Source organism: Vidua macroura, chromosome 22 (genome assembly GCF_024509145.1).
Source record: "Vidua macroura isolate BioBank_ID:100142 chromosome 22, ASM2450914v1, whole genome shotgun sequence".
Taxonomy (NCBI): Eukaryota; Metazoa; Chordata; class Aves; order Passeriformes; family Viduidae; genus Vidua; species Vidua macroura.
This window is the reverse complement of record NC_071592.1, coordinates 1913539-1984294: the sequence shown is the minus strand read 5'-3', so window position 1 is coordinate 1984294 and position 70756 is coordinate 1913539. Positions and strand designations below refer to the sequence as shown.

General features: G+C 42.4%; 4 protein-coding genes and 1 long non-coding RNA gene across 7 annotated transcripts in view; 4 read left to right on the top strand and 1 right to left on the bottom strand.

The window, feature by feature from the left end:
* Positions 1–2532, top strand: part of LOC128818108 (uncharacterized) — an 8602-nt gene extending 6070 nt beyond the window's left edge. The window contains exons 8-14 of the mRNA XM_053997165.1: positions 449–554; positions 820–966; positions 1157–1217; positions 1325–1491; positions 1575–1685; positions 2018–2129; positions 2463–2532. Coding sequence (XP_053853140.1) covers positions 449–554; positions 820–966; positions 1157–1217; positions 1325–1491; positions 1575–1685; positions 2018–2129; positions 2463–2473 — 715 coding nt within the window. The 3' untranslated portion in view covers positions 2474–2532. The remainder of the gene's footprint in view (positions 1–448; positions 555–819; positions 967–1156; positions 1218–1324; positions 1492–1574; positions 1686–2017; positions 2130–2462) is intronic.
* A 34271-nt stretch (positions 2533–36803) lies between these two features.
* On the top strand, positions 36804–38498 carry LOC128818111 (uncharacterized). The gene is made up of 3 exons (XR_008440387.1): positions 36804–36876; positions 37512–37580; positions 38424–38498. It is a non-coding gene; the product is annotated as an uncharacterized LOC128818111 (long non-coding RNA).
* Positions 38499–40657: 2159 nt separating this feature from the next.
* BTG4 (BTG anti-proliferation factor 4) lies at positions 40658–43576 on the bottom strand. The gene is made up of 4 exons (XM_053997167.1): positions 43404–43576; positions 42468–42605; positions 41430–41625; positions 40658–40834 (listed from the first exon to the last, which is right to left on the bottom strand). Exons 1-4 carry the CDS (start codon positions 43574–43576, stop codon positions 40658–40660), a joined length of 684 nt encoding a protein of 227 aa, XP_053853142.1.
* A 12664-nt stretch (positions 43577–56240) lies between these two features.
* On the top strand, positions 56241–65219 carry LAYN (layilin). Of its 3 annotated transcripts, none has more exons than XM_053997169.1 (8): positions 56241–56371; positions 56974–56997; positions 58388–58685; positions 62022–62179; positions 62453–62491; positions 62865–62948; positions 63691–63793; positions 64432–65219. In XM_053997169.1, exons 1-8 carry the CDS (start codon positions 56305–56307, stop codon positions 64769–64771), a joined length of 1113 nt encoding a protein of 370 aa, XP_053853144.1. In that variant the 5' UTR covers positions 56241–56304; the 3' UTR covers positions 64772–65219. The 3 variants fall into 3 exon arrangements, with proteins under 3 accessions (XP_053853144.1, XP_053853146.1, XP_053853145.1); XM_053997171.1 differs by lacking the exon at positions 64432–65219 and adding an exon at positions 63997–64422; XM_053997170.1 differs by lacking the exon at positions 56974–56997.
* A 5500-nt stretch (positions 65220–70719) lies between these two features.
* Positions 70720–70756, top strand: part of SIK2 (salt inducible kinase 2) — a 34484-nt gene continuing 34447 nt past the window's right edge. The window contains 1 exon segment of the mRNA XM_053997048.1: positions 70720–70756. This exon segment is cut by the window's right edge and continues 159 nt beyond it. The gene's annotated coding sequence lies outside the window, so the exon portion shown is untranslated.

Here is a 70756-nt window from a genome sequence, read left to right as displayed (position 1 = left end):
GCTCTCCTCCTCCACAGGACTCAGTTCCAGTTTGGAAATTTTTCTTGGGAATTTTTTTCTTTGGGAAATGGGATTTTTTCTCCTTTTAAGAGCGAGTGTTTCCCTTCCCTCAGCTTTTAGGGATCTTGCACCCATTTCCCTGCACAGAAAGGGATTGCAGGCAGCAAGGATCAGCTCCTGGAGAGGAATGGGATGAGAGCAAGAGGGGAGGAGCAAGAAATCCTGGCAGACAAAATCACCGACTGCATTGTTCCTACAGAGAGCAATAAACCCTTGAATATCCCCAGATTTCAGGATTTTCCTGCATTAGTATTTTATGCTTTAAAATACACTCTCCCTGTTCCTTTGGGGTGTTTCAGCCCCTCCTTTGGGGTGTTTCAGCCCCTCCTTTGGGGTGTTTCAGCCCCTCCTTTCTCTTCTGATTGTTCCCAACTGAGTTCTCTTCCAGGCTGCTGCACAAGGCTGTTGCCCAGGGAAGGAGGGCTCTGACTTTTGCCCTGGCCCAGAGATTTGCATCCCTCAACAAGATCGACGAGAAGGATGCAGAGAAAAGGGTAGGAGGCTGATTTGCCAAGGAAAAAAAAAAAAAAAGTCACTTTTTATCACCCTGCCATCCTCTTTCACACCCAGCCAAGCACCAAGAATCCTTCTGCTGTCCTGGAGAAGAAGGGAAAATGGGAATGGGGAGGGAGTGATGGAGCACAAGTGGGAACAGAGCCCCAAAATCCCAACTCCCCACTTCGGCATCTAAGAAAATGTTGTTGTTTTAAAACTATTTTTGCCTTTCACTGCAACTTTGTGCCCTTCTTCCCTTCTCAGACTGCTTTACATCTTGCTGCAGAAAAGAACCAGCACCTGATGGTGAGCGACCTGATCTCCCTGGGAGCCAACGTCAACGAGCAGGACAGCTCTGGGAAAACTCCCCTCCACCTGTGTGCAGAGAACGGATATCTGAGAGTTCTGGAGGTAAATTGGGTGGTTTTGTTGAGCAAAAGCAACTCGTGCACGTTCTGGTGCTTGAAATAACTCGGGGTTTTCCATATAGCTCTGCTCTGATGTGGTTACAGCGGGGTTTGGGGGGCGGGGGGGGGGGGGGGGGAAGGGTATTTTTGGCACTGCCAAAGGTCAGGAATCACCTGGATATTCTTCATTTCAGGTCCTGAAAAGCTGCAAGAACAACGGGGTGCGTGTGGACGTGGATCTGCCTGACCACTGTGGTAGGAGGGACAGCTGAGCTGCACAGGGCTGGGTTTAGATCCCAAATCTCTAAGAACAGACTTGCTCCAGGCACTGGCTTTGACTTTCCCACGGGTGTTCCACGCAGGTTTGACACCCCTGCACTGTGCTGCTCTTGCCCACACTGTGCTGGTGACAGAATGCCAGAGCACTGCCAGGGACACGGGCACGGGGAGGTTCCTGAGGCTCCGGAAAGCCCAAATCCTGGAGGGAATTCTCTGCCTGCTACAGATGGGAGCAAAGCCCCAGCTGCAGGTGAGCACCAGCCACAGCAGGTCTCTACCCTGGCTTAAGTGTTCCTGTCCTTGTGCAACCCCAGGATTTGCTGTCACCTGCAGGTTCTGAATTCATGTCAAACCTCCACTCCCTGCCCAAAACTCGAGGAGAACACAGAGCTCATGTGTTTGCTTCAGACTCATAAACCCCAGGCACAGGATGTTCCTCGGGAGGTAACTATGGCTGCTTTACAGAGGCAATGTCTAATTCCAGGATTATTTTCCAGGATTAAGCAAATATTCAGTGCTTAAAAACAGAAAAAAAAAAAAAAAAGTTACAGCTCTTTTGTTTTTTCCAGGGTCTTTTTTGCCTCTGTCAGATAAGAGTTCCCACCAGAGTACATGCAATAAATGTAATAATATAATAAGATTTCAATTAGAAATACAAACTTAAAGCCCCATTTCAAGTCTCTGAGGTTCTCCCAGAACCCAGCAGAGAAAAAAAAAAAAACATTTCAGTCCAGTTCAGCTGGAAATTGAACATTCTGGTCTCTTCACCTGTACAGAGCTGCAGCCTGCTGGATGCTCCCAGAGGAATCCCCGCTCCCCCAGCTGCAGATATCCTACCTGAACTTGGCTCCTTGTCATCCTCAGACCTCCTTGATGTCCTCCTCAAAGGTATTTTGTGGCAGGAAGTTGAGTCCAGGCAGCTGGGGAGTTTTGTGTGACTCAGATGGAGCGGCTCAATCCACTCCCTGCCCTGCCATCCCACTGAATCATTTGGGGTGGAAAAAAAAAAAAAAAAATCCCCAAAATCGTCCAGTTCAAACCTCCACAGCGTGGAGCTGATGCAAAAGGTGCTCAGTGCCTCATCCCAGCCTTTGGATTTCCTCATTTTCCTTGCAAACCTCCTTCCTCCCCCAAAGCCAGCCAGAAAATGAGGGAATAAATCCCTCATTTAGCGGGAACGCCTGGGATTGAGCTGAGATTTGCTGCTTTGTTGCCTTCCAGGGAAATGCTGAGAGCTCTCATCACCTGCATCCGATGGGCCACCTGCTGCAGGAGAGCAACCAGGGGACAGAAAATATATATTCTATATTCTAAATATAGAATATGTTATGTTATGTTATGTTATATCTTGAACTGGCTGCTGCAAAGATCTCACCCTGACCCAGAATTAAAGAGCAAAGGGATAAATGAGGGAAATCCTCAGTGCAGGCTGCACCAGGAATTCAGTGTTAGGTGCTCCAGGAAGAATTAGATCTTTCATTTTCTCACAAATTTGTGCTTCTCTGCTCAGGTCTGAGGTCAGTCTGAAGCTCTGATGATTTTTCATGCAGGTTTTTAGCCCAAGACAAAGATTTTAACCATCCAGGGCCAAGTCTTGAGGGTTTCAGTCTAAAATTAGGCTCTACACTCCAAATTCAGCGCTCAGATAGACTGAAAATCTCAGTCATTTTAAACATGAGCTCTGGGAATTCAGAGCCTAAATATTAAAAATATTTAATATTTTCTGCAGTATTTGGCCAAGGCTGGAGTGGTCACACTTTAAGGCAGTCTCACGGTGAAGTCCTTCCAAAATAAAACGCCGTGCTGAGCATGTTTTCCTAACAAAAGTCAAGCTTTTTATTGATGCAATCAGAATTTCGCACCCACAGTGGATTGTAGGTGAAGTCTGGGACAAAGTGTTTCAAATCAGCTCCTTTCTGACAGATCTAACAGAGGATTTTGCCTTTATAAAACTGAAATCTACAGCAACAGCTTTTGAAGGATCATTTTTTGCACCAAGGTGGGAGCACAACAAGGAGCTGAAATGATCCTGTACTGCCAGAAAACCAAGTTATTCAGTCAAATTACTACAAACTGGATCAGTTTTCTTTTTAATTATTTCTTCCCAGACTTACTCTCATTTAATTGGAACTTCTGGTTGCGAGTTTGCTGGTTTCTATGAAACTTCCCTGTTTGCTACATAGGGAGCAATTCTACTTTTACAGAAGCTAAACCCAAAACCCAAAACTGATCCAGCAGCCCCTCACGTGTCTCCTGTAGGGGGAAATGGGAGATTTCCACGTGAAACCGCTGCAGGATCCAGTGTAAAGTACTCAGCATTTTTGGGGAATGTTTTTAATGAACCCTTTGCATTTGTTTCTTGTTAAAAAAAAAAAAAAAAAAAAGGTTATTTTTGTGTTATGGGGTTTCCTTAAGTGTTAAGCTCCGAGAGCTACATTGCACAAAGTGAATTAACTTTGAGAAGTGGCAGTGTTGATGTGAATTCCAATGGGATTTAGGTCATCTCCTATGATTCTGATGCCCTGAACAGCTAAAGAGTTCTTTTTTGTATTTTCTCTAGTCTGAGGGAGACATAAAAATTCATAATCTTTCAGTATTTCATTAAAAAAAAATATATATTATATGTTATTCTCATGATGACTTGCATAACTCATCCACCTCCTTCCAAAGCTTTGCCTCATGTTTTAATAATCTTTGGTCTTTTCTTTTTCCCTTTTTGTCCCAGGTTTTATGGGTATTTTTCCTCTCTGAATATTTCTCTCTGTCCCCCCATCACTGCCCATCCTTTTTCTGTTGGCATTTTAACTCACATCTGCTCTCACTGAACTTTTTATTCATTTGAAGACAATTAAAGGAAGAACTTCTGGCTTAGCTCAGCTTCCATTTGTGGGATTGAAGGCTCAGATCCAGCTCCTTCTTTTCACTATAAACCGACCAAGAAATCCCACACCACGAGGGCGAAGCAGAGTGTTGAACAAAGACAAGAGCAGCCATAAACATCTGCAGGAAAAAATAAAAAAAAAAACCAAAAAACTGAATTTTCTCACAGGATTTCTTTAAAAAAGCATAGAAAGCTCTCATTTAATAATGCAACATTAATATTTTAGTCATGGGCACCATTCAGGTGAAAGGACAGGAGTATTAAACTGTTCCTATAGATGTCATTTATTCAATATACTCAGAGATGAACTTGCTTCTACAGTATATTCTACCACAGTTATCCATTAATTGCACTGTTAATCGCTTTACATTGTTTCACTGCTCCTTCCTGTCAATAAATGCATTTATTTCATGCAGTAACTTGGTTTTTTTCTGTACTTTTCGATTCATACTAAGCTCACAATAGAAGGAACATCATGGAAAAGGCAAATTAAGCAGAGTTTAGAAGCTGAGAAGTGTGGGAAGGTTTTGTTGTTTTGGTTTTTAGGATGGCAGAAATCTTCCAGCATCCTCCTCTCCCACCACTAATTCCAAAGGGAATGACAGGACCCAAATTCCTGGCAGAAGGGTCTGGAGGGATCCAGCTGTGTCCCAGCCCTGGTGCCTCCCCCACAGCAGAAACCCAACCCCTGTTTGGTTTTCAGCCTCCAAAAAGTGTCCTTGAAACCCTGATTTGCTGCACAGCCACGGTTATTGCACCAAAGGCTCTTCCCCAAGGCTGCTGGATTTTGCTCAAAGGAATTTTTGCATCTCCCAGAGCCCAAAATCCTCTGCTGAGGAGCACGGGGACTGCTGCCCACTAAAACAGATAATGTCAGGCAGAGAACAAAGCCATGATTGTAACTAAACCACAGGCAGGCAAAGAAAATAAATGATATATTTTTAAAAAAACCCTAATTCCCTCAAACAAAGGAATTGTACAAACAAAAAAAAAAAAACAACAAAAAACCCAAAGACAAACAAAACAAATCCGATTTTTTTATGATGAGGAGCCAAGAAAAGAGCCAGCAGGGAGTGGGAGGGGGGTTGGACACTGAAGAAAATAATCCACAACCCTCTGGAGAATATTTGGAGAGTGTGGCTCAACAGCTGCCCCTCAGGAGGAAATCCTGACATTTCCTCTGCTCTGCATTTCCCATCCCTCCTCTTCTCTGCCCAGGTGCTGCCAGCCAGGCTGGAGGAGCCAAATTCCCGAGCCAGGGAGGAGGGAGAGGCTGAGCCCCCAGCAGGTTTGGGTTCTTTCAGAGCAGTCCTGCCCATCGAGTTCTGCTTTTCCTGCTCGCTTTGTGGCTGGGGAAGCTGGGAGGTGAAGGATCCAGGTGAAAGCCAGGCGTGTTCCTGCAGCTGTGGGGAGTAAATTTGGAGGAGGGAGAACCACGAGCTGAAACCTGAGTGTGTCAGGCAGGGGAAGGGAAAAGGAGGGCAGGGAAAAGGACAGCAGAGCTCTCATGTCATTGTGGAGTGTCATCCTGCTCATTTCATCAATATTTACCCCAAAATTTCGCTTGTCCTGAGGACAAGCATCCGTTTCCCCCCCTGCATCCATCCATTTTACCACCTGGGAGCTGCAGGATGTGCCATAAGAAATTCCTGCTTTGGAATTTTTGGAATTGTTCCTTCCTGGACAACAAGCAGGCTGTCACTCCAGGCATCCCCACATATTTATATCCACCTTGAGCAGCCCAGCTTTGGGGCTCACTCGGCTTGGCAGCAAGGTTTTGGTGGATAAAACATCACTTGCCAGGCATAAAACCCCAAGAAAATGTTCCCCAGCTGGCATCAGGAGGGCCCCAGGCACTGCTCGCTCGGAGGAGCTGCTACACCCATGAGAATCCTGTCTGGGTAGGTCCCAGCTCTTCATTATCTCTGGTTGTTATCTCTAGCCATCAGCAGCAGCCCCAGAAGTTTACAGAAGTCTTGTTTTTTTCCGAGCAGAACAAGATCTCCCAACGCAGGCGCTGAGAGGTGTGTGGGGTGAGAGGCAGAAATCCCCACAGCACGTTCAGGATCCAGAATAAACACCCAGCTTGGGCCAAAACAAAACAAAACAAAACCCCCCAAAAAAAACAAACAACAAAAGAAACACCAAAAACCCCAAACAAACAAACAAAAAAACCCTAACAAAAAGCCCAATGGCAGATTTGAAATATTCCGTTTGGCAGATTTGAAATATTCAGCTTTGCTTTGTTTTAAATGAAAGCCCCTGGGTCCCTTTGCTGCTGATGAGTAACCAGTTTTTTGAATCCTCCACAATTATTTCTGGAAAGGCATTTGGAGCTAATTGGGTGCTAGAGGCAGAGGAACACACACCAACCTGCCTTCAAAGCTCTACGCTGAGGCCAAAAATATTTTCACCCTCACGAACCCTGAGACTTGAAGCATTTTAGAGTCCATGGAGCACAACCTGCTTAAAACTCCAGTTTTAACTCCCTTCAGCAGCGCTTTCTGCTCCTTACCTAGAGGCCCTGTAGGGCTAAAAGGTGTTTTTTGCAGCTCTGCTGAGGCTGTGATGAAATCATTTAGATGAGTAATTTTAATTAAGAAAAAGCCGCCTGCTAGAGAGGCTCTGGGGAACGCCAGGGAGCAGAAATTAATCAGCCAGGGCTCAGGCTGGCCAGTTTCTGGTTCCACTCCCCGTGATTCCAGTCCCCAGGTGTGGCAGGCACATTCTTCTCTCTCTCAGGATTTTTTTCCTAGAGGAGCACAGAGGAAAGAAAGAGAAAACAATTTCTATTTCTGCTCCTTGTTTTTCCCATGTGGAATGTGTTTGGAGAATTGTTTACCTGGGGTGATTGCTTGGTTGGATTCTGGTGAGGATTGTTTGAGCCTGGTGGCCAATCCAACCCAACCCAATCCAACCCAATCCAACCCAATCCAATCCAACCCAACCCAACCCAATCCAATCCAACCCAATCCAACCCAACCCAACCCAATCCAATCCAATCCAACCCAATCCAACCCAACCCAACCCAATCCAATCCAATCCAACCCAACCCAATCCAATCCAATCCAATCCAATCCAATCCAATCCAACCCAATCCAACCCAATCCAATCCAATCCAATCCAATCCAATCCAACCCAACCCAACCCAATCCAATCCAATCCAACCCAACCCAACCCAATCCAATCCAACCCAACCCAATCCAATCCAACCCAACCCAACCCAATCCAATCCAATCCAACCCAACCCAACCCAATCCAATCCAATCCAATCCAATCCAATCCAATCCAATCCAATCCAACCCAATCCAACCCAACCCAATCCAACCCAATCCAATCCAATCCAATCCAACCCAACCCAACCCAATCCAATCCAATCCAATCCAATCCAATCCAATCCAATCCAACCCAATCCAATCCAATCCAACCCAACCCAATCCAACCCACCTGTGGCTGGACTCTCAGAGAGGGTCACGAGTTGTGAGTTAGATATGGCAGTTAGAACAAGTAGGTTTGTAGTTTTAGTATCTCCTTTAAATAATAAATTAATGGATTATAGCACGGTTATAATAAAGAAATCATTCAGCCTCCTGAGCTGGAGTCAGACATCAGCATCTCCTCCCAGCGGGTTCTCCTGCGTTCACAACACCCAGGTGTGCCTGCTGTGGCTGCCAGGGGACGTGAGCTTTCTGTTTCGCTGGAATCCTCACTCACAGCCCTGCTGTGATGTTCGAAGCTGATAAACTTCTGCAGAAGCCAGCAGTTCTTCGAGCTCAGAGCCAAGCTGCTGTTTGCTGAGGTGCAGCACTGTGAAAATCCCTCCTGGTGACATTTACCTTGTGACAGAGGCCATTCCAGCAGGGCACTTCATTTTCTCTCTTCACAGCACGCTATTTATTTCCTCTTGTCTGTTTAAACCCAAAAACCTCAGCTGCATTCCCTCGCTGAATAAATAAACTCTGGGGTTTAACTCCCCACATCACCTCCTCCTCTAGAACCAGAGCTCCAGAGATAACATTTATATATTCTGTTTTAATATATAATAATTATATATAATATATTTTAAAATTTTATTTTATTTTTATATTTTAATCTGTCTGTCTATTAAACATTCCTGTTGCAAAAACACAAATAAACTCTGGGGTTTGACTCCCCATATCCCCTCCTCCTCTAGAAGCAGAGCTGCAGAGATAAAATTTATATTTTCTATTTCAATATACAATAATAATATATAATATATTTTAAAATATTTTAAATTATGTTTTATTTTTATATTTTAATCTATCTGTCTATGAAACATTCCTGTTGCAAAAACACAAATAAACTCTGGGGTTTAACTCCCCGCATCACCTCCTTCTCTAGAACCAGAGCTGCAGAGATAAAGTTTATATTTTCCATTTTAATATACAATAATAATATATAATATGTTTTTAAATATTTTAAATTATATTTTACTTTTATATTTTAATCTGCCTGTCTGTGAAACATTCCTGTTGCAAAAAGACAAATAAACTCTGGGGTTTAACTCCCCACATCACCTCCTTCTCTAGAAGCAGAGCTGCAGAGATAAAATTTATATTTTTTATTTTAATATATAATAATAACGCTGCATAATAAATTTAAAAATATTTTAGAATTTTATTTTATTTTTATATTTTAATCTGTCTGTCTGTGAAACAGTCCCGTTGCAAAAACACAACTACAAAGCCTAAGTGAAAATAAACCACTTCCAGCCACTGCGCTGTCCGTGGGATTTGGATAAATTCAGGGCTCTCTTTGGCCTCCATCCTCATTTGCTTAAATTTAAATTGTGATTCAGCTGGCTTTTCAGGATTATCTCAGAATAAGCAGTCTTCAGGCTTGTTTTTTTTTTTGCTTTTTTAACACAGAAATCCAACCCCAAGTGCCAGAATTCCTGTGCCCATCTGTGACCCCATTGTGGTCGCGATTCCTCAAAAAGGATAAACAAGAGCAGCAATTAAAAAAAAAAAAAAAAAAAAAAAAAAAAAAAAAAGAAAGGAAAGGAGAAAATAAGGAAAATAAAAAGAGAATGTGCCACTTTCACAGCCCCAGGTCATGGTGGTTGTTGCTCTGGAGGTGACAAATGACCCCACAGAGCCACGGGTTGTGCTGGCACGGGCTTGGCTTTTACCTGCTGGGGCTCAAGGTCAGCTGCACCTTTTAGAGCCTCGAGTCCTCCGAGAGTTCACTGTGGGCAATTCCTGCAAAATCCATCCCCTGTGCCTTGGCTTTGTCCCAAAAGCCACTGCCCAGCCTTTCCCCAGAAGTCTTAAAAAGTTATTTCAGCGTTTAGACGACTTCTCTTCACGCGATTGTAAACCGAGGGTTACGTAAACACAAATCTCCTGCAGCAGAGCCAAAACCTGCTCTGAATTATACCTGGAGAGCGAAGTTTTAGTGGGGAAAAAAAAAATAAGAGCTTGATAAAAGTAGGCTCATCATTTGCAGTCAACATATTCCACTTGTGGCTCCTTTTGCTGGGAAATTTCTTTGAAATTTTACAGAGAAATAAGAGGAAAATTTGGCTTATCTGACTTGCTAGCCATTGGTCTTACAGACAAATCAGTGCCATGGAATTAAAATAAATAATTTCAAAGCCCGATGCCCAGGAAGAAAAATAGTTAAAAATAGCTAAAATGAGCTAAAAAATAGCTTTAAAACAGCTAAAACCAACATGAATCTTGTTTAACAGAGACTGAAATCACCAGTGATTAATTCAGCAAGGGGGAAAACGACAGAATTCGAAACCAAAATAATGAATTGTATGAGTTTAAAAACTCAGGGGTGATTTCTCAAGCCCCAGAGCTGGTTTTGCTTTGCTCTTCAGGAGCTGCTTGAGCCGGTGTGAGATTTCTCTGCTCAGTAACACGGTGGATTTAGATGCTCTTTAGCCGACAGCTGCTCATTTCCCCGTTTCCTCTGAAAACCGACCCGAAAGCTGCGTTTTTTAGCCTTCCCCTCATTTTCCCTGCCCCTTTCCCAGGCTGAAAAGCGAAGGCAGGCGGTGACTCAAGGCAGCCAAGCCTGGGAGGGTGACTCAGGCATTAATTCTCGGGTTTGATTCATCCCCAACCGTTTTATGGGGCCGTTGAGTTGCCAGGAAAAGGCCGGCCTGGCAGCCGGGATGGGTTCTGTGGAAAAGGGAAATCCTGCGTGCACTCAGCAGCCAGAAAGCGCCCGGCTGCCGCTCCCATTTTATCACAGTTTATTTATTTATCTATCCCTGTGCTGAGATTTGTGCCCATCAAGGGCTCTAAAATGTTTATTATGAGCAGACGGGAAAATATCACCCAGAAATGCTCTGGATTATTTCATTATAAATTCCAGCACGAGGAGTTTATAATCAAATTTATAATTTGATTATTATCATTCTGGCACAAGGAATTTATAATCAAATTTATAATTTATAATCAAATTTATAATTTGATTATTATCATTCCGGCACGAGGAATTTACAATCAAATTTATAATTTGATTATTATAATTCCGGCACGAAGAATTTATAATCAAATTAACGAGGAAACAGAAAGCTCTGCTGGATGTGGGACATCTCCAGCGTGGCACAGGCAGGCAGGGGCTGGGATTTCTGCTCTGGATGACCAAGGTGAGGTCTCACAAATAAAAAAATGCAGCATCAATTCCCTCTTCCTCATCCTGCAGGGAGCCAGGCTGCCCTCTGCTGTGGGAATAACGCCGGGATGAAGGAACCCTGCCAGGGTTTGTCACCCCCAAAATCCCCAGAAATCCACCAAAACCAGGTCCCTGAATTGCACTGTAGAACGTGAAAACCACAGGGGGCAATCCAGCTGTGGATAATTAAATTTTCATAGCAAATCCCAAAAATACGCCGATTTCTCGGCAGCTTTTCGCTTTAGGCTGCAGAGTTTGTGATGAGCATATCCCAAAACCGCAGCTGAGCCCACACGAACTGCTGATCCCTGGTGGTAAATGAGGATTTGTGGACTGGGGTAAATGGGGTAAATGGGGTAAATGAGGTAAATTAGGTAAATGGGGTAAATGGGGTAAATGTGGTAAATTAGGTAAATGGGGTAAATGAGGTAAATGGGGTGAATGGGCTAAATGAGGATTTGTGGACTGAGATAAATGGGGTAAATTCAGTAAATGGGGTAAATGGGGTAAATGGGGTAAATGAGGCAAATGTGGTAAAGTAGGTAAATTAGGTAAATGGGGTAAATGAGGATTTGTGGACTGAGGTAAATGGGGTAAATGGGGTAAATTAGGTAAATGGGGCAAATGGAGTAAATGGGGTAAATGGAGTAAATGAGGATTTGTGGACTAAGGTAAATGGGGTAAATGGGGTAAATGGGGTAAATGGGGTAAATTCAGTAAATGGGGCAAATGGGGTAAATGAGTAAATGGGGTAAATGGGTAAATGAGGATTTGTGGACTGACGTAAATGGGGCAAATGGGGTAAATGGGTAAATAAGGATTTGTAGACTGGGGTAAATGGGGTAAATGGGATAAATTAGGTTAATGGGGTAAATAGGGTAAATGGGATAAATGGGTAAATGAGGATTTGTGGACTGGGGTAAATGGGGTAAATGAGGACTTTCCAAACCCAGGGTTGCTGCAGGGACCCTGAAACTCCATCTTGCACAGGAGCAAACCCTACAATCCCAAACCAGCCCTTCCCTGGCCCTGTTCCACAGGAATGTTCCTGGCCTGGGCAGGGACCAGCTCTGCTCGGTGACCCGTGGGGCTCAGATAACTCCCATAAATATTTCACACCAATCTTTTCACTCTCCCTGCCATGAAATATTCAGCAGCGAAGGAAAGCTCTCCTCACTCCCCGGGAACTCGCCCACTTGGCAGCTCAAGCTGCTCAGGGCAATAAATCAATCCATGGCCCTTTTCCTCTTCTTTTTCTCTCTTTTTGCAGCCTTGCCTGGAACACAGCTGGAAAATGAGGAGTGCCCAGGTGGGGTTCACTGCAAAGGAGGAGAACAGAGCCTGCCAGCCTGCCCAGCAGGTAACCGCGCATCATTCATCAGATTATTTGCTTCCCAGTCACATATTCCGCAGTGAAAATGCACTCAGGTTGAATTCTGCGGCGATAATTCTCAGATAATTGACTGGGCTTGATGAAATTCGTGTTGCGACAGGTAAAAAAAGCTTGGAGAACAAATGCAGGGCGCTGGGTTTTGTCGTCATAAAATATTGTCATTGTCCATCGCATCGCAGGAGAGTTCCCTTCTGCATCATGCAATCAAACATACTGAAATAAAAATATTTCTATATTGAAAATACTTGAATAATTTCAGTATTGAAATATTCAAATAAATTCAATATTGAAAATTTGAAAATATTGAAAATATTAAATAATTTTAATATTGAAAATATTGAAATATACTCAATATCAAGCAGTTTTTATTATATATGTTTAATCACATATATTTTTCTTTCAAAATTTCATTGTTTAATATGTTTAATTGTGTTTTATATCTTTTTATTTCAATATTATATTGTTTAATATGTTTAATTATGTTTGATATATTTTTATTTCAACATGACATTGTTTAATATGTTTATTTACGTTTAATATATTTTTATTGCAACATTTCAATATTGAATTTACATGAAATATATTCTTTATTGAATATATTCAATACTGGAAATATATTTAATATTCAATATATAAAATATGTTATATATCTATTAATATATATGAAATATATTATACTTCACATATTACATATATTAAATATATTATATATATTTTAATATACTATATATGATACATTATATCTATTATATATAATGTATATATATTATATATTATATATTATATAGATACATTATATATGTGTATATATACATATATTATATATACATTATATCTATTATATATAATGTATATATAATATATATATTATATATTATATGTATTGTATATTATATTTTATATAATTATATATTATATCATTAATGTATCATCTATTCTATAACTATATATTATGTAATTAATATATTTTATATATTATACATATATTCCACATTCTATTTTTTATATTAGATATTTTTCTATTTTATATTATATAATTAATAGTTACAGATTATATAATTCATATTATGCCTACAAAAGCTATTCAGCAGTAAATTACATATTTCAAACATCGAAACCAGGGCATACTTTGGCCGAAGCAGGATGCATTTATCTGATTTTCAACATAAACACTCCGCAGCGCCTGACCTGCCAACGCATCCACTCGAGCGGCTTTGCAGAGATCACAAAACTGAGCGGACCTTTCTGCTCTTCCAGGCTTCTTCTGCCCCGGGGGGAGCAGCAGCACGGCGGTGCCGTGCCCGCCGGGGATGTTCCGCTCGGAAGGGGCAGCGGGGCCATCCCACACCTGCCTGCCCTGCCCCGCGGGCTCCTTCAACCCCAGAGCTGGCCAAAGCTCCTGCTTGCCCTGCGGCTCCGGGGCGGCGCAGCCCGCGGAGGGACAGCGCACCTGTGCGTGCCTCGGGCCGGGCCAGGTGTTCCAGGTACGGGCGAGCCGCGGTGCCCCAGCGCTCCGGCCACAGGGAGAGGCACAGCCTGCCCGGGCAGTGCCCTGGGGAAGGCTCTGAGGTCGGAGGAAAGAAGGAGAAACAATTCTTGTTGCCCTGATTTTCAAAAACTTTCATAGTTCTTTCGAAAGTTTTAAAGTTCTCACAAAACTTCTTCAGCCTTCTGATAATGTTTGCGTATTTCTAGTGGAGTTGTCACGCACTGTTCATGTAAATAATGATTGTTTTGCATTTTTCTTTGTGGGAGGAGAGAATGGATGGACTGTTGGTTTGACCAGTGTGGTTGGAGAGGTGGCAATTCCATCCTCCAATCCACTGCCACTTTTAAAATTCTATATATTGCGATGTCAGAAATAAAATCTGCTCTTTTTCTCTTTTGAACCCACCAAACTTCTGTGTGCTCACTTCATGTCCAGTAGCAACAGTGGCCCAGCGCTCCGGCCACAGAGAGAGGCACAGCCTGCCCGGGCATTGCCCTGGGGAAGGCTCTGAGGTCGGAGGAAAGAATGAGAAACAATTCTTGTTGCCCTGATTTTCAAAAACTTTCATAGTTCTTTTGAAAGTTTTAAAGTTCTCACAAAACTTCTTCAGCCTTCTGATAATGTTTGCGTATTTCTACTGGAGCTCTCACGCACGTTCACGTAAATAATGATTGTTTTGCATTTTTCTTTGTGGGAGGAGAGAATGGATGAACTGTTGGTTTGACCAGTGTGGTTGGAGAGGTGGCAATTCCATCCTCCAATCCACTGCCACTTTTAAAATTCTATATATTGCGATGTCAGAAATAAAATGAGCTCTTTTTCTCTTTTGAACCCACCAAACTTCTGTGTGCTCACTTCATGTCCAGTAGCGACAGTGGCCCAGCGCTCCGGCCACAGGGAGAGGCACAACCTGCCCAGGCATTGTCCTGGGGAAGGCTCTGAGGTCGGAGGAAAGAAGGAGAAACAATTCTTATCTCCACTTGCTGCACCTGGTGTTGCGCACACGTGGAATGTGTCGTGGCGTCGCTATTGGACACGAAATGAGCACACAGAAGTTTGGTGAGTTCAAAAGAGAAAAAGACCCAGTTTTATTCCAACATCTGGTGTTTATAGAACTCCAAAGGTGACCATGGATTGGAGGATGGAATTGCCACCTCTCCAACCACACTGCTCCGAAGATCAATCCATCATTTCTCTCCACCTACAGAGAAATATGTAAAATATTCTATTTATACATGAAATTGTATAGGAGCTCTGACTCCCAAAGATGTAAACATCATCAGAAGGTTAAAGAAGTTTTATGAGAACTTTAAAACTTTCAAAAGAACTATAAAAGAAAACTTAATACTTTTAAAAATCAGGGCAGCATGATGGAGATTTGTTGACCAAAGGGTGGTTTTTTGATTGGACACTGGATGGTGTTTGGGTTTGAAGGATGAATTGGGTGAAGCTGTTTTGGACTGGCTGGAAGGGCAATGGGTTTCTTAATAAGTATTGATTGTGATTGATCAGCCTGCTGCAATCATGGAGTTGTCCTGGCTTGAACGCAAAACCAGTGAGAGACTCCAAGTCAGAAATACAATTATATACATAACATACACATTACAGATATGAAATACATTCAATACATTCAATTTCATATATTGTATAGGTGAAATATATTCAAAATTGAATCATATCTTTCAAATATTGAAACTAGGAAATATAGGGAAACAAATATTGATACTATGGAAGGTTTGGGGTGGCTTGTGCACACCAGATTTACAAATATTCTGAATTTCTCGGGGTGATATCAATGGTCCCCATTCAATATATATGAAACACATTCAATTTAATATATTACATATATTAAATATTATGTTTTATATATTTATATATAAGATATTAAATTTCATGTATTAAATTTCATATTTTGCATATATGAAACATATTCAGAGTTGAATTATGTCTTTAAAATATTGAAACAAGGAAATATAGGGAAAAGAAATATTGAAACCAGGAAATATAGGGGAAACAAATATTGGAACTAGGGGAAGTATGGAAGGTTTGGGGTGGCGTGTGGACAGCAGATTTGCAAATATTCCGAATTTCTCAGGGTGACATCAATCCTCTCCCTTTAATATATATGAAATATATTCTATTTCATATATTATATATATATTATATATATATAATATATATATAATATATATATATTATATGAATATATATTATATATATATATATATATAATATATATATATAATATATATATTCATATATATATTATATATATGAAATACATTCAATTTCATATATTGTATAGGCGAAATATATTCAAAATTGAATTATATCTTTCAAATATTGAAACTAGGAAATATAGGGGAAACAAATATTGAAACTATGGAAGGTTTGGGGTGGCGTGTGGACGCCAGATTTACAAATATTCTGAATTTCTCGGGGTGATATCAATGGTCCCCATTCAATATATATGAAACACATTCAATTTAATATATTACATATATTAAATATTATGTTTTATATATTTATATATAAGATATCAAATTTCATGTATTAAATTTCATATTTTGCATATATGAAACATATTCAGAGTTGAATTATGTCTTTAAAATATTGAAACAAGGAAATATAGGGAAAAGAAATATTGAAACCAGGAAATACAGGGAAACAAATATTGAAACCAGGAAATATAGGGGAAACAAATATTGAAACCAGGAAATATAGGGGAAACAAATATTGGAACTAGGGGAAATATGGAAGGTTTGGGGTGGCGTGTGGATGCCAGATTTACAAATATTCTGAATTTCTCGGGGTGATATCAATGGTCCCCATTCAGTATATATGAAATACATTCAATTTCATATATTACATATATATATATATGTTTTATACATTTATATATAATATATTAAATGTCATATATTGTATATATGAAACATATTCAGAGTTGAATTATATCTTTCAAATATTGAAACCAGGAAATATAGGGGAAACAAATATTGAAACTAGGGGAAGTATGGAAGGTTTGGGGTGGCGTGTGGACAGCAGATTTGCAAATATTCCGAATTTCTTGAGGTGATATCAATGGTCCCCATTCAGTATATATGAAATACATTCAATTTCATATATTACATATATATATATATATGTTTTATACATTTATATATAATATATTAAATGTCATATATTGTATGTATGAAACATATTCAGAGTTGAATTATATCTTTCAAATATTGAAACCAGGAAATATAGGGGAAACAAATATTGAAACCAGGAAATATAGGGGAAACAAATATTGGAACTAGGGGAAGTATGGAAGGTTTGGGGTGGCGTGTGGACAGCAGATTTGCAAATATTCCGAATTTCTCGGGGTGACATCAGTGCTCCCCCTTCACTGGAAGGTTTGGGGTGGCGTGTGGATGCCAGATTTACAAATATTCCGAATTTCTCGGGGTGACATCAGTGCTCCCCCTCCACTGGAAGGTTTGGGGTGGCGTGTGGATGCCAGATTTACAAATATTCCGAATTTCTCGGGGTGACATCAGTGCTCCCCCTTCACTGGAAGGTTTGGGGTGGCGTGTGGATGCCAGATTTACAAATATTCCGAATTTCTCGGGGTGACATCAGTGCTCTCCCTTCACTGGAAGGTTTGGGGTGGCGTGTGGACAGCGCCCGCAGGTTCCTAAAAAAGCTGTGTTTGAATTTCCAGCCCCGAGACGCCCTCTGCGTCTGCCCCCCCGGTTTTAGGAGCTCTGGGAGGGATGGAAAATGTGTCAGCCAAACCTACCCCGCGTGCCGGGACTCGGCCTCCCGAAACCAGGAGGGGCAGTGCCTGGGCAAGAGAGGATGGGCTCGCTACTGCTCCCACAAGGTAGTCAATTTTTTTTTCTGTCAAATCCCCAAACCAGGCAGAAAACACCCCAAAAAAAAGCAAAATTCCCAAGCTCTCCCTTCACAGGGTGCACCCAGAATGGTACTCAAAAGTTATTTGTGTTTTCACAGGAGGCTTTACCTCTGTTTCCAGCTTTAGGAACACAAAAGGCATTATGTTTTTTTAATTTTTTTTCTGTCAAATCCCCAAACCAGGCAGAAAATACCCCAAAAAAAGCAAAATTCCCAAGCTCTCCTTCACAGGGTGCACCCAGAATGGTACTCAAAGGTTATTTGTGTTTTCACAGGAGGTTTTGCCTCTTTTCCACCTGTAGCAACCCACACGATGTTAAGGGGCTTTTAAAATTTTTTATTTCTCTTAAATCACCAAACCAGGCAGAAAATACCCCAAAAAAACTAAAATTCCCAAGCTCTCCTTCACAGAGCACACCCAGAGTGGTTCCCCAGGGTTATTTGTGTTATTTGTGTTTTCTGAGGAGGTTTTACCTCTTTTCCAGCTTTAGGAAACCACAAGGTATTAAGTTTTTTTTAAATTTTCCTTTTTATAAATCCCAAAACCAGGCAGAAAACACCCCCCAAGAAAAAGCAAAATTCCCAAGCTCTCCTTCACAGGGCGCACCCAGAATGGTGCTCCAGGCTTATTTGTGTTTTCTGAGGAGGCTTTGCCTCTTTTTCCAGCTTTAGGAACCCACAAGGTATTAAGTTTTTTTTAAATTTTCCTTTTTATAAATCCCCAAAACCAGGCAGAAAATACCCCAAAAAAACTAAAATTCCCAAGCTCTCCTTCACAGGGCACACCCAGAATGGTGCTCCAGGGTTATTTGTGTTTTCTGAGGAGGTTTTACCTCTTTTTCCAGCTTTAGGAACACACAAGGTATTATGTTTTTTTAATTTTTTTTTTTTTTTCCTGTTAAATCCCCAAAGGTCTGTGCTGCCCCCAGGGATTTCCAGGGCTATGACAAATCCCTTGGGCTCTGCATTTGCCACTCGGAGAGCCTGGAGAGGGTGTGCAATTCCCAGTGCAGGAGGCAGCAAAAATCCACCCTGCAGCTCACCTGTGCAGAGAGAAAACCTCAGCTTTTCATCACCCACGGCAATGGCAGCAAGGTGACAAAAATTCTGATTTCCAGCATCTCCCTGCTTCCATCAGACCCTGCCCCTCATTCTTTTTTTTTTTTTTGCTCAGAAAAGTCTATGCAAAAAAAAAAAAAAAAAACCCAAAAAAAAAACCCAAAATAACCCAAAAAAACCCAAAACAAAACAAAAAAAACCCACAAAAAAACCCACAAAAAACCAAGAACAACAAAACAAAACAAAAAAAAAACCACAAAAAAAAACCAAAAAAACCCAAAACAAAACAAAAAAAAATCCCTGAACGTTTTCCTATCGCACACATAAAGTACTTTTTAATTCTGTTGCAACCATGAAAAAAAAATTAAGGTTAAAAAAGAAAAAAGAAAAAAACCTGAATTATTTTTTTTTTTCTTTTAGACTGCTGTTTTCTTAGAAAACTTAAGGAAAGTTCTACCAAGACCAAATTTCTCTTTGGAAGATGTTTGTGCTGCAGGACAACAAAGCCATCCAGCACACCTCGTGGAGATGAGCGGTGAGAAAAAGGAATTATCGGGGTTTTTAATGGGGTTTGCACACAAAAAGCCTTTCCATGGGGTTTAAAACACAAATAATGGGAGATCTCAGGTTTATATCCTGAGAAAAAGGTAAATTTGGCACTCCACACACAATTGTGTGCTCAGTCCCAGAACATTCATTTGAGATTTGTGTCTTTCTAAAGGAAAATTGTGAATTTCCAAAGGAAAATTGTGAATTTCTAAAGGAAAATTGTGTATTTCTAAAGGTAATTTGTGTATTTCTGAAGGAAATTTGTGTATTTCCCATGGAAATTTGTGAATTTCTAAAGGAAAATTGTGCATTTCCAAAGGAAAATTGTGTATTACTAAGGGAAATTTGTGTATTTCTAAAGGAAATTTGTGTATTTCTGAAGGAAATTTGTGTATTTCCAATGGAAATTTGTGTATTTCTAAAGGAAATTTGTTTTTCTAAAGGAAATCTGTGTATTTCCAAAGGAGATTTGTGTATTTCCAAAGGAAATGTGTGTATTTCCAAAGGGGATTTGTGTATTTCTAAAGGAAAATTGTCTATTTCCAATGGAAATTCATATATTACTAAGGGAAATTTGTGTATTTCTAAAGTAAATTTGTGAATTTCAAAGGAAATTTGTGCATTTCTAAAGCAAAATTGTGCATTTCCAAAGGAAATGTGTGTATTTCCAAAGGAAATTTGTGTATTTCTAAAGAAAATTTGTGTGTTTCCAATGGAAAATTGTGCATTTACAATGGAAAATTGTGTATTTCCAATGGAAATTTGTGTATTTTCAGCAGTACAGGAAAAATATTCAGGGGTTTCCTTCCTAAATGACAATAAACAGAGCTGGAATCCCTTCTCAGCTCCTCGACCTGCACCGATTTTTTTCTTGCGATTGAGATTTTAATGCATTTCTTTCTATTTTTTTAAATGTATTTCTTTTTTAATGTATATATTTTACCAATTTGAATTTTACCAAGTAAAATGCGAAGGAGCTAAAAAAAGAAAAAAAAATAAATTTCCCTCAGAATTCCAGATCCAGGCCAAAAAGCACAATTTGCTCAGGCAGAAAATTTAATCCCAGCGTCAGGAAAAACTCGTTTGCCCCTGTGCAGGTTCATTGACTTCAGCCAAGCTGCTGGATCAAAAAAAAAACCCCTAAAGGTTTTAATTGAAACAAAAAAAAAAATTAAATTTAATTTTAAAAATCGCCCTAGAATGAGAAGAATGTGCTAAAAATAATCCCATTTGGGTTTAGAGTTTGGGGGCTTTGCTGAGCAGATATTCTGGAAGGAAAAGCAAAATTCAGAGCAAAATTCATCGTGAAAACAAGAAATTATTGATTTTAATTTTTTTTTGTACCACTCTATTTTGTACCACTATTAATTAATCTTTTTTTCTACCACCAGGGAAAGGATTTTTAGGGGTTTATAATCCTGACCCTCAATTAATTCACGACCTCGTGGTGCTGAATGAGGCTTCAGCACTGCAGCAAACGAGTCCCCCAGGTGAGTTCTGCAAAGCTCCTGAATTCGTATTCAATAAAAAGATTTCCAAATGAATTTTCACATTTCTCCACGTGCACACAGCCCCTCCCCTGCCCTGGGGAACTCCAGGTAATTCCCTCAGAAAAGGCCAAAATAAGGAGAATTCAATGTATCCATGCTGCTCCCTTGGGCAGAGCTGGGATTGTTCTGGAATTCTCTTTTTCTCCTTTCACACTGTCCTGACAGAGATCCTAATTGTGAAAATTAAAATTTTATATATATTTTTAATATATATATTTTCTATATATTTTATTTATATATATATATTTATATATTTATATATATTATTTATATATATACTTATCTATATACTTATATATACTTATCTATATAAATATATATTTCATACAATATAATATATTTATATTTACATTTACATTTATATTTATATTTATATTTATATTTATATTTATATTTATATTTATATTTATATTTATATTTATATTTATATTATATTATATTTATATTTATATAATATTTCTATAATATTTATTTATCTATATATATTTATATAGTTATAATAAAAATATGGTTATACAATTATAGTTACTTATATAACTATAGTTTTATAATTATAGTTCTATATATAGTTATAGGTATATATACATAATTATATTTTTAGAAATAATTATGTATAAATATTTATTTTATATATATTTTAAAATAGTTGTAAATATATATTTTTACATTTTATTTTTTTATATTTAAAAAAATTAATATTTGTATTACATGTATTTATGTATTTATATGTATTTATATAGTTATATGTATTTATATGGTTATATTTAGTTATATGTATATATATAGTTATATTTAATATATATTATATTTAATATATATAATATATTATATATATTATGTATTTAATATATATTATATATAATCTATATTTATATGTAGTTATATATATAACTACATATATTTTTATATATAGTTATACACACATATATTTTTAATATAAATCTTAAAATATTTAGAAATATACCTATTTTAAACTTGTACATTTTTTACATTTTACAAAATACCTATTTGTATCTTTTTCTTTATATATTCCCGTGATCACTTTCAGACCTTTCATTCATTTATGAACGCATTGATGAATAGAAAAAAAAAAAGGGATTTCTGTGTGCTGAGGCTGCCCTGTGCCCTCACAGATCGCCCTGGCCCTGGGCAGTGCGGGGATCCCCGGGAACAAACCCTGAGCCCCCCGAATTCCACATCCCAACCCCATTTTTTTGGCATCCTCAACCCCATCGCCTGCATCAGCGGCAACGTCACCCTCGTGTTCATCATCTCCGGGGAGCATTTCCCGCTTTATGATGTGTAAGTGCAATCAAAACCGCACAAGAACTCCGCTCATGCCATCTCACATCAGCCACGAGAAATTCCTCACCTTTTTCCAACACAGGATTGAAAGGAAACATGACTAGGAACAGGAAAATTCTCATTATTAGACATAATTCCGTGTATTTTTCACAGAGAGGGCTGTGCACAGCAGGAAACATTTAAATCATCATGAAATTCACATTTGCTTATTAAAACCAGGCAAAATTAAGTCTCTGCTTACTGCTCCTGATGTCTTGGCAATGCTGTTTCTGTCCTAGAACTATTTTTGAGCAGGTAAATTAAAATTCCTGCTCCTTTGGGGTAATTGATGTGGTTTTTTTTGGGGGGAAGAGGTGGCTGGATCATCCCAAAACAAAGCTGGGTGAGGAAACAGTGGAGCCTGAAATCCCAGTGATGCTCCTTAATTCACTGCTGTGCTGGGCAACAACTCTGAATTTAGAAATCCCCACCCATTTATGAGCCTAGAAGGAAAAATAAATTATAAACAAAAAAAAAAATAAATTAAAACAAAACGAGCGACGACAAGAAATTTTCAATATTTTCCCTCCTAGAAACAACCTGTACAACACAAACGCTGAATTTGACTGGGGAGATTTCCGGAGCCTCAGGGAGGAAATCAAGGAAATTTCCAGAAATTCCTCAAAATTCCTCCTGTTCCTTTTCCAGTTCCAGGCCCCCGGCACTTACGTGCTCCAGCTGAGCAGCAACAAGCACAAGAGAATGGTTTGTACCCAGAAAATCCTTCTTTTTTTATTTATAATTGCCCTCTTGCAGAAGAATTTTGTGCTCCAGGTGAAAATTTGGAAGTGTGGGAAGCTGCAAATATAACAGTGAGCATCTTTCTATAGGGAAAAATGGGACAATTCCTGGAAATTTGACCATATAAGTGCAACAAAAAAAAGAAAAAGAATTTAAATAACTACAAATATGAAATTGTTTTATCGTGCAGGACCTCACCAGGGGGAAACAAAACCCTAACTGGCTTTTTGGGTTTGTACCCAGAAAATCCTTCTTTTTTTATTTATAATTTCCCTCTTGGAGAAGAATTTTGTGCTCCAGGTAAAAATTTGGAAGTGTGGGAAGCTGCAAAAACAACAGTGAACATCTTTCTATAGGGAAAAACGGGGCAATTCCTGCAAATTTGACTGTGTAAGTGCAAAAAAATAAATTTAAATAATTCCAAATATGATATTGTGCTGTCGTGCAGGACCTCAGCGGGGGAAGCACGAAACCTTAATCCTCCTTTTTTTATTTATAATTTCCTTCTTGGAAAAGCATTTCATGCTCCAGGTGAAAGTTTGGGAGCTACAAAAACAACAGTGAGCACCTTTTTATAGGGAAAAACGGGGCAATTCCTGGAAATTTGACCATGTAAGTGCAAAACAAAATGAATTTAAATAACTAGAAATATGAAGTTGTGTTGTCGTGCAGTAGCTCAGCGGGGGAAGCACGAAACCTTAATCCTCCTTTTTTATTTATAATTTCCTTCTTGGAAAAGCATTTCGTGCTCCAGGTGAAAGTTTGGGAGCTGCAAAAACAACAGCGAGCACCTTTTTATAGGGGAAAACGGGGCAATCCCTGGAAATTCAACTGCGTAAGTGCAAAAAAATGAATTTAAATAATTTCAAATATGAAATTGTGCTCTCATGCAGTACCTCAGCAGAGGGACACAAAACCGTAACTGGCTTTTTAGGTTTGTACCTTTTTTATTTATAATTTCCTTCTTGGAAAAGCATTTCGTGCTCCAGGTGAAAGTTTGGGAGCTGCAAAAACAACAGCGAGCATCTTTTTATAGGGAAAAACGGGGCAATTCCTGGAAATTTGACCATGTAAGTGCAAAACAAAACGAATTTAAATAACTAGAAATATGAAGTTGTGTTGTTGTGCAGTAGCTCAGCGGGGGAAGCACGAAACCTTAATCCTCCTTTTTTATTTATAATTTCCTTCTTGGAAAAGCATTTCGTGCTCCAGGTAAAAGTTTGGGAGCTGCAAAAACAACAGCGAGCATCTTTTATAGGGGAAAACGGGGCAAATCCCTGCAAATCTGAGCGCGTAAGCGCAAAAGATGAGTTTCAGTAATGAAAGGCACGCGGTTGTGTCGTGCTGCAGTACCTGAGGGTGATGCCAGCGGGGGCACAGTGCCATGAGGACGGGCCCTTCCTGCCCAGCGTGCCCAGATTTGCTGTCCAGGTGGGAATCGGCAGGAAAAGGGAGCTGCAGCTCAGCCCTGACTGGGCAGCGATCGCCGCGGGCACCTCGGCGCTTCTGCTGCTGCTGGCCGCCGCCCTGGCGTGGGCAGTAAGTAAAATTATCCTGAATTTTATAGGGAATATGATAGCATTTCACACAATGGAATCACCGTTTGTCCATTCCTAATTTTAAAAGAATATTATATATAATATTATATATAATCTCTGCGCTTCTGGTGCTGCTGGCCGCCGCCCTGGCGTGGGCAGTAAGTAAAATTATCCTGAATTTTTAGAGATTATGATACCATTTTATACAATAGAATCACCATTTGTCCATTCCTAGTTTTAAAAGAATATTATAAATCATTTATATTAAAAAATATACATCATGTATATAATATATGTGATATATTATATATATGATATATGATTATATATCATATATATCATATATATATATATTATATATCATATATATATCAACATCAATATATATATATCAATAGAATCAGCATTTGTCCATTCCTAATTTTAAAAGAATATTATCTATAATATTATATATAATCTCTGTGCTTCTGGTGCTGCTGGCTGCCGCCCTGGCGTGGGCAGTAAGTAAAATTATCCTGAATTTTTAGAGATTATGATACCATTTTATACAATGGAATCACCATTTGTCCATTCCTAAATTTTTAAAGAATATTATGTATCATTTATATAATAGTATATATATTATGTATTATATATTATATATTATATATATAAAATAAAAATATTATATACATACAGGATATATATAATATAACATAACATAACATAACATAATGTAACGTAACGTAATATAATACAATATAATGTAATATAATGTATTATAATATACTATATATATAATATATTAGATTTAATTCCTAATTTTTAAAGGAATATTCTATAATTTATATAATAATATATAATATATAATAAATTACTCAACATATATCTATATATGATATATTCTATATAATTTATATTATCATATATATTACATATATATTATATAAGCATTATATGATATATATTATATATAATATATAATTCCTAATTTTTAAAGGAATATTATATATAATTTATAAAATAAAGTATATAATATATATAATATATATATTATCTATATATACATTATTATATGTCATATTATATATCATCTCTGCACTTCTGCTGCTGCTGGCTGCCTCCCCTTTATTTTGGATTTTGTGAATTTTATTTTGGATTTTGTGATTTTTTTTTTTTTTTTTAATTTATTTGAGGATTTTGGGAATTTTCTTTTGAACTTTGCAGCTCCTGTGCCAGGGCCTGGGCTGGACACAGAGGGGCAGCCCCAGCCCCGCGTTCCGGAGGCAGCAGCTCAAGTACAACCTGGACAGATATTCCTCCAAAATTCCTGCTGTTTTTTCCATGGAAAAACCTCACCCCTCGCTGCGGCACCAGGCTGGGCGCTCCTGCAGCGCTCCTGGGACAGGTCAGGCAGCAAAAAACCCCAAAACCCAAAAAAAAAAAAACAAAAAACCCCAAAAACCCCCCAAAAAAACCCCAAAAACCCCAAAAACCCTGGGGGTTCTGCGCAGAATGGAGCCCAAATTCCGCGTTCAGGCTGCTCAGTCGTGGGAGTCGCAGGCATTTGCGTTGAGAACCGGCCTGAAAGAGATAAAATAGAAAGAAAAGAAATAAAATTTATAAAAATGAATGAAATTAGGAAATGAAAATTCCTGTTTCCAGCCCGTTTCCTGCCGAGAGGGGACCCCTGGGAGCCCGAGGAACAAATCGACCTCGAATCTTTTAACACCAAGGTTTTCTTCGAGCTGCTGCTGAGGCAGTCCCAGTCTGTCACCACCACCCTGGGCCACTTCAAAGAAGAGGTAAAAATCGTTATTTTCAATAATAATAAAATTATTCAGCAAGAATTAATTTTTCTGCTGCTGCTTTTCATGCAGAAAAGCCTAAAACTGAGTAAATTTTGTCTGTTCCCGTTGTTTCATCAACCCTTGACTATGAGGCGGATGCTTTATTTCAATTTTCATCTGTTTAGGACATGATAAATAAATATGTCCTCATTTTATTAAGTATTTTCTAAAAGTGGGGAGAGGAGTTTTAAGTTAAGAAGAGGACTCTTAAGGTAAAAATTTTGATTTTCTTAGAATTTTTTCTCTTGGTACTGAACTGACAATTTTTGGAAAGGGACTTCAGCTTCCAGCTTCAACTTTTCATCTGTAAAATGAAAATAATGTGGATTTTCTACACTGGAGAGCTGCAGTTTAAACTGAGGAGAGATGAATAAATGACTAGATGAGGATGTTGCTTTAATTTTATAGTAAATATATCATTTTTGCTGCTGAAATCCATAGGAGAGCCCAAATCTGAGTCCACTTGTGGCACTCTGATAACGCCAGGTGAGGTTTTAAAGACAGCAGAGGGAGCTGGATCACAGCGAGCATTTAACAGATAAATAAAAAATAAATAAATATCAATTTAATTATAAATAATAAAATATAAATAATGTGGGGGGAAAAAAAATCATCATTCCCCAACCTGAGCCATGCTGGCATCGATGTGTTTACATCAAAAATTGTCCCCAGTTTGGGTTTTAGTGCATAAAGGGAAATTTCACCAGCTCCAAATTATCCCTTCACTCCTAATATCAGCTTTTTATTTTAGTTCTTTATTAATTTTTCTTTCTTTTCTTTTTATTTTGGACCTCAGGTAAAAGTTCTGTATCACAGGGTAATGAATGAAATCTCCTTGCTGAAAAACCTTTGGCTGAAGGCTCTGAGCACCCCAGGAAAGGGGGAGGAGGATGAGGTGGCAGAACAGCAGGTAGAGCTCAGCTCAGCAAGAGTTATAACTGGAATAAAGGAAATTTGTACGTGGAATGAAGAATTGATACCTGAAATAACAAATGGAATTGATACATGGAATAATAAATTGGATTTACACATGGAATTACAAATTGCATATATACATGGAATAATAAACTGAATTTATACATGGAATAACAAATTGAATTTGTACACGGAATCATAAATTGCATTTATACATGGAACAACAAATCACATTTATACATGGAATAACAAATTGCATTTATACATGGAATTACAAATTGCACTTATACATGGAATAATAAACTGAATTTATACATGGAATAACAAATTGAATTTGTACACGGAATAATAAACTGAATTTACACATGGAATAATAAATTGAATTTGTACACGGAATCGTAAATTGCATTTACACATGGAATAACAAATCACATTTTTACATGGAATTACAAATTGAATTTATACATGGAATAACAAATCGAATTTATACATGGAATAATAAATTGAATTTATACACGGAATAACAAATTGAATTTGTACACGGAATAATAAATTGAATTTGTACACGGAATAATACATTGAATTCTCTTCTAGAAATTTGAGGCACAGCCATGTAAAATGTCACTTTTAGCGCAGCAGATATTTAATATTTTACAGGCTGCAAAAGAATTAATTTGTCCATAAACAAGAGGTGACACCCAAAAACTGCAAGGGACCAGAGCAAAATAACAAAAAACCTCACTTGAGAAAGACTTTAAATATAAGGCAATATTCAAATCATATTTGCAATATTTTTATTAACTTGGAGGGTGTGGAAAAAATCTGAGAGTCTGGGACAATAACCACAGGAAAAGGCAGCATTTTACGTTGCTGCAGCATTTATTGAGTCGGGGACAATCTGTTATTAATCCATAATTTAAATTTTAGAGCAGCGGAAGCCAGGAGGTTTGATTTGATCAAATGACATTTTTGACAGAGATCAAAGAGGCTCTGTGCTGTTCCAGGTGCCTTTCCCCGGGTCCCCAGGGCGCTCTGGAAAGTCTCAGAGCCCCGGGTTTTATGGCATCCCTGAAGCCTCAAGTGATCCACGCGAGTTCATCCCACAAAAACTGATCCCACTGCTCCAGGCTGTGCTTCAGCTGCTGGAGGAAAACAGAAAAAACGATTTATCACCTGAGAGCCCAGGTAAGAGAGAAGAGAAAGGCACTGCCACTTGCCCTTATTTTATTCTGATATTATTTCAGCTTTAAATCCACAAGATTCTCCACCTGACAGCTGCAAATCAGATTTTGGTCTCATTTTGTTGAAGATCTCCTTGGGTGGAATTTTGAGCTTAATTAAATTGGTGGAAATTTGCACCAGGTTGGGATGAGCCCTGAAATCACCTCTAAGACTCAGTTTTCCTTGCCAGCCCTCACCAAAGTTTGGGTAAATTTCGGAAAGTAATTACTTTCTTGCAGAATATATATTTCCCTCCTGTTTTTGATTTATTAAAGAGACATGGATATTGATCTAGCACCAATATCCAGCTGTGACGGACAAAAACTCTCTGACAGTTTAAAGTTAGAACGTGTATGTTCATTGCGGCGCCAGGCAGCGTGCGGGACAGCTCCCAAATGCACACTGCACCTTTCCAATGATTGCAGAGTCCTTTTATCCACACCAGAATTGAATACCCAAAACACAAATACATATTCATCATTCTGGTACATCCCATTCCTCATTTCGTATGCTAATCATTCCCAAAGCTATTAAGCATGCGCAGTTTGTTCCTTGAAATGGGTCGGTGGTCCCTTTCATGGGGAGGGGTCCCAAAATGAGGAAGTAAATGAAGTCTTCCTCATTCTGACCTTTCTACCTTTTCAGTGCAAATATGACAAATGAACCTTGGTAGAACTCCCATTCCTTGTCTTCAATTGGTTTCAGAACAGAGGAGGCCCACAATTGTCTCATGTTCCTAAAAGCTGTTTGTCAGTTTCTATATTCTCCATTTCAAACCCAGCTAACGAAACATTGTGTTGACAAGCAATCAATTATTGGTTAGCTACTAACTCATAACTTCAAGGCCTACTTACAGAATCCCTTTATTTTAATTAACTCTAGTAAGGCTTATCTCTAACTAAAATCTTAGCTCCTCTAAAATCTCTAAATCTCTTAAAGTTTATGTTTCATTTTCTTGTCCAGGCTACTCCTCAAGGAGCACTTTAAAGGCCTCTGCTGCTCACACAGAGGCATTAAAAAGTGAAGAAAATCAGGAAACCACTCCAGCTTCCACGACATCCCCTGCCCTGCTGCCCTCACCTGCAGGAAGGATCACCCACCTGCAGCAGGAAATGCAGACAAGGTGAGAAACCCTTGTCACTCCCTGCTTTTTTGGGGCATTAAAAAATACGTTTTCTGCAAGTTTTTTCCCCCCTCAGGAAGTTTCTCTTTGGGTGGCTCAAAAGGAGATCCCTGGCGTTGTGCGGGGGAGGGCGGTGAGTTTGGAAAAGCAGAGGTGACTCCAGGCTGCTCGTGCACATCTGGCTGCAGGTTCCTCTGGGAGAAGCACAGCTGGGAGCGGGCACAGCTGGAAATGTCCCTGCTGGCACAGGAGATGGGCACCGTCTGCTCCTTCTATCAGTCGCCCAAGGTTGGCATCGTGGCGCCTCACACCTCACACAGGAGAAGGAAGTTTTCCCCTTCCTACCCCCATTCCTTTCAGTTTTCCCACTGAAAACAGAATTTTTCAATTCACAAAAGTTGAAGCCAGAAGTAGTTTATCAGAGAAGGAGGAAAAAAAAAACCCTGATTACGGGAAAGCAAAACAGAACTTAATTCAGTTTTCCTCTCTCAGTGCCAAGGCACAAGAAGCAGTGGCCTCATTTTCAGTAACTTTTGGGTATTCAAGCCCACTGAGGGCACCTAAATGAACAAGGATTTTTTAAATGGCACTTAAAAAAAAAAAAGTATTTTTAAAATCCATCCCACTGATGGCATTTAAATGAACTAGGATTTTAAAATCCCACTGATGTCACTTAAATTAACTAGGATTTTAAAAACCCCACTGCTGGTATTTAAACGAACAAGGATTTTTTAAATAACACTTAAAAAAAAAAAAAAAAAGTATTTTTAAAATCCATCCCACTGATGGCACTTAAACGAACAAGGATTTTTAAAATCCCACTGATGGCATTTAAATGAAAAAGGATTTTTTAAATGGCACTTAAAAAAAAAAGGATATTTAAAATCCATCCCACTGATGGCACTTAAATGAACAAGGATTTTAAAAACCCCACTGATGGCATTTAAACGAACAAGGATTTTTAAAATCCCACTGATGGCATTTAAATGAACTAGGATTTTAAAATCCCACTGATGTCACTTAAATGAACTAGGATTTTAAAATCCCACTGATGGCATTTAAATGAACAAGGATTTTTTTAAATGGCACTTAAAAAACCAAGAATTTTTTAAATGGCACTTCAAAAACCAAGGATTTTTAAAATCCATCCCACTGCTGGCACTTAACTGAACAAGGATTTCTAAAATCCCACTGCTGGCGTCTAAACGAACAGGGATTTTTAATTTCTGGCTGAGTGCTTTACACCTCAGGCTCAGAGTGGGGCTCAGCTCTCCCTCCGCTGCTGCTCCTGACCATGCAGATGGGATGTCCATCCTTGCAGGGGCTGCACAGCAGGGCTGCCACCCTGGATTCACTCCTGGAAGAGCTCTCAGAACGCCACAGCCGGGCTGGACAAGCCCTGCTCCAGAGACACCTGGATGAAGTGAAACGTTCCAACCTCAACCCAGAGCTGGCAGTGCCCAAACAGCCCCAACATTTCCTGGAAGAACTTCCCCAGCAGTTGTCCTTCTGCCTGCTGAGCTGGCAAAGCCCAGACTGTGACCTCAGCGAGCAGCAGGTGAGTTTGAGGCATTTTCTGGGTGTTTTTGTCACTTTTGTCTGGCTGGTTTTGTCATTTTCTGGGTGGTTTTGTGGGTGGCTTTGGCCATTCCATGGTTACCACAGCACCTTAAATATTCCACAAATTCAGATGTTCCAGGGAATTGGACTTCTCTGCTCCTGCTGAGCACAGAGCTCTTCGTTGGTGCAGAAAATCCCACTTTTTGAAATGTGTTTGACAGAAACACCGCTGGGAAGTTGAGCATTGCCCGGGCTCTGTGACTCGGATGCTGCACGTCTCAGGGATGAAGATTGTAAAGCTGGAAGCTCTGAGACAGAAATGTCTCTACAGAGTCCTGGATCTCTACAGCCACCTCCAGGTAGAGGCATTTTGTGATTTTCCTGCCTCCCGATTTAATCCTGACCTTAACAAAAAAAAAAATCCTCTCACCCTGACCAAAAATCTACAGCAACCTCCTGTGCAGAACCCCACTCTTCTAACCCCGGCGCTAGAAAAAACAGGTTACTTTTATTAAAAAAAAAAAAAAAAACAAACCCGAAAAAAAACCCAAAAACCCAAAACAAAACATTTTCTCACTCTGCTCATCTGCTCCAGGCTGCGGCTTGCCCAGAAGGTGTGAGCAGGATCCTGAGCAGCTTCAGGTGCCAGAATCCAGCTGAAGAAGTGGCCCGGGAGGTGGCTGAGAGCAGGGAGCAGCAGCAAGCAGCCAGAGCCGTGGATTTCCTCCAGAAGCACCATCAGGAGGGGGATCTGCTGAAGGGGTTAAATGCAGAGGCAGAGGCTGAGCTGAGAAAAATGCAGGCACAGTTCAGGCTGGAGCTTCAAACCCTGACAGAGGAGAAGGTACTGGGGGAGCCCTGGGTGCTGGGAATTCCAGCCTTTCTGTGCTGGCAGGCACTGCCCCCAGGAGAACACGGCACTGACCTGGGGCCGTGGAGAAGCTTCCAAGATGGAATGGTGGGACTGGATTGTGGGGGGGGAGTTTGGAGAGAAGTGTGTGATGTCACAGGGTGGGAAACGCGGAGTTTAAGGGTTTAGAATGTAGTAATGTATGTAAAGCAAGAAGGAGGGTGTAGGACAGAGGCTGGTCCTTCTTCTTCTCCATCTCCTTCTTCTCCTCCTTCTCTTTCTTCTTCTTCTCCTCCTCCTCCTCTTTCTTCTCCTCCTTCTTCTTCTCTTTCTTCTTCTTCTCCTCCTCCTCCTCTTTCTTCTTCTCTTTCTTCTCCTCCTCCTCCTTCTTCTCTTTCTTCTCCTCCTCCTTCTTCTCTTTCTTCTTCTCCTCCTCCTCCTTCTTCTTTCTTCTCCTCCTCCTCCTTCTTCTTCTCTTTCTTCTCCTCTTCCTCCTCTTTCTTCTTCTCTTTCTTCTCCTCCTCCTCCTCCTTCCTCTCTTTCTTCTTCTTTTCCTTCTTCTTTCTTCTCCTCCTCCTCCTTCTTCTTCTCTTTCTTCTCCTCCTCCTTCTTCTCTTTCTTCTTCTTCTCCTTCTCTTTCTTCTCCTCCTCCTCCTCCTTCTCTTTCTTCTTTTCTCCATCTCCTTCTTCTTCTCCTCTTCTTCCTTCTTCTCCTTCTCCTCCTCCTCCATGGGTTTGGGTGGTTTTGTGTAATTGGATAAAAAAGTCCACATTGCAGAGCACGGGTGGTTGGTTATTGGGTTAAAAGTAAAAATAATTTAGATGTCATTTGTTAATTGCATAGTTTTTCCTTAAAAGACCTCGTGGAGAGAGAGACGGGGCCATTCTGGAGCTTGTGAGTGAAATGCTGTAGAACTTACAGCTGTGAGACTGGGGTAAAGATAAAAATATCTGTATTATTTATCTGTTATTTATATCTAATAAACATTTGAGCCCAAACACAAAACACCATCAATCCCAACCCTGACCGAGGCAGAAAAAGAGGACGAAACACCAGGATTGCCATTTTTTAACAGCCACACAGAGGGTGCGGAGGTCAGGAAAACCCCCGGCTTTGCTATTTCAGGGATATTTGATGGGATTCCCAATGATTTAAATTTAATGATTAAATTTAATTATTTTGCCTTGTGCTGTCAGGCAAAACTGGAAGAGTCTTTTTGGACGTTGACGGAGTCTTTTTTGGAAGTTTCAATTTTTGCCTTGACAGCACAAGGCAAAGAATTGAAGAGTCTTTTTGGACGTTGATGGAGTTTTTTTGGGAGTTTCAATTTTTGCCTTGTGCTGTCAGGGCAAAACTGGAAGAGTCTTTTTGGACGTTGACGGAGTTTTTTTGGGAATTTTAGTTTTTGCCTTGCGCTGTCAAGGCAAAAAATTGAAGAGTCTTTTGGACGTTGATGGAGTCTTTTTGGAAGTTTCAATTTTTACCTTGACAGCACAAGGCAAAACTGGAAGAGTCTTTTTGGATATTGACAGAGTTTTTTTGGGAGTTTCAATTTTTGCCTTGTGCTGTCAGGGCAAACATTGAAGAGTCTTTTTGGACGTTGACGGAGTTTTTTTGGAAGTTTCAATTTTTGCCTTGTGCTGTCAGGGCAAAACTGGAAGAGTCTTTTTGGATGTTGATGGAGTCTTTTTGGAAGTTTCAATTTTTGCCTTGTGCTGTCAGGGCAAACATTGAAGAGTCTTTTTGGACGTTGACGGATTCCATTATTTTCATCCCCTCCGCATTGCTCATTTCAAAACCGCAGCGCTCCCGCCCTTCCTCGCGCCTGGAACTCTTGGTTTTCTCCCCAGCTCAAGGCCAGAGAAGGGGAGGTGCTGCAGGGGACGCGGGGACAGCCGTGTGGGGACCTGCTGGCCTACGCCCTGCTCGCCCAGAGCCACCTGCGGCGCGCGGTGACTTCGCTCCAGGACTGCCAGCGCCTCCGCGGCACCGCCCTGCGCGCCCGAAGGGAGGGCACAGGCCTGGGACACCTCGTGGTGCGAGAGAAATGCTCCTTTTTGTTTAAAGAGTCTCTTATTTAAAATTCTCCTTTTTTAACTTTAAATTCTCTTTTTTTTATTTTAAATTCTCCTTTTTTTTTTAACTTTAAATTCCCTTTTTTTATTTTAAATTCTCCTTTTATAAACTTTAAATTCCCTTTTTTTATGTTAAATTCTCCTTTTTTAACTTTAAATTCCCTTTTTTAATTTTAAATTCTCCTTTTTTTAACTTTAAATTCTCCTTTTTTTAACTTTAAATTCTCTCTTTTTTTTTTTAATTCTCCTTTTTTAACTTTAAATTCCCTTTTTTTTATTTTAAATTCTCCTTTTTTTAACTTTAAATTCTCTTTTTTTTTATTTTAAATTCTCCCTTTTTTTAACTTTAAATTCTCTTTTTTTAATTTTAAATTCTCCCTTTTTTTAACTTTAAATTCTCTTTTTTTTAAATTCTCCTTTTTTTAATTTTAATTTTTTTTTTATTTTAAATTTTCCTTTTTTAACTTTAAATTCTCTTTTTTTTATATTTTGAATTCTCTTTATTTAAAATTCTCCTTTTTTTCTTTGAAATTCTCCATTTTAACTTTAAATTCACTTTTTTTTATTTAAAATTCTCTTTATTTAAAATTCTCCTTTTTTATTTAAAATTCTCCTTGTTTATTTTAAATTCTCTTTTTTAAAATTCTCCTTGTTTATTTTAAATTCTCTTCTTTTAATTCTCCTTTTTTTTTTTGTTTAAAATCCTCCCTTTTTTTTGTTCAAAATCTCTTTTTTTGCTTTAAAATTCTCCCCTTTTTTGCTTTAAAATTCTCCCCCCTTTTTTTTTGCTTTAAAATCCTCCCTTACTTTTGTTTAAAATCTCTCTTTTTTTTGGTTTAAAATTCTCCCCTTTTTTGGTTTGTTTAAAATTCTCTCTCTTTTTCTGTTTAAAATTATCTTTTTTTTTCTTTTTTTTTAAATTCTCTCTTTTGTTGGTTTAAAATTCTCTCCTCTTTTGTTAAATTCTCCCTTTTTTTTTTGTTTAAAATTCTGTTCTTTTAATTCTTTTTTTTTTTTTAATTTAAAATTCTCTCCTTTTTTTTTTTTTTTTTTGGTTAAAATTCTCTAAGTTTGGTTTAGAACCTGGAGCGCGTTGCTGCGAATCTTTACCAACTCTCAGGAATTGTGTCTGTTTAGGGAAGGGCTTCTAGAAACGAAGTTAACTCCAAATTAAAATAAATTATTATCTTATTTTTTAATGCCAAAAAGGATGGGAACCATACAGGGATTTCCTATTACAAATCAGACACTGCACAGCCACTTTTAACATAAATTTATTTAAGGCTCCTTTGAGAATGTTCAATTTATTTTCAGCACTTGTGGGTTTGTTATTTGGGTGTTTATAAACAGCAAAAAAATAAAGAAAAAAAAATAAAGAAAAAAATAAACAACTGCAAGATTTTGTACCAATTTTTTTTTTTTTAAAATTTTATATTTTCACAACTCCGGCTCTCACACCTGCCGTCGACACATTGTGTAAAATTAAATTAACCAGATGAGATTTGGAGATTTCACACGCCCAATTTCCCTTCCAGGATTCAGCACTGGATGATGAGAGCAGGGACGTTCTGCAGCTCCTGAAGGACGACACTGAATATTTATTTTTAGTGCTGGAATTTCTACAGGCTGGAAGGTTCTTAGAGCTGAGAGAAACCCACTTCAAGGAAATGATCAGAAGCTTAAAATGCTGCAGGCAGGAGAAGGTAAAATTCAAAATATATTACTTTGTACTCTTATTCAGAAAATAATAAATAGTTGCTGTTCTTGCTGTGCAAAGGAATTTCTTCTCCAAGTATCAAAATTCCCAAAACAATACCAGGATTTTTGGGTTTGGACCTTTTTTTTGGTTTTTTTTTTTTTTCCCCATTTACAGTTTGTGGAAGATGCAAACGTCACAACCAAAGTAGTGAAAAAATTCAGAGAGGAGAAAATGAGAGAGCTGAAGGAAGAGCTGAAGCAATTTCTGGAAAAGAAAAAAACTGAGAATATTTCCAGTAGCTTTGATCCATTTCAGGTTAGAAAAGAGCAAATCCCAAATGATTTTTAACTGAATATGCATAAGACATAAAATTAAAGGTATCATGTTAATAAGACCATGACTGCAGCTGTCCTGAATGATAAAATTCACATTTAAATGTGAATATATGAATGAAGATAATATATATATAATATATAAGATGTAGATATAAGATATATATATATCTATAAGATGTAGATAAAAAATATATATTGTATATAAGATGTATATAAGATTCATATAAGATATATATAATAGATGTATATAAGATGAATATAGGATATAAATCATATATCAAATGTATATAAGGTATAAATAACATATATTTATATGACATAAATCATATCTATCTATAAGATTATATATCTATAAGATGATCTCTATCTAGAAGATGATCTATATCTATAAAATGATCTATATCTATAAGATATATTACATATTGTATTCTATATATTACTTTGTATTATATAGAATATATTATAGGTAATATATATTATACTATATCATATATATATAAATAATATTTATATGAAGAAAATGGCTGCAAGGCATACTTGAAAAAAACTGGAAAGGGATAGGGAGAAGAAAAGCTTTTAAAAGCAGGATTTATTTTTTTTATTACTGATTGTGAGGTGCTCTGGTGCTCTGGCCCTGCCTTACCCAGCACAGAGAACTCACCCTGAGAACTTCCCCAGCTTTTCCCAGCACTTTCATCCCTCCCTCTCCTTGCAGAGTTTGAGGAAGGATTGCCCCCAGAGGAAATCTTCCCCGGCAGAGGATTTCCAGCTGCACTGGCTGAAGCTGAGCGGGAGCTCGGGAGGAGATAAGAGCGGGGAGCTGCAGCAGGAGAGGGAACCCCCACCCCAGCGCAGCCCCCAGTGCCAGGGGGCACTGCCAGGGCCACAGTGCGGGCCAGGGGAGCAGCTCCAGGAGTTCCTGACCGCGGGTGAGCCCCGAGCTGGGATCCCTCTGGGCACGGAGCATCACCTGCAGGGCCTGCATGTCAGGGTGACCCCAAAAGTGTAAAATTCCTCATTTCCCAGCCCCGCAGCCAAGGGAGTCTGAATGCCCAGGGTTGGCTTCTCAAGGGTGTTCATTTCCCTTCTCTAGAACATTCTCTCTCTGCCCTGCTGAGCTCTGTCCAGCAGCTCGGCCATGGCATTCTGTCTGCCCTCAGGGCAGTGTTCACATTTTATACCAAAAACTCCGTGTGCCGTGGTTACAATAACGTGCCAATGTCTGTCATTGATGTTGGACAGTGTGTCTGTGCCTGAAACCAACAGGGTTTATTTATTTAACAAAAAGTAATTAAATACATTTATTAATATTTGTTTATTACATGTATTTAATAAATTAAAACTTAATTTAATAAATTTCTTTAATAAATAATTAAAATTTAATTTATTCCATACATTTATGTGTTAAATAAATAAATTACAGCTCTTAATCCTAACAGTTTGTTTTTAAACTGAGGCCTGGGTGCTGGGAAGGAGAGTCAAAATTAGCTCCTGGAAAAAGGAATGGGCACAAACCCCTCTGGAATTACACCAGATAACGCCTGGAATTTTCTTCCTCTGTCAGGTATCAAGGTGCTGAAGCAGGCAGAGCACCTGATGGCATCCAGGATCACCCTGCTGAACCCTCAGCATGGTAAAAAAACTGAAAGAATTTGGATTTTCTTTCTTTTCCCTCCTCTGTTTCACCTCACCTATGAAACTCACCTTGGGAGAAATGTTTGCTTAAAAAAAAACACCGTGAGAAGTGGAGAAATTGTTGAAGGAAACAACATTGTGGCAGGCACATTCTTGTCTCTCTAGGATTTTTTCCTAGAGGAGCACAGAGGGAAGAAAGAGAAAACAATTTCTATTTCTGCTCCTTGTTTTTCCCGTGTGGAATGTGTTTGGAGAATTGTTTACCTGGGGTGATTGCTTGGTTGGATTCTGGTGAGGATTGTTTGAGCCTGGTGGCCAATCCAATCCAATCCAATCCAATCCAACCCAATCCAACCCAACCCAATCCAACCCAACCCAACCCAATCCAATCCAACCCAACCCAATCCAATCCAACCCAATCCAATCCAATCCAACCCAATCCAACCCAATCCAACCCAACCCAATCCAACCCAATCCAACCCAATCCAACCTGACCCGACCCAACCCAATCCAATCCAACCCAACCCCCCTGTGGCTGGACTCTCAGAGAGGGTCACGAGTTGTGAGTTAGATTTGGTAGTTAGAACAAGTAGGTTTGTAGTTTTAGTATCTCCTTTAAACAGTAAATTAATGTATTATAGCATGGTTATAATAAAGAAATCATTCAGCCTCCTGAACTGGAGTCAAACATCAATTTTTCCCACTGGCTTCACCTGCATTTCCAGCACCACATTTCTGCATTTCCAGCACCACATTTCTGCATTTCCAGCACCACATTTCTGCATTTCCAGCACCACATTTCTGCATTTCCAGCACCACATTTCTGCATTTCCTTCCACAGGGTTTGGATTCCGGGGGAAAAGCTCCTCTTTGCTCCTCGGCCTCCTGCAGGAGGTGAACGACGAGCTCCGAAGTCACGCAGCAGCAGCTGGGCTGGGACACAGCCAAAGGCTGGAGAAAAGTAAATTTTACCTTTTTTTCTTCTCAGAAACCAGCCAGAATTGGGTGTGACTGGAAGATTTCTGCTTCATCCTTGATTATGATCAAATTTTGCTGCACAAACACCTGATTTATTCTCCCCACCAGTCAAGGAGAAAGAGTCAGCACCCAAATCACCTGAATTTGCTGCTGACCAGCTGTAATGCCACATTTCCAGACCTTGATTATGAGAAGTTTCTCTAAGAAAAGCCAATTTTTGCACATTGCCTTCATTATCTTTATAATAATTCACAGTGCATCAACACTGAGTCGTTTTTGCTTTGAAAAAGATTAAAATAAAGATGAGAAATGCAGTGTTTTATCCAACTGTAGTGCAGTGTTACCTCTTGGACAAAAAGAAAAGCAGTATTTTTTTGCAATAATTAATTAATCTAAATAAATTCTACTGTTCTTGCAGCAGAATCACACAAGAAGTGGCTGATGAAGAAAAAACAGAATTTCCTTCACCTCCTGAGCAGCAGTGGAAGGGACAGCCTTGGACAGAAGGCACAGTGAGCATAATTTTCTATTATTTTCTATTTAAACTCATTATTTCACTGCCTCATACAGTGCAATTTGTCTTTCTGGCTTGCTCCTGTGAAGATAAAGTTTTAATACGGGCATTTCTTCTGTCTCAATTTAAACTTTTCCCTGTTTTTTAGCCTTGAGGAGGAAACTGCGAGCTCCTTTTCCCCTTCAGAGCTGGAGGATAAAGTGGACGCATTAACTGAGGAGCTGGTGCAGATTCTAGAGGATGAAGAGCAGTTTTTAAGCAGTGAAGGCAATGAAGATCTGCTCTCTTATTACCTGGAAATAACCAGCTTGGAGAAGGAGAGTTTGGTAAAACAAATAAATGCATTAGAAGAGGAAATAGCCCAGGGCAGAAAGTTGTGATGCTCAGAACTCGGTGGTTTGGCTCCTGCTCCTCTGCACTGGGCATTAGGCTTCAATCCAAAGTAAATCCTCTGTTTCTGCTTTAATTCCAGCCCAGGGGCTCCTTAAATCAGGAGGGAAAGCAGTGCAGGAATGGAAGTGGCAAGACAGAAATGACATTTCTGGCCACATCCAAGTGCTGAGAAGAAATATTGCTGCAAAAGCCCAGAGTCCAAGTTTCCAGGAACAGGAGCAGAAAATAGAACCACTCAACTCCTAGCGTGAAATAAATTATTCTCTAAACTAATGCATCACTCCACGAGGTGTTCTGAGGCCTCTGCAGCTGAGAGCTGCAGTTTTCTGATTTTATGACACAGCAAAAACTGCAGATACAGTTACTTGGGTTAATTATATCTGTTTAATTACACTTAAAGTGCAAGAAATTAATATTTCCCACCATTGAAGCAACTTCTGAAGTCGCCTTATTTCAGCTCTGTGCTACCACCCACGCAGGAATGCGCTGTCCAAAACCATTCCTGCTCTTAAACCTGGGGAATCCGGCTCTCCTCCTCCCAAATTCCAGGGCCAAACCCCAAAAACATGAAACACTCAATATTTCCCAACCAGTGAAACCTCAGCCCAGCCTTCAGTGTAGATAAAAAGCAAGTGAGGGAAGAGCAAAGTCACTCAAAACTCTTTTTCCCCCCCCCCATCAGTACAAAACTCATGGGGGCACAGCAGAATTTAAATATTTTTGTGAGTCACAAAATACCCCAGACATTTCTGCTGGTGCTCTTTAGGTCTTGGCTGCTGACACCTTTGCCAGAAGTAACAAAGTGTTTTTCAAAGCAGCTTGGGGGTGTTTTTACCTTCCTCCTTCCTTCACCTGCTGGTGTTTCCACCAAAAAGCTCCTGAACACCTTTCAAGGCACCACCAGCAGCTGGCTTTGATTAAAAAAAACATTAGCAGATTTATTGATTTATGCATTTCCTTTTTAACTCACAAGAAGAGTCTCACATTACATCTTCAATCTTATGTTAACATCTATTAAAAACATTTAAAATCCCGGACAAACCCCACCCCCCCCCAAAAAAAAAAATATTCACAAATGCAGAGTCAGAGACAGGGATTGGACAGGACGTGCTGTTTTTATGAGGTTTTGCAGTGCCAGCCTTCACCCCCTCACAAGAGCAGGGCTCCACAGTCGCAGAGGAGCCCTGGCTCTACCTCTTGGTGTTGATCCAGTGGTACCTGTCCACTCGTGGGCCAGCGAAGGTGGCCGTGGGCTTGTAGCTCCTGCAGCCCCTGTGCTGGCCAAAGTGGGAGCCCTCGGGCACGTGGGGCTTCCTGTGCAGGTACTGCCACCAGGGCTGGGGGGGAGCCTTGCAGAAGTCACCAAACTGAGGAGCAAAAAGGGGAAAAAAAACCAAAAAAACCATGTTAAAATGCTGCCCCTCCTTCCCCAGCACGGTCAGGCCATCCCAGTTCCACCCCGCTCCTTCCCCAGGAAGCTGAGCCACCCCTGCTGCCTCCTCCCACGGCACCGCTGAGCTTGGGAAAAGCCTTTCAAGGACTTCCCAGCCGTGCCCTAAGCCGTGTCCCCAAGGGCCACAACTTTTAAACCCCTCCAGGGATGGTGACTCCATCAGGGCTGGTCACCATCCAGGGGGGACAACTCAGCTCTCCACAGTTAAACACACCGAGTGGGACAACGAGAGTTCGGTAGCAAGGAACAGCCCCGAGGTTCCTAAACTTTGTTCCACAAAGCTTGGGCAAGTTTGACATTTAAAACCAGACTTTTTATGGGACGGTGCCACCACGTGCCAGGGCTGGAAAACCCTGCCAGGGGAGAAATCAAACCTCAGCCTGCCCTGGAGCAGCTCAGGGCTGTTTCCTCCCCTCTCTGGGGGTCTGGCACTGGGAGAAGAGCCTGACCCTCACCTGCCAGAACCCCTCTGGAGGGATTTCAGGGCCAGGAGCTCCCCCAGAGCTCACCTGGTAGATGCTGTTGGGGTTGCTGACGGTGGGGATGGCTCTGGGCTCCCTGCTGAAGCTCTCCTCATCCGAGGAGGTGCTGGAGTGATAGTCCAGGGCTGCCCTGCCCACGGCAAGGCTGATCTGCTGGGGCAGCTCGGGGTTCTCCTCCCCATCAAAGCGTGCCACGGTGAAGGGCCGGCTCCTCTCGCCGTACCTGCAATGGCTGCGGGTGGGTGCTGCTGCTCTGGCAGGAGCCAGTCACACCAAAAGGGACCAGACCCTCAGGACTTAATGCTGGGAGCAGGTTTAGGCTGATGGAACACCCAGCACTTGGTGTTTGTCAGCCCCCAGCAATGCCTTCAGTTTGAGCTTTCGTGTTTTCCACGTTCTGTACTGCGTTTATAACTCTGAACTCCATGTAAAGTGTCAGCAAGTTCTCCTCACAGCTCGGGCACACAGAACAATCCTTTCTCCAGCCCCAGAACCAAGGACACCGCTGCAGCTTCAGCCCCAAAAGTGCAAACAGCAGGGAATGGAGGGGAGCAAACTGGGAGGATGGGGCTGCATCACCTGGAGCTGGAATTGACAATTAACCCAATATGGAAACGGACCAGAACTTATAAAAGTGTCAAAACTCGTGACCTGGGGTCCATCTTGGGTGGAGCCACAGCTGGGCTCTTGTACAGCCCGAGGTGTGTCCTTTAAAAGCCTTTTAACAAACCCCTGCTTTACTCCTTTAGCTCTGGCTGACGGAATTCTTTCATTATTTAATTTATTTAGTCTACTCCCTATTTTATGTCACTTATTCTACTCCCTATTTTATGTCACTTATTCTACTCCCTATTTTATGTCACTTATTCTACTCCCTATTTTATGTCACTTACTTATTCTACTCCATATTTTATGTCACTTACTTATTCTACTCCATATTTTATGTCACTTATTCTACTCCATATTTTATGTCACTTATTCTACTCCATATTTTATGTCACTTATTCTACTCCATTTCCCATTTATTCCTTCAGCTCTGTTCCCGAGGCATCCCCACGAGCTCACCTGCAGCACACCTGGAAGGGATCCACCCACAGCGTCATCTCCTTGGGCAGGCCCAGCAGGCTGAAGTCCACGTCGCTCTCCACACAAGCCTGCTCCAGCAGGGGATCCCGTGCCTGGTGTTTGTTGATCCTGATGCACCTGGGGGACAGCAGAGTGCACCTGGGGCTGGGCTCTCACTGCAGCTTTGCAGCCTCTGCTCCCGCAGGGCACGCCCGAGATCTCTGCTCGCTCTCTCAGCACTCCCAAGCTGCGGCTGCAGGTTCTCACCCCGAGCCCCAGGCAGCCATTCAGCCTCACAAGCTGATTTATCAGCTCCAACAGGACTTTGATTTTTGCTCTCATCAATAGCTGATGAGGCAAGTCACTGGTTTAAGTGTTTAAAACAAAACCATCCCAAAAGTCACTTTAAGGCCACTTGAATTCTGCATCCTGGGAGTCAGGGGCTACTTGAGACACTTCAGATTTCCACCTCAGTTCTCTAATCACACATTTACAGGTTTAAAAAAATAACTTGCACCTCAGTTTTCTAATCACACATCTACAGGTAAAAAAAAAAAAAGATTTCCACCTCAGGTTTTTAATCATACATTTACAGGTAAAAAAAAGAAAAAAAAGATTTCCACCTCAGGTTTTTAATCATACATTTACAGGTAAAAAAAACAAAAAAAAAACCAAAAAAAATTCCACCTCAGTTCTCTAATCCCACAATTACAGTTAAAAAAAAATATTTCCACCTCAGTTTTCCACCTCTAATCACATATTTACAGGTTAAAAAAAAAAAAAAAGTAACTTTCACCAATTAATAATTCTTCCTTCAAGCTTCAGGGGTATCCTGGCGGTTCCCTTTGCATTATTTATTTCACTTTAAGGCCTCCAGGAATTGCCTCTTGAATGCCAGCCCAAGGCTCCAGGCTCTTGTGCTGAGCCCCCTCTCACCTGAAGGCCTGGCCTCGGGATGGGTTGTCCAGGTACCAGTGGTTTTTGTACTTTTCAAACAGGACCGTGGTCAGCTTCGCTGCAAACTTCTCCACTTTGTGCTTGCTCAGCCTGTCTTCCCTCTTCACCAGCTTCGTGATGAAAAAAACCGTGGCAGCAATTTCATCTTTCATCTTAAAGTGCAGTGCAGGAGGTGCTGGAGCAGGGAGGGAACACCACAGCAGAGAGATTTAATAACATTAAGGCACTGTCAGGTTCCAAGAACTGATGCTGCAAAAGCTGCACAAGCCAGGATAGAAAGAGCCTGGGTAAGCCTGACTGCCAAACAGCAGATTAAATTTAGTTTGGGATATTAAAACCAGCCTAATGCATTACTAGAATGCACCTGCACTAAGCAAGTTAAGAGAGAATATTTTAAAAAAAGAGCTTAAAACATCATGGTTCTTATTTGTCACACACAGTGCAAGCAACAGACCTCACAAATATAGAGCTTTTCATGTAAAAAAAAGACCAAAAAAAATCACCTTTTCACAGCAGAGAGAGTAAAAACTTGAGATTAACTTCACAAACAGCTTAAAGAGGCACCAAGAAAACAGCTAAAACACCTCCAGGCCCTGCACCATTCACACAGGAGAAACCCCAACACCCAAAGGCTCCCTCCCTCTTTCCCTGGCAGAATTTGGTCAGGCTTTTTATGGAACAGGAATCATGTGGAGCTGAGGAATGTAAGAATATTCAGGTGTGCAGGAGCTGCAGGTGTGTGTTGGACCGATTAACAAGCTGCTCCAGAGATATTCCCAATCTCCTTGGCTTCATTCCTACATCAGCTCCTCCTTTTAGGGTGATTTCATTGATTCTCTCCTGAATTCTGTTGTGCCCATCACTCTACCCCATAAATCCCTGTGGAATATTTAATATTCACCACAAGAAACAGCACCAGGCTTATCAATTAATAATTAGAACGGTGCTGGACTGCTTCTATTTTTTTCCCTTTCCTGCTTCCTTTTTTCTCCTTTTTCTATTTTTTTCTGTTATTTTTCCACGTGAAACCTTCACATTTGGCTTTCCTTATTTAGAAAACCGCTTGATTCTGGATTTATCACACAACTGATCTTCCTGATTCACATTATCAGCACAGATTTATATCGTTTTTCAAGCATTTAAAACACAGAAAATGTCTCAGTTCCTCAAATGTTTGGCACAGAGAACAGCTGATTGTTCCTTTTTTTTTTTTTTTTTTCCCCTTTTGCTGCCTCAGGAAGTTGTGTGTCCAGTGTGAGACCCCAGGAACTGCAGAGGGAAAAGAGCTGAGTGTTCAAAAGTGGCTCCTAAAGGGGCTGGGGATGGTGCAGCCCCTCAGTCCCCGTGCTCACATCTCAGCCTGAGGTGATGCCAGGCAGGGGATGAGAAATTCAGAGCCTGAAGGCACAAATTGTGTCCCCAGACCACAAAATTCTGGCTATTTCTGGATTTCACTTCTCTCCCCTCACACAGCTCCTTCCTCGCTCTTTAATTTCTGTCTGCATCACACAGAAAAAAAAAAATAAATAAAAAGCAAGGCTTTCAGGAGAAATTCTGCTTTTAAGGAATGAGTAATAAAGCACAAACCAGCCCCATATTCCTTCTCTTCCTTTGTCTGACTGACCAAAACACCTCCTCAGCCCGTGGGGACCTTTCCCTTTCCATCAGCAGCCAAAAGAGACAGAAACCAGAGTCTGAGACAGAGAAGGGATCCTCAGAAAAAGCTTCCAGGATTGCTTTTGCTCAGACATGGAACCCCCGGTGTTGTGAGCCCATTATGTGCTGCTGGGATGAGACACAAGGATTTTGTTCCCTGAGTCATTCCTTCCTTTTCCGTGGAGAAAAGAGGGCAGGGCCAGCCTGCTCTGCTTTTTGGGGAATGCTGGAGGACAACAGGAAACTGCTGCTGGGAAGAATTTCCACACAACATTTTCTGGCCTCTGTCTGTGCAGTCTGTGAAGGTTCTGACTCTGTCTGCATCCAGAATTAGCTCTGGAGCATTCTTGGGCAGCCAAGCTGGCTCTTCATGCCTGAGGGCTGAGTTTTATTCTGGAGATTAAACTTCCTTTAAAAAGGTCATTTTAACTGAGTGGATTCCCTTGCAAACACTGCAGCCACAGCAGTTTTTCTATGTTCTCAAAAATTGGTTTCCATGTCAAAAAAAAAAACCAAAAAAAAACAACAACAACAACAACAACAACAACAACAACAACAAAAAAAAAAAACAAAATAAAAGTTCTCAAGTGACTATAAAGTTTTGATCACATTGATTTTGCTGCGGTGTGGCTGAACTGCAGGAGAAGGTGTTACAAAAAACCTCAGGGCAGCCACCACAGATCTGTGGGTTTTTAACTGAGCTGACAAAATTGGTGTCCAGGGAGATGTCAAAGAGCAAGATTTGCCACTTTAAAATGATGAGTAATGCACATAATTATAATTTTTTAAGCTCTTCTCGGTAAATTTAGTCCACTCTGGGTTTCCTAGACAATCCCAGACACACAGATTGGGATTCCTGTGGGGATGATTTTGTCTTTCTGGCCAAAGTCTGGATTTTCAGTCTGATTTCTTTGCTTTCACATCATTTTTCCTCAATATCAGATTGTAACCTAATAAAAGCCACGACCTCTTCCTCTCAGCTTTGATTTCCTTTCATTCAAATGCCAAAGCAGCATTCCCACTGCAGAACAGCAGCAGGCACGGTGGGGAGTGCACTGTTTGCTCATCATTCCCGACCCTGCCACGTTTCAGCCCCAGGAATTCTCCAGGGACCGTCCTGTCCCAAATGCCAGGGGTCACACAGAGACACAGGAAGGGCTTTTGAGGCATCTCCTGCTTAATCCAGCAAGCCCAGGCAGGCCCTGAGAGCGGGGAAATTCTGTGACAAAAGGGCTGGAATGCACGAGGGACAGCAGAGGGGAGCCTGGAGCCTGTATTTGGGTGTTAAACTCTAAATTTCCCACCCTGTGATGTCACACACTCCTCACCAAGCTCCACACCCACAATCCCAGTGCTGCCAATCAGTTTTGGAAGCTTTCTCCACGGCCTCAGGTCAAATGCAGTGGCCGTGGAGATGTCCAAAATCGATGTCCTTTCAGCACAGAAAGTCTAAAATTCCAGGGTTCCACCAGGACCCCTCCTCCACCTCCTTCTGTTGGGTTCCTCGTTGCCATAGCCAGCACAGAAACTGCAGGTGAGCAGCAAACAAAGCCCTCACCTGAGAAACCAGCCGTGCACCAGGTGGCATCGCTTGGAGGATGACAATTCCACACATTTGCAACAGCAAACACGGGGAAATTCAGGCAAAGCCCTCAGCAATTCACGCAGCTGGGTGATTATTCCAGCTGTGGTTTTAAACTCGGTGGTTTTGATGCCATGCAGGAGCTCAAGCGTTTTTTCCTGTTAGTGTCACAGAAAGCAGAAGAGCAGGGGGTGATGGTGGCACCCCATTATCAAAGCAGGGACTTTTGAAGGGGGAATAACTGACTGGTGTTCCGACTCTATGTCGCAGAAGGTCGAATAAATTGCTTTTGTTAAGTTAAATTATATTACATTAATACTATACTATACTAGAACTATGTCTTACTAAAAAGATACAACAGAAAAACCCGTGACTGTCTCCAGACTAATTAATTAATCAATCTAAACAACCATCACCACTGTCCAATTAACAAATCACTCTTCAGTAAACAATCTCCAGAACACATTCTACATACACCAAACAACAAAAACAACTAATAAAAATTATTTTCTTCTTTCTCTAAACATTCTCCCTACGTCTCACAACTTCCCAAGAAAAATCCGAAGAGAGAGAATCACGTCGCTCTCTGTTCAAAAAATAAAAATACCACACCCCACTCCAGTGACAAGGAAAACTGGCTCATTAATTAGGGACATTAATCAGGCTCGAACCCTTCCCAGAGCTGTCAGATGTCACTGACTGGACGGAAACACAGCCCTGGGTGCCCTGTTTGGGTAATAACTGCTGAGGAAGAAAATGCCTGAACCAAAACTGGCACAGCCCATGCCAAGGAGAGAGAGAGAGATCGTGAAACAGCAGCCAACAAATTGTGCTCCCACTCATCCCCAGCTGCCTCCAAATAGGAGCTGCTCTCATCCCAGCAGGTTTAGCCAAACCCAGGATGGACAGCCAGTGTTCTGACTGAGAGGAGGCAGGAGGTAAATGAGATGTTTGTGCCTTTTGTAACATGATGGTGTTTTAATCCTTAGTAGGAACAGAAAAAAAAAAAGCCAAACCACTAAAAACCAGCGCCTGGATATCCACGGGACCGATCCAGAGCTCGCTGAAAGCAGGGAAATGTGTCCACAGCCTTGAGTGGGACTGAAACCAGGCCCCCAGCTGGGCAGGAGCATTCTTAGCCAGATTAAATGAGCTGTCCCCTGGGTCAGCAGGCAAGCCTAGGCTTGAGCCAGGCAGGGACAGACCCAGGGACAGTTTCTGTAGTAACTGAGCCCAAACCAAGAGCAAACACAGCTCCCCTAAGCACACTCTGGCAGGAGCCACCCCTGCAGGACTTTTTTTTTTTGCAGTTTCCCTGTTTTAAAGGATTCAAATGGAAATAAAGAAGCCAAGTGCAGCTTGCCAGTGGCAATCTCCCCTCTGCAAGCCATTTGGTTTTTGTGGGTGATGGAAGGCAGGCAGCTCCTCCAGGTAAGCAGCTGCAGTTTGCAGATATTGCTATAAAAATCAGGAAGCCTGAGTGATTCCCATGGGGAAAAGCATCCTCGGTGACCATCTCCTGAGGGAAAGGCAGCTTGCATTTGTTTGCTCTCTGTCCTGGTCACATTCAGAAGCACCAACTCCATGGGCCACTAAGTCAGAAGAAACCTCATACCTGGAGGTTACAAACTTACACACCCGTGCTTAAGCCATGCAGTCTCTGTAAAAAGAATTATTGTGGACTGGAGTGAACCAGAAGCTGATTCTGATCACCACCACAAAAATAGCAAGGGTTTGAGTACTCCATATTGCTAGAATTTTATTTAAGATTTCGTGATTTAAGTAATAGAATAAACCAAAAAAATGCCAGTGGTGTCAATCCTGGATGTTCTAAAATTAAATAACAAAGGAAAGACTGCAAAGCTACCTGGGTTTATTTTATGGAGTCTAAGAGCTGTTGCCATAACTCTTTTAAACGTTCTGGGTTTGCTTCCTCTGTTTGCGTGCCGTGATTTTCAGAGCTGAACAGATCAAAGAGCAACGGCTGGGCACCCCAAAAACACCAGGGGGAGAGGAGCAGGAGGTGGCACAGCACAGGACACCCCTCTGAGCTCTTCTGGGGCTTCCTGGTGGGAATTACACCAGGCTGGAGCCCCAGGGACACGAGCTGGCCCTGCCACCAGGGCTCGCCCTCCCCTGCGGCCGTTTGGGTGGAAATTCCAAACTCCGGGTGTGTTTCCCATGTTGACTTTGCCCATGGAAACCTCTCTTGCAACAAAGCTCCCACGGCTGGGGCCACCTGCTCTGTCCCCAGGTCCCCCTGGCAGGGTGGCCATGGTGACAGGAGTACACAAAGCTCCCAGGCAGGGGCTGCCCTGGGGACACTCGGAGCCAGGAGCCCCAGGGGAAAAGATGGGAGCACCCCAGGGGAAAAGGTGAGATCATCCCAGAGGAAAAGGTGGGAACAACCCAGGAGAAAAGATGGGAGCACCCCAGGAGAAAAGGTGAGATCATCCCAGAGGAAAAGGTGGGAACAGCCCAGGAGAAAAGATGGGAACAGGCCAGGGGAAAAGGTGGGAACAGCCCAGAGGAAAAGACCCAGAGGAAAAGATGGGAACAGCCCAGGAGAAAATATGGGAACATCCCAGGGGAAAAGATGGGAACATCCCAGGGGAAAAGGTGGGAACAGCCCAGAGGAGTTCTATCAGGGAAAGGCTCCTGGGGAAGGGGACAGGAAAGAATCCACCCGTTTTTCCCTTCCCATTAAATCATTTTCATCCCAACTCTGTCCTTTTCGGGATTGTTCCAAGGTAAGCTGCTCCAGGGGAAGTGCTGAATTCTTTAAGGTGTTTGTGGAGCTGTTGGATAATATTTTTTTTTCCTTGATTCAGAGAGGTGCTTTAAAAATTTTTATTCTATTTTTAGTTTTATGAGAAGGGTGAGATAATACAGATGTTGTAATTCACGCTATCACAATTAGCAGTTAACTATTTCTTAATTGCAAAACACTGTAGGTGGATTTTGGTTTATTGGCTTTTTGTCACACTATGCTGTAGATGCTTTAAAGTTAATATCTAAAACTCTTTGTGGGTCTTACTACAACGTATTTATTATAGTTCTATTTCTCTGAAGTATCTAGTTTTATTTGTAAGGCCATCTTTTGAAACTTTTTTCCTACCTCTATTTCTCTCTCAACAATATCTGTCTTATCCCCTGGCATTTCTAAGTCAGTTTATTTATTTATTTATTTATTTATATTTTATATATATTTTATTTATTTATTTATTTATTTATATAATATATATAAATTTCTATATTTATTTTTATTTAAATTTTTATATAGAATTATATATATATAAAATTATATATAAATTAAATTTTTATATAAATTTATATATTTACTTATATATAGTTTGCATACGGTGTGGGCCTCCTGTCAGGCCCTGAGAACTCTCTACAAATCCATTTCCCACATGCAGGGAAACTGGAAAAAATGGTTTCATTTGCAGGAAAACTTCTCCCTGCAAGCTCACAGATTGTGTCTCATTCCTGTTTTAGCCTGATAATCTACATAAAAGAGCTTTATCACTTTATTAATTGCATGCACATCCATCAGACACGAGATGTAATTGATGAGAACTCCTGACACACACTCAGAGCAGATCTGGTAATTCTTTTTTTTTCTAGCTGCCTCAAATGAGTGTAAAAATTGGAGCATTCTGACACCTGACTGACAGCACGATCTGTGCTCCTGTCATTTTTTTTTTTTTTTTTTTCAGGGGGGAAAAAAAAAATCTGGAATTCAGGGAAATGGTGAAATTCCACCATCCCGACTGTATTTTGTTCTGGGAAATTCCACATGGAAATGGCACAAAATCCACGGCACAGGACACGGAGCCAAGCAGGGAACAGGGACAACACAAACACCTGAGATGCTGCAAACCAGGCACGATGATATTTCCATGGAAATTTGCCCAAATTTGCCCAAATTTTTAGCTGGATTTGCTCTCCCACCTCTGGATGCAGCAAGGACTCCATGCCAAGCTGTTCCTTATTTTCCCATTGTGGGTGCTGCATAATAATTTATATTTTAGTGTTTCATTGCTTTGTCTTTGCACTCTTGAAACGGTCTTTGTGTTGTGTTCACTGCAGTTTTTATAAGTAACAATTCCTAAAATGTGGTGTAAATACTAAATATAGATATAAATGTTATACATTAATATATTTAAACTATACATGTATGTGAATATGAATATGAATGTGAATATGAATAAACATATAAATATAGTTGCAAATATAAATATAGGTGTAAATATAAATATAAATATAAATATAAAGAAATAGAAATAGAAATAGAAATAGAAATAGAAATAGAAATGAAATAGAAATAGAAATAGAAATAGAAATAGAAATAGAAATAGAAATGAAATAGAAATGAAATAGAAATAGAAATGAAATAGAAATAGAAATTAAATAGAAATAGAAATAGAAATTAAATGGAAATAGAAATAGAAATGGAAATGAAATAGAAATAGAAATAGAAATTAAATGGAAATAGAAATAGAAATGGAAATGGAAATGGAAATGAAATAGAAATAGAAATAGAAATAGAAATAGAAATAGAAATAGAAATAGAAATAGAAATATTTGGAATTTAGCAGAATAAGAGTGATATGACCAATCTTTTCCATTATTACCAATTCCTTATAATTTTAAGGGAGTTTGAGGAGATGGAGAATGTGCCTATAATTGCTGGAAGTCTTTTCCTTCGTTCCAGGTTTGCACTCCGTGACTCCAGGAGAAGTTCTTGGTTTGCAGGCAGTGCAGTTAGCTGATTGTCTCCATAATTCCACAATCACTAACCTCACTGCCATCGAAACAAGGCACAGCATTCCCTGCTCCAGCCTCGGCCTGGAAACTCCCAACTTCCTTATTCCTACTGCAAATTCATGAGCAATGGGATTCAGCTGCAGCTCTGTTTCCAGAATTTTCCCTGCCCTCAGCAGTGTGTGCTGCATGTTGGTAATACGAAGTGAAACCTTGGATTTCTTGGAGTTGGTGCTAAAATCCTCGGGAATTTTCCTGCACCAAGAATCCTGTCTGGTTTTAAATGATTAATTTACTGTGTACTTAATTTTTAACACACACAGAATGGACTATGAATTATTTTAGGTTGCATCCTTCAGCTTATCTGCCAGATATCAATAATTTTTTTTTTCCATGTTTTATTAAGCAAGGTAAGTGAAGGGAGTTTTGAGCAATATTAAACTCACCGTAGGTATAAGTTGTTTTTTTGGGTTTTTTTGTTTTTTTTTCTCTGACCACTTAGCTTAACTAAGAATTTTAATTGGAGAAAATGATGAATAATGCCAGAACTTGCTGTAGGAGGGGCTTTTTGAAAGAAAAAAGTAGGGGTGGAAGGCTCTGCCATCAGCCTGGTTGCCAGGCAGTGTAGTTAGCTGATTGCCCAAAGCAACAATCACTAGCCACACAGCCAGGTAAAAAGGTCTGGAAGGCTGGGAGCAGGAATTTGGGAGCAGGAATTTGGGAGCAGGAATCGGAGCCACAGCAGTGCTGAGGGCACAACGCAGCAGCACCAACAGGCAGCGAAATAAAACAAGAGCTGCGTTCCTGCCAAGCCCATTTTCCTGGTGATCCACCTCATTTCCAGCTCGTTTCCACTAAAAAAACATAAAATGGATTTTTATGGATAAAATGGATGATAGAATGGATAAAATGGAGGATAAAATGGAGGATAGAATGGATAAAATGGAGGATAAAATGGAGGATAGAATGGATAAAATGGAGGATAAAATGGAGGATAGAATGGATAAAATGGAGGATAAAATGGAGGATAAAATGGATAAAATGGAGGATAGAATGGATAAAATGGAGGATAAAATGGAGGATAAAATGGATGATAAAAGGGATAAAATGGAGGATAAAATGAATGATAAAATGGAGGATAGAATGGATAAAATGGAGGATAAAATGGAGGATAAAATGGATGATAAAATGGATAAAATGGAGGATAAAATGGATTTTGGGGTTTTTTCTTCTCCAAATTTGCAGCTTTGACTCCCATTCTGACTGGGCTCGTCTCAGCCTCACCGAGGCCTCTGCTCTCACATTTCCCTCCGTTTATTCTTGTTGAATAAATGAAATGAAAGCCTGTGCTGGCAGCTTTCCCCATCCTCGGAGAAGCTGGGCTGGAGTGGAAATGACCTGAAAGAAGATGATGGAAATTTCTGCTGGAGCCCCAATTACTGACCTGGTTAATTAGTGTGCCCCACTACCAACAGAACACAAATAAAGCAAACTCAGATTTTCAGCCTGCCTCTGCAATTATCCTTTTTTTTTTTCTAATTTTAGTAAAGCACTCCCCATTTCTAGCAAAAAAAAGCTGGGTCTGGGAACTGGAAGTGGAGTGGAAATGGCCTGAAAAAAGATGGAAACTTCTGCTGGAACACCAATTAGTGACCTGGTTAATTAGTGTGCCCCACCATCAACAGAACTCCCACAAATAAAGCAAACTCGGGCAAACCATTAAACACAGAAATTGCATTTTCAGCCTGACTCTGCAATCCTTCAATCCTTTTTTTTTTTCCCCCTAATTTTAGTAAAGCACTCCCCATTTCCAGTGGAAAGCTGGGTTTGGGAAATGCAAGTGGACTGGAGTGGAAAGGGCCTGAAAAAAGATAGAAACTTCTGCTGCAGCCCCAATTACTGACCTGGTTAATTAGTGTGCCCCACCATCAACAGAACACAAATAAAGCAAACTCAGGCAAACCATTGAACACAGAAATTGCATTTTCAGCCTGACTCTGCAATCCTTCAATCCTTTTTTTTTTTTTTTTTCCCTAATTTTAGTAAAGCACTCCCCATTTCCAGTGGAAAGCTGGGTTTGGGAGCCAGGCCAGGCAGAGCAATCTGCAGGAGGTGCTGAGCTCTGCAAGCCTTTCCTGCGAGTCAGCAATCCCCCTTTCCCCATCAATAATCCCAAAAGGAATCTCATCCATCACCATCCATTAGTCTGCTCTGAATTCTGGCTGCGGCAACAACAGTTCACTGAGGCTCCCATTCTTTTTATTTTTTATTTTTTTTTAATTTTTAAAATTTTTTTTTTAATTCCTTGGAAGGTTGGACTTGATGGGTTTGGAGGGGTTTTCCAAGCAGGGATGGAAGCCAGGATCTGCAGCTTTGGGCAGCCGTAAAGATTCATTTTAAGCAGCAAATGGCTTTACACAAGTATAGGACACCCTAAAAGCATCCCATAAGTCTAAGAAAATTCAAATTAATGCAGGGGATAGAATAAGAATAATGTTCAGGTTATTATCAGTCACAGAAATTGCTTAGTGTCCAAATCCAGGTTTCAGATTTGATTCAGACGTGAACAAATCCAAAGGAGCAAACCCTGGGAATGGAATAAATCTGGGAAGAGAAGGGGGGTTTATCCAACAAATTCCTTAAGCAAGAGGATCCTGCAGGCTGGGGAACTCTGAAATCCCAGGCCAGGCACAGGAGGTAAATGAAGTTTAAGCAAGCTAAAAAAGGTTATTAAGGGCAATTTTCTATCTCAAAATTACAAGAAACAAGGCAACAAGTCTAAATTCCTCAGCTTAATATGAAAGGAATCTTTCCAGCCTGGCCATTGTTGGTTTTTTTTTATTATTTTCTATTTTTTCCATTGCTGTCTCCAGGTTTTTACCCACTGAAACACAAAAACTCCATTTATAACCAAGTTATCCAATTGGACTCCCCGCTCCCTAAAAAGCTCTCAGAAACTGGATTTGAGCAATAAAGCGAGAATTCCATTTGGGGATTTTTATTATTATCAGCAGTGAAATGTAGATTTACTGATTTAAAATGGTTTGGCCTGGCCTGGCCGGATGTTTATCAGGAGAATAAAATCCAGGAGTAAGAGGTCTGGAATCTATTAAGGCTTTTCTTTCCTTCTGCTGTAATTCCCAGGATACAAAGCAGAGACAAATGAGTTGAAGGTTAAGAACCAAATATCTGAATTAATACAATTTCATTCCTCCATTGTACAGAGTAGCACTGAGATATTGAAGCTGATAAGTGCAGTGATTGGAGAAATAACCTGGAAAACAAGATTTCAAAAGGTACTTTCAGGAATGACGTCTTCATTTTGGACATAAAAGCCTCCTTTTTTTCCTTCCTCCTTATTTAAGCTTTTCAGTTGGTTCCTATTCAGCACTTCCTCTTCTCAAAGTTTATTAAAATGCTGAACTAAGTCTGTCTGCTTGGCCCAAGTTCTGGCTTTCATTTCCCTTGTATTCTATTTAGGGGGAAAAGATGTCCTGGATATTATTATTATTATTATTATTATTATTATTATTATTATTATTATTAACATTATCATTACCAGTACTACAATAACTGCTCTTTTTATCCTGTACTAATACATATTGTTACCAGATTTAGAAATTAAAAGGCTGCTGCTGTTCTTCTATACTTTTCTCCTTTCTTTTCTGCATATTTCCCATTTATTTCTCAATAGGGGATGAGAGAAGGAAATGGAAGCTTCACCATTTTTCTGCAGGAAGCTTCACCATTTTTTAATTTTGCTTTAATTCTGGCTGGGGTTCAGAGGTCAGGCAACAGAGTGGTTGTGGAAGTACTTTTATTTTTCTAGAAAAGCCAGGAAACATCAGAGCCTGCTCCTGTTTCACAGACGTGACACACGCTCAAAGCCAGCAGCTTTCCAACACTTCCCTCTGGAATTCCTGACTTCTGCCGGCCTGGAGCGAGCTCTTTTCATGGCATTTTAAAGGATTTTCCTCCCCTTAAAATACCAATTTCAGAATCAGCTTCTCCCTTTAACCTCCCGAGAGCGGCTCAAGGTTTTAAACCTTCTACAAAACCATCGATGTCCTGTTTTAAAGCGTCAGTCCCGGTTCTCCTCTGCCGGAACAGATTCGCTTTGCTGCTTTTCCGCCACCTGGGAAAATCTCTTGGAGAAGCTCGGGCTGGATGGAGAGCCCGGGCTGCAGGAAACAGGTGCGGAGCAGCTTCCAGGAAAGGGCTCGGGTTTATCCATGCGGGAATCACAATTCCCGTGCTGCTTTCCCTTCCCAGAAATTCCCTCAGCGCCGGGGCTTTGGAGTCAATCCCGGGATTTTCACTTAAAGCGATCCTTGCGGTGATCCCTTCCGACTCAGAACAGTCAGATTTAGAAAACTGGGGCTGGGATGGATCAAATGGGTCAGCGGTTGGCTGGGGCGGCAGGAAACAATAGAGCTCGTCCCGCTCCGCCGCAGCAAATCCACGTCTGGGAAAGCGAAGGAAAAACCTCTCCAAAAAAAAAAAAAAAAAAAAAAAAAAAAAAAAAAAAAAAAAAAATATATATATATATATATAAAATCCGAAATGCCCAGCGCGGCTGGACCCGCCCGTGGGTGGCTCCTGGTGGGCGGGGGGTGCGATGGGGATATAAAGGATATAAAGCGGGCCCGGGGGGGACGCAGGCAGGGGATGAAGGGCTCGGAGCGCGGCGCCGGCAGCGGCGGCCGGAGCGGAGCGCTGAGCCCCGGGGCGCTGCGGGCTCCGCCGTGCCGGCGCTGAGCCGAGCCCGCTGGCCGCCGCCCGAGGAGGAGGAGGAGGCAGGGAAGGAAGGAAGGAGGAGCTGTCGCGCTGTCGCTCTGTCGCTGTCGCTGTCGCTGTCGCGTCCCCGGCGGAGCGATGCTGGCGGCAGCGGCGCTGTGCGCGGCCGCGCTGGGCTGCGCGGCGGGGGCGCGGCTGCTCAGCGGTAAGAGGGGCTCGGCATCGCCGGGCATCGCTGGGAGATGGTGTGGGGATCCTCTTTATCCCGGAAAGATCCCTCCGGCCCCGCCACCCTCGCCTCTGTCGCTGGGAGGGTCGGGGTGCGCGGGCGGCTGTCGCGACATAGACGGGGATGCTGTTGCTTCGCGGTGGTGCCGGGGGAAGGTTGGGTTTGATCGTTCTGGAGGTTTCTGGAGGTCTTCTCCAACTTTTCCAGCTGATTTTCCCCGCCGCCCTGGCCTGGGGAGCTCGCTGGGGTCAGATCCCGAGTGAGGAGATAAGGGGGAGTACAAGGAATCCTTTCAGCCTTGCTCAGAGCTGCACATTCCGGGTCCTAAACTGAGCAGTGAAGTCCAGCCAGGAATCAACTCCAACTAATTTCCTTAGCTGAAAGTAATGGCAAGTTTGGCTGATAAGGCAGAGACTTTCTTCCTCTTTTTTTTTTTTTTTTTTTTTTTTTAATGAGTCAAAAATGTGTTTGTGTATCAGAAAAGAGCCTGAGTGCAGTTTTTGTGACACTGCTCTAGAGAGTTGCAGATTTTTAATGACGCTCTGCTGTCTGTGTTTTCCTTTTGCCTCTCCCAGCAGCAGTGGACATTTCCCTCAGAGCAGGTAAGGGGCTTTGCATTTTTCTCTGAGTGTCAAATTCCCCAGAGAAACACAGGCTATGCTAGAAATTTATTTTTTAATAGTGCTGTTGTAGTAAAAATCCTGCTCCTGTTGTAATCCCTGTGCAAAATATTAGCAAGCTCCATTTCTGGCTATTTAACTGCTGAAAAATTCCAGTGTGAAAGGTGTTTAAACTCCCACTCCTACAGTGGCCAAAAGGATAAAGCAAAGCCAGCAATGACCCCATGGCAGAGTTTATAATGACCCGTCCTTGTATTATCCCATTTGTTCCAAGCACACCCCAAATGTTGTGAATGTTTTCCTTCTGTAAAAAACATGTAGGTTAGCAGATTGTGCCTGCAAAGAAATATTTAATGAGCAAAACAAAACTGTTTGTTTCCACAGTCTAAATATTGGGACTGCTCTGCTGAAAAAAACACACGAGTGCATCATTTTGGATGATGTGTCTTTTCACTTTGATCTTCCCTCGGAACCAAAATAAGCTCTGCTGCTTCTGCATGAGACAGTCCTTGGCTTGTGACAGCCTGAAAACAGACATTGTTTACTCCCTGGGCAGGCAGAAACACTGCAGAGCACAGAGCAGAGCTGGAAATTGGGCTGTGGGAACTCATCTTGTGATCCTCAGTACAGACACTGCAAAAGGAAAGAGTTTGAGGTTGGATGTGAATGAGAATTTCTTCCCTGTGAGGGTGGTGAGGCCCTGCTTGGCCAGAGAAGCTGTGGATGTCCCATCCCTGGGAGTGTCCCAGGCCAAGTTGGACTGGGCTTGGAGCAGCCTGGGGTAGTGGGAGGTGTCCCCATGAGATGGTTTTAAGGTCCCTTCCAACCCCAAATATTCTGGGATTTTATGGCACTGCAATATCCATTGAACTATTGCACGTAGATATATTATATCTATATTGTATATAGATACATATTATCACATATAGTATATATTGCATAAAAGAGAAATTCTTGCTATCTCTGCTTGTATAAGGAAGTATCTAATTCTGACCATTTAACTCCTTAAAAATAAGCATCATTTTAAAAAGCCTCTTTGAACCCTTGCAGGGGAACTTTGCTTTTTAAAAGGTTGCGTGTATCAGTTTGCTGTGGCGCAGTGTTTCTTTGGGAGGAGCTCCCAGGATCTGCAAATCCCAGAAAAATCATGAGGGAGCTGAGAACAGCAGGACATGAAAGCACCAACCTAAACCCTGAGATGCAGTAATAAAAATTTGGAGATGCCGTTTGCCAGCCCAGTATCACAAGAGGCTTTTACCTGTGCTGTGTTTTCCACATAAGCAGCACAAAACTCATCCAAACTGATGTTCTAGCCTTAATTTTGGTCCCGTTTAGCGCCGTTCCTGTAAGAGTTTTCTCTCCCTTCCTGCAGGGCAGACGGTTTGCAGGCGTGGGACACAGAAACCCTGCTACAAAATCGTTTATTTCCACGATGCCTCCCGCAGGACCAGCTATGAAGAAGCTCACCTGGCCTGCAGAGCTGATGGGGGACATTTGGTCAGCATCGAGAGCCCAGCAGAGCAGAGGCTGATTGAATCATTCATCAGGAGCCTCCTGGCTTCTGATGGAGACTTCTGGATAGGGCTGCGGAGGAGGAAGGAGGAGGAGGACAACAGCACAGAGTGCCACAGCTTCTACTCCTGGTCAGATGGGAGCTCGTCCAAATTTCGGTGGGTACCTGGGAGTGGCAGCGTGGGACTGGCAGGGTGTGGAAACCCAGGGCATGGGAATATTCCTCTGTCTGCTCTGGGGTGTCCTGACCCCCAGGGGAGCACTGACTTTGACCCTTATTCATGGAGAAAACTTCCAAAGCCTCAAGCTGAACCAGAAACCACAAAAGTGTGAAATAGATTGTGGAGATTGTGGAGAGCAGTGTAGTGTGTCACATGGGTGAGAAATTCAGGTTTTAGGATTTTTAGTATGTTATAGATGGGTTCAAGATGGAGGGTACAGGGTGTTGTCTTGAGTTCCCTTCTTCTTTCTTCTTCTTCCTCTTTCTTCTTGGGTTTGGGTAGTGTCTTGTAATTGGGTAGAAAAATCCGCATTGTGAGTGTCTTTAGGGGTCAGTTATTGGGTTAGAAAGGAAAATAATTTAGGTGTCACTTCTTAATTGGTAGCTTAGTTTTTAATTAGACTCAAAAGGCCTTGTAACACGAGGTCATTGCCATTTTTGTGCTGTTTTTCCTGCACGCAGAGTCTGGTGCAGACAGTGCTGAAGTTTTGATAACAATAAACAGAAGCTGAAGACAGAAAAAGTTCAATGCATCTCTGGTTCCTGACACAGAACTGCTCCAGGAGGGTCTCCCCTGCCAGGGGAGCCCCCAGGGAGTTGCCCTGTTGTAGTGTACAGCTACGCAAACGGAGCAAAAAGGCTTTGTGAATTTGAAATGGCAGTTTCTGTTTCCTAAACCTAAAGCTGGAGTTTCTATTCTGTATTTTTACGTGTATTCATCCTTCCCCCTGAAGCTATTCCCACTGGATTTTGCCGATAATGTATTCACACTGGGCATTGTTCTATTGGTTTCACCTTATCTCTTATTTTCCTCTATATAACCTGTAACTCAACCCCTGATCATTGTCACTTGTATGTGCAGCGTTCGAGCAAATACAACCTACTTTGGACTGCACACAAGTGTCCAGTCTCTTGAGTCTCTTTATCCCGGTCTTGATTGCGCTCTCTAAACAGCTCTGTCCATACCAAACAAACCCACAAAGGTGTTTGTTGCTTCTCTCTGGCTGCTCCTGGAAGCGCCTGGCCAGCGCCCCAGGAAAGAGGAGCCGGGAGAAAACAGGGAAGTCGGAGAGAAAAGAAGCAACAAGTGGCGCCCCACGTTGGGTTGAGTTGAGTTGGGGGTTGAGTTACAGGTTATATAGGGGAAAATAAGAGATAAGGTGAAACCAATAGAACAGTGCCCAGTATGAATATATTACAGGTAAAATCCAGTGGGAATAGCTTCAGGGGGAAGGATGAATACACGTAAAAATACAGAATAGAAACTCCAGCTTTAGGTTTAGGAAACAGAAACTCCCATTTCAAATTCACAAAGCCTTTTTGCTCCGTTTGCGTAGCTGTACACTGCAACATTGCCCAACTTGGGGCCCTCAAAGTCACAGCAGTGCCTTCAGGAATTAAGGGTTTCGTGCAGTGAATGCAGGCTGTGATGTCCCAGCTGTCACTTGTGTCCCTCCTGCACTCCTTGCACGGATCCCCCTCCTGGTGGAGCTCTGTGGGAGCTTTAGGCTAAATTGATCATTTTTGGGGGCTAAAAGGAGCGGAAACAACAAGTGGTGTGGCCTTAAAAAATATCTGATTATTCAAATAATTAATTAAATAATTAATTAATTTAATTATTCAATCTGATTAGGCAGCTACAAATGACCTGAAGATTCCTGCACTGCAGATCTCATGAAGTTTATGCCTGATCCCCTGAAAAATGAAAAATTTTAATGCTTTACTGAAGATTCCTGCACTGCAAATCCCATGAAGTTTATGCCTGATCTCCTGAAAAACGAAAAATTTTATTCCTTTACTGAGGGAATATATTAGAGCTGCAGGATTTATTGCAGACATGGAAAACTAAAGTCTTCACAGCACTTTTTAGATCTCTGCCTCCTTGTCTTAAGGAACCACAGGATTCGTTATAATTAAATTATAAAAGCAACAGCACTGACACCAATTTATGTCCTTATATCAGACATGAAAAAACACCTTGGAACTGTGACCTTTTTGCTCTGGGAGCCCATAAGGCGTTTCAGTCACTCAGAAACGAACAAATAAAAACAGGTTTTAGTATTATTTGATGTCTTAAACTCTCTCCCTTGGTTCAGATATTGGGGGTGGATAATGGGAAGCTGGAACCAGAATGTGCTGCTAAGAAACAGGCACAGCTTTCCTGCCTTCCATTGGTGAGACACACTTATTTATGCTGAATTATAAAGCCAAGGAAAACACCAGGGGAGGAAGGAAGTGAGGGAGGAATAAAGCATTGGAATGGTTGGAAAAACCACTGCTAGAAATGGGTGTTCTCCCATGCTGAGTACCTCGGGATATCTGGAATTATTTATGTCCTACGGATCAGCTCACAGCAAATTCTTGGCAGGCAGAACATTGCTCGTTCCAGAATCGGTGGGGATTGAACAATTGGCAAAATCAGGACACTTTTAGAGGTGTTTTCTGAGTTGCATAAAATATCTCCTCGCCAACAGTGATTTTACAGTGCCACCTCCTCCCTGTGCACTGCTTGGGAAAGCGGCACAGGTGGCTGGTGGAGAGGTTTATTCTTAGAAAACAACAACAAAAAAAATTATCTGCAAGACTGTGGTACTGCATTTCTGACAGAGGAAGCCAGCTTCAGATTTTTCAGATTTTTTATTAAATAGGTGCCAAAATTTTGCAGGCGCTGAGGCCGAGAGAGCAAAAATGATGATTTTGCACAGGTCTAAAATTGTGTGGAAAAACTCCACTGCAAGGCTCAGTGAGAGCTCAGGAGAACTTGGACTTTCTCTACACAATTGCAGCTCATTTTGAGCTACTTTAATGTTCCAGAAAGGACCTTGTCTACAAGAAAATAGTGAATTCTAAACCCACATTCTTAAAGATGTACCCAGGGACCAGAACTGAAGCTGTGTTTCTGGTTTATTCCATGGTCTTCATGTTCATTCATTCATTGCCACTGCATTTAAGAAACAAATTTATAAAAAAAAAAACAGTTATAAAAATCTGTTAATTGTGCTAGCTGGGATCTTTTGGAAATGCTGACTGGGAGAGGAAGGAGGGGAAGGGTAATTGTGAGGAGCTCAGCCCTTTGCTCATCGATATTTGTTGAACGCCTTGCTTGCAGAGTTTGAAAAATCCGACTTAAAAGAACAAATAATTGCATTTTATCGCTCCCATTTCCCCCTGTGGAAGCGCAGGGTGTGCCATAACCCCTTTAGCTCTGCTTTATTCCCCCAGCCAAGCTGCTGGAAGGTGCCCCTGAGGTGGTTTTTCTGTGTGTTTTCCCCAGGAACTGGTACGCGGACGAGCCGTCGTGCGGCGGCGAGGTGTGCGTGGTGCTCTACCACCAACCCTCTGCCCCGCCAGGGCTGGGGGGACCCTACATGTTCCAGTGGAACGACGACAGGTGCAACATGAAAAACAACTTCATCTGCAAATATTCCCTGGGTAAGGAGGCTCTGTGGGGTTTCAGGCCCGCCCGGAGGAGCAATGAGGAGCGCGGTGGCTGACAGGGAAATTCTCCCTCAGCTTTGAATTTATGCGGCAAATAAGGGGGGGAATCCCAGTGTCTGTAGCTGCTTGTGGTTTGCATGAATTCCCTGGGGGTTTGTATGCAGGGTTTGAGGTCTCACACTTGGGGAGAGCACTGAGGAACAGTGCTCGGGTTGGAAATTGTGCATTTCCCTCACGAGGAAATTCTGCATTTCTCTTTCCTTCCAGAGAAGCCAACAAAAGCTCCAATAGACAACTCCCGAAGAGGTGAGTTGGACTTATTTGTTTGGGATTTTTTTTTTCTTGTTTTTTTTTTTTTTTTTTTTGTTTTTTTTTTGTTTTTTTTTTTTTTTTTTTTTTTAATTATTGCTGACTTGCAGTGGAAATACTCTGCCGTTCATTGTCAAGGACACCCAAAAAGCATCCTGAGCAAGAAGCTCCCCTGCAGTTTGCACTTGCCCCGTGCTGCTCCGTGCTGCATCCTGCAGGGAAAATCTTGCTGCTGGCGTTGCTGCAGGGATTGAAGCACAAGAGTCCCACACATCTTTGCAGCTCTCAGCCTCTTCAAACTCCTCTCAGCCTCGCTTTTTATTATTTCTAAAAAAACATCTGCTGCATTAATGAAGCTGCTTCTTTCCAGCTGTGGCAACAGAGCCCTGGAAGGGAGAATTCCCAGAGGAACGCTGGAGGAAAGGTGCCAATGGAACAGCTGGAGGAGCCAAAGGTAAAGTGTGCTCCCAAAACCTCATTTCAAGTGTTTGACTCAAAATGTGGAATAATATGGAAAACAGCCTCTGGAAAATAAACTTCCCGCAGGTATTTCCCAGGACAGAAGAAGGAGGTTGCTCTGGCGGTAAAAATGTTCAAAATCCAAAGCTGTGCAAAGTATTGTGGGCGTGAAAAAGCCACTTTTATTATTTATTTATTGTGAATGATATTATTCTGTTTATTGTGAATGTTATATTATATATTATATATATAATATATATATAATTATGTATATTATATATATAATATATAATAAATAATATTATATTAATATATTATATATTATATATTATATATTATATATATTAATGCATATTATAATTAATATATATTATATAATTTTACAATATGTATTATATATAATATAATATATATTATATAATTAATGTATATTAATTATAATATATTAAATATAATATAAAATATTATTATATATTATATTAATATATATAATATATAATATAACATAATATAATATAATATAATATAATATAATATTATATTATATTATATTATATTATATTATATTATATTATATTATATTATATTATAATATATTATACTATATTATATTATATTATATTATTATTTTGAATTTCATCACTATATTTATTGTGAATGTTTTGTTTGTACACCTGTGATTAACCATGAAAAACTTGCAATTTCTTCTTATGACCCTGCTTCGTTTTCACCCCCAGAACCTGTTCAGAGCCTTGCCTACATCCTTATTTCCAGCGTTCCTGTGCTGCTTCTCCTGATGGTCATCACAGGCATCTCCTGCTTTTGGCTGCTCATGAAGAGGTGAGTGGCACTCCTGTGTGATGAATTAACAGTGACACCTTGTCCTGTTCACAGCCCATTTCACCAGCCTCTAAAAAGCTCTGCACAGGAGTGTTTGCAGCCCAAAAAAAATGCTGAAAAAGTGGTGTTGATGCTCCAGGTTGAGTTAATTGGGAAGGAAAACTCTAAGTAAATCACATTATATTCTTTTCTTGCATTCACAGATGTAGCAGGCAGGAAAAAATATCACCAATATTACGGTTTTCATGTGTTAACCCTTCTACTTTTCTTATTCAAGCTTTGAATTATCTGAAGTTCCCCTTCAGAAATGAAAAATGGAAATAAAAGGATAACAGTTTGGAGCAAATCATGCTTACCGATGTCCTCTCCTTGCTTTCCCTGCGTGCACAGCACACCTTTGGGGGTTGCTGGCTGGGATTTTGGGAGTGTCAGGAGGAGTTTTGCTGCCCCAGCCCCTGAGCTGGCAGCCCAGGGTGTCCCTCCTGCCCGGGGATTTTCCAGGAGTGCAGCCTGGGATGGCTGCAGTGAGGAATGTCCCGAGCCCAGCTTTGCTCGAGGCTCGTCTCCAGCTCCCCGTCAGAGTTCTGCTGCTGGTCTGTGTTTTCCTCTGTGCTATTTTATGGCTTTTCCCTCCTAAGGAGACAGGAGCTGGTGGATGTGACCCCGAAGGGGGACGGGGCCTGGCTGCCACACCCGGGGAGGGACAGCCCCAAGCTGGACATTCACAGAGTGATCAGCAAGCAATCCGAAGCTGACCTGGCTGGGGCCAGGCCTGGCACAAAGAATTCCTCCTTCCGTGCCCAGGAGGGGCCGGGGAGCCCCTGCAGGGACCCCGAGGACACCTCCAGCAGTGGCTTGGTGACACTGGCCAGCACTGAGAGTGGCTTTGTCACCAACGACATCTACGAGCTCTGCGGGCACCGTGTGGGCAGGAGCGAGGAGTCCACCTGGGTGGACAATGAGATTTATGGATATTGAGGAAATGGACCCAAAAAACCCCACTGGAGTGTGGAGTTTGAGTGCCAACACGAGTTTACTTGCCCTCTCTATGCACTTGTTTAACAATGGTATGTCTGGGGTTTGTCCTGGTTTTGCATTGTGCCCTTATTCTTCTATTTTCTGCAAGATTAGGGGTTTTTAAAGAACCAAACTGAAAAGAATGTACAGACTTTGCTTTGCACCGAGCCCCCTTTGCCCCAGGAATGGCTTGTTAATACCCTCCATTCCTTTTTGTACCAAAGATCTGCCTTGAAACTGAAGGACAATCCAAAATCCTTATTTATTTCTAGACCTCCTCCTCCTCAAAGGTGCTAAAAGTCACTTGTAATGTGGGATGGAGCCCTGCTTCCCTGGAGATGCTGAGCAGTGGCAGGTGGGGAAGGAATCCCTTGGTTTGCTTTGCTTGTGTGTGTGTGACTTTCACCGTGCCTATTAAATTGAATTTCTGTATCTCAACCCGTGAGTTTGCTCATTTTTACTCCTCCAATTCCCTCCCTCATTCTGCTGGAAGGGACAGAGAGACCAAGCAGTGCAGGGGGAATGACCAAGCAACCCAAGAGTGCAACAAATATTTCACACCTTTTATTCTGCAGGTGATTTTCTGGCTCCAGGGGAGCAACACTGCTGCAGAACAGGACTGTGAAGCACCTGAAGCGTGTTTTAATTGCCTAAAAGTTTGCTGTTCTCCATTGCACATCAATAAATAAATAGGAAAATAAAAAAAAAATTCATAAGCTGGGAGGAAACAAAGGTTTGGCAAAAAGGTGTTTTAAGTGTGGCTGAAACAACAACAGAGCTGAGTGCAGGCATAGCCATGATTTTCTTCTGCCAAAATAGGCAGGAAGAAGTTTTTATATCTCTGAGCTCTTGCTGACTGCTGCAAACACTGAAATATTTCAGTTGCCACAGCTGCTTCTCACTTCCTAAATGTCCCAGGTGCTGTGGCTGTGGCTCTGCAGTGTCACAGTGGCTGTTCCCCCACAGGACATGGGGCAAATGAAGCCCTGAAAGGAGAAATCCCTTTAAAAAATAAATCATCTTCCAATTGTTTTGAAAACAGCATTGAGTGGGCAACAATTTCTCCTGAAGAGCAAAATCCTGATACAGGAGAGTGGTCAGGGCTGGGCACTCACAATACCTGGAGTTTCTAATGCAGTAATTAATGCAAATCAAGCAAAAGTCTGTCCACTTTTAATCTTGTCTTCTTGGCCTCCTTATTTTTTTTTCTTTTTGGCAGCTATTAAGCATCTTTTAGGCACTGAAAACCTGGAAAATGAGGGGGACAACTTGTCAGATGCTGGAGTTCAGGTGTGTTCAGGCTGCCGTATTTTGGCAGCCGAGTGTGTGTTCCGACCTCTTGAGCCGCCCGCTGGGCTCGGGCAGTGATCTGAGTGTGCTGGGAGTTATTAAGGCGAGGAAATTTTATAAATTCCGCGGTTTTGACACCTCCTTCGGGGCATCCCGAAGCTGCGGGAGGATGTGCGGGAGCAGCGACCACACGAGGGCATGTGCGCTCCACGTTCGCGTCCTGGAAAATCCGCTCGGCGCCGGCTTTGGGAGGAGTTTGAATCCCTTCCCTTGGAGCAGAGCAAAACCCATCAGCGGCCGCTGAAAGCTGCCCTGCAAAGGATGTTTTTTTGTGGGCGCAGTTCCTCTCGCAGCGTTTTTAAGCCCTGTTTTGGTGACCTGAACTTTCCGGCTTTGTGGTTGGGATTTCTGCAGAAGTTTTCTCTTCCAAGCACCAAAATCTGACTTATTCATTTTGCACCGGGCTGAGGCTTGAAAGTGGGCAGGAAGCAAAGAAATGTCTGAAGGCTAAAAACTTCATTTAGGATGACGTGACTGAGAAGGAGTATTAGGTAACACTCTGTAGGAAAAGAGTAACTTCTGACACGCCGAGTTTGGATGCGAAGAAAAGGTGAAAGAGGAGTGAAATTTGGCAAGTGGCAGCTCGGGATGACACCATTTGCTATTCAAAGAGGATTCTGGAAGGCTCGCTCACGTACCCATCAATCACTGAAAGGGTGGATGTCTGACTAACCCGAGCCATCAGTTACTCACTGCCAGAAGTTCTGCAGGGGATAAATAGAGCAGCAACAGCTCCCTTATTCTCCATGGCAGCCCGAGCCAGCAGCGTCATCCCCAAATGTCACTCCTTGGAGGAATCTCATCAGCAGTGAAGGACAAGCATTAATTTCTGCACAGAGATCTTCAGTTCCCTCTGCAGAACAGTCATCGCTGCTTGACACGGAACAAAAGTAACTTTTCACAAGGATGAGGCAGCTGTACGTGTAAAACCTGTCTAAAAAGGGAAAGAACGACACAACTTTGTTCCTTGCAGTCTTCCCAGTCTTCCACTCCTTTTCTTTTTTCTTTTTTTTTTCTTTTTTTTTTTTTTTTTTTTTTTTTTTTTTTTTTTTTTTTTTTTTTGTGTGTGTGTGTCCAGGCTCTGTTTTGAGGGGTTTGTGTCCACTCTGTGTGTTCACAAAGCTCTGTGGCTGATTCAACAGGCACGTGCTGCGCCATCAGCTTTAGGATGGGCCTCGTTTAGTCAGGGGAACTGAAAGATTCCAGGGGTGATTCCTGGCTCCCAAATGTCAGAAAGGTACCAATCCTCCAGCCTGGGATGGAGCAGGGCAGGGGGAGGGTCAGGCATGAACTGGGAGACCAAAGACTGCTGAAACAAACGGGGAATTTTAAAATGTAAGTGCACACCTAAAGCAGAATCAGTGGGCTCAGCACTGAAAAGGAAATTCAGCAGAAAGGGCCTTAAATTTTTTCACACATTCTCAGCTCTGATGGTCCTCAGACCACTTCAGGTCAAAGGGACCAACAGAGCTTCCAAATCTGCTTTTCCAAATGCACAGGAAATAAAACAGAAGAATAATTCACTGAGAAAGGACCTGCAAAAATCACCCTGTCCATCTGCCTGGCCACAAAAGTTATTTAAGGGCATTATTTATACACCCCTCAAACACTGCCAAGCTTGGACCACTGACCACCTCCCTGGGAAGCTTTGAGCACTCTCTTGGTACAGAAATGCTCTGTAATCTCCAGCCTGGAGCTCTCCTGACACAGCTTTGAGCCATCCCCATGTGTCCTGCTGCTGGGAGAACAGCTCAGCACCTCCCTCTCCACATTCCCTCCCCAGGAAGCTGCAGAGAGCCTGAGGTTGTTCCTCAGCCTCCTTTTCTCCGAGCTGGATGGATCCAGCCCCTCCCAGGACAGCTCTGCTCGCTGTCACCTGCTCTGTTCCCCTCTCTGGATGCCTCCAGCAATGTTCACATCCTCTGAAACGCTGGGGCCCAGAGCTGCACCCAGGACTGAGATGCTGGGCAGGATTTTGGGAGGCTGAAGACCCAGAAAAGGAATAATTGTGATCTGGAGTGAGTTGGCCTGCTGGAAACACTGCTTAGAGCCAGGGAGGGGGGATTTCCATCAGGAAACTGCATTTGGGACATGTAGAGTCTGAGCCAGGTGCAGCAGCCTGGGGTCTTGGGCTGGAGACACCTGGGGCTGGACAGACACCTGGGGCTGGACAGACACCTGGGGCTGGACAGACATTTGGGGCTGGAGAGACATCTGGGGCTGGACAGACATTTGGGGCTGACAGACTCCTGGGGCTGGACAGACACCTGGGGTTGGACAGACATTTGGGGCTGGACAGACACCTGGGGTTGGACAGACATTTGGGGCTGACAGACACCTGGGGCTGGACAAACACCTGAGGCTGCCTCATTCCTCTTAATCCAAAAAGGAGCTGGGCATGTTTATCTTAGAGAAGGCTGAGAGGACGGGGCCAGGCTCTGTTCAGTGTGACAGGATGAGGAGCAACAGCCATAAATAAAACATAAAACCAAGTTCCACCCCAACACGGGTCAGAACTTCCCATGGAGGGTGACAGGGCTTGGAGACACCCCAAACCCGCGCTGCTGTGCCACCTGCCCGGGGTGACCTTCCCCCTGCGAGGGCGCTGAACTGGCTGATCCAGCGCGGAGGGGTCGCTCCGGTGGCTTCCGAGCCGCGCCGCGGGGACACAGCACCGGGGGTGGTGGCACTGGCCATGTCACATCGCCGTGCCGCGCTGTCCCCGGGGTTGGCAGCACTGGCACTGTCCCAGCGCGGATGCCACTCTATCTCCCTGGGGTGGTGGCACCGTCGCTGTCCCGGCGGTGCCACTCTGTCCCCCCGGGGTTGGTGACACTGTCACTGCCCCGGCGGTGCCACTCTGTCCCCTCGGGGTTGGTGACACTGTCACTGCCCCGGCGGTGCCACTCTGTCCCCTCGGGGTTGGTGACACCGGCGCTGTCCCGGCGGTGCCACTCTGTCCCCCAGGAGTTGGTGACACTGTCACTGCCCCGGCGGTGCCACTCTGTCCCCTCGGGGTTGGTGACACTGTCACTGCCCCGGCGGTGCTGCGCTGTCCCCGGGGGTGGTGGCACTGTCCTAGCACGGGTCCCGCGGTGTCCCCCGGGGCGGTGACACCGTCGCTGCCCCGGCGGTGCCACTCTGTCCCCCGGGGGTTGGTGACACTGTCACTGTCCCGGCGGTGCCACTCTGTCCCCCCGGGGCGGTGACACCGTCGCTGTCCCGGCGGTGCCACTCTGTCCCCCGGGGGTTTGTGACACTGTCACTGCCCCAGCGGTGCCACTCTGTCCCCTCGGGGGTTGGTGACACTGTCACTGCCCCAGCGGTGCCACTCTGTCCCCTCGGGGGTTGGTGACACTGTCACTGCCCCAGCGGTGCCACTCTGTCCCCTCGGGGTTGGTGACACCGTCGCTGCCCCGGCGGTGCCACTCTGTCCCCTCGGGGTTGGTGACACCGTCGCTGTCCCGGCGGTGCCGCGCTGTCCCCGGGGGTGGTGGCACTGTCCTAGCACGGGTCCCGCGGTGTCCCCCGGGGTTTGTGACACCGTCGCTGTCCCGGCGGTGCCACTCTGTCCCCCAGGAGTTGGTGACACCGTCGCTGTCCCGGCGGTGCCACTCTGTCCCCCGGGGGTTGGTGACACTGTCACTGCCCCGGCGGTGCCACTCTGTCCCCCCGGGGGTTGGTGACACTGTCACTGTCCCGGCGGTGCCACTCTGTCCCCCGGGGGTGGTGACACCGTCGCTGTCCCGGCGGTGCTGCGCTGTCCCCGGGGGTGGTGGCACCGTCCTAGCACGGGTCCCGCGGTGTTCCCCGGGGCGGTGACACTGTCACTGCCCCGGCGGTGCCACTCTGTCCCCCGGGGGTTGGTGACACTGTCACTGCCCCGGCGGTGCCACTCTGTCCCCCCGGGGGTTGGTGACACCGTCGCTGTCCCGGCGGTGCCGCGCTGTCCCCGGGGGTTGTGGCACTGTCCTAGCACGGGTCCCGCGGTGTCCCCCGGGGCGGTGACACCGTCGCTGCCCCGGCGGTGCCACTCTGTCCCCCAGGGGTTGGTGACACCGTCACTGCCCCGGCGGTGCCACTCTGTCCCCCCGGGGTTGGTGACACCGTCACTGTCCCAGCGGTGCCACTCTGTCCCCGGGGGTTGGTGACACTGTCACTGCCCCGGCGGTGCCACTCTGTCCCCCCGGGGTTGGTGACACCGTCACTGTCCCAGCGGTGCCACTCTGTCCCCGGGGGTTGGTGACACTGTCACTGCCCCGGCGGTGCCACTCTGTCCCCCCGGGGTTTGTGACACCGTCGCTGTCCCGGCGGTGCCACTCTGTCCCCCCGGGGGTTGGTGACACCGTCACTGTCCCGGCGGTGCCACTCTGTCCCCCCGGGGTTGGTGACACCGTCGCTGTCCCGGCGGTGCCGCGCCGTCCCCGTGCCGGCGGCGCCGGCGGTGGCCCGGGGCGGGCCGTGGCAGCCCGGTTGCCATGGCGAGGCCCCGCCCGCGGTGACGCGCGCGGTGACGCCGGTCGGTGGCGGAGGGGGCGGCGCGGCCCCGGGGGCGCCGCGCGGAGCCCGGAGCCGGAGCCGCCGCCGCCGCCCCCC

Coding starts and splice junctions, on each gene's coding strand:
- BTG4 (XM_053997167.1), bottom strand. CDS start 43,576: ATGAAAGATGAAATTGCTGCCACGGTTTTTTTCATCACGAAGCTGGTG. Junction 42,606..43,403: donor TCCCGAGGCCAGGCCTTCAG/GTGAGAGGGGGC, acceptor GCTGTCCCCCAG/GTGCATCAGGATCAACAAAC. Junction 40,835..41,429: donor ACCCCAACAGCATCTACCAG/GTGAGCTCTGGG, acceptor TTTGCTCCTCAG/TTTGGTGACTTCTGCAAGGC.
- LAYN (XM_053997169.1), top strand. CDS start 56,305: ATGCTGGCGGCAGCGGCGCTGTGCGCGGCCGCGCTGGGCTGCGCGGCG. Junction 56,998..58,387: donor GGACATTTCCCTCAGAGCAG/GTAAGGGGCTTT, acceptor CCCTTCCTGCAG/GGCAGACGGTTTGCAGGCGT. Junction 58,686..62,021: donor GGGAGCTCGTCCAAATTTCG/GTGGGTACCTGG, acceptor TGTTTTCCCCAG/GAACTGGTACGCGGACGAGC.